Source organism: Eumetopias jubatus, unplaced genomic scaffold, assembly GCF_037043125.1.
Source record: "Eumetopias jubatus isolate StellerSeaLion01/CBP00866 unplaced genomic scaffold, mEumJub1_p1.0 scaffold_4, whole genome shotgun sequence".
Classification (NCBI taxonomy): domain Eukaryota; kingdom Metazoa; phylum Chordata; class Mammalia; order Carnivora; family Otariidae; genus Eumetopias; species Eumetopias jubatus.
Window position 1 is genome coordinate 13,464,736 of NW_028274810.1, and position 60,948 is coordinate 13,525,683.

Sequence of the window (60,948 nt, forward strand, 5' to 3'; positions counted from 1 at the left end):
GTTACCAAGGGGGGACATTACTGCAGCTCCCATACAGATTAAATGGATAATAAGTGGGGCGCCTGGGTGGCTCAGTCGTTAAGCGTCTGCCTTCGGCTCAGGTCATGATCCCAGGGTCCTAGGATTGAGCCCCGCATCAGGCTCCCCGCTCCGCGGGAAACCTGCTTCTCCCTCTCCCACTCCCCCTGCTTGTGTTCCCTCTCTTGCTGTGTCTATCTCTGCCAAATAAATAAATAAAATCTTTAAAAAAATAAATAAATGGATAATAGGTGGATATTATTTATAACTTTGCTAATAAGTTCAATAATTTAGAAGGCACAGAAGGAAATATTTTGAAAGGCACAGACTATCAAAGCTAAATGAATTGAATTTCTTTTTAAAAAAAATCTTCCCGTAAAGAAAACTCTGGGGCCAGACAGCTTTACTAGTGAATTGTATCAAACATTTAAGGATGAAATATCAATACTACCAAAACTCTTCTAGAAAATGAAAATACTTCCCAATTCAGTCTGTGAAACCAGTATTGCTTTCATACTGAAATCAGACAGACACTACAGGAAAAGAAAACTGTGGACCAATATCCATCATGAAATAAATGCAAGAAAAAAAAATCCTTAAAATTCTTAGCAAATTAAATCTAACAAGACATAAAAAGGATAACACATATGTCCAAGTGGGATTTACCCTAGAAATAGGAGGTTGGTTTGCCATTCAAAACCCAACCTATAATTCATATATTAACAGACTAAAAAACATAAAAACCATATCATTACATCAATCTGCAAAATCATATGTAAACTCTGAACACTGAAAACTACAAAACCTTCCTGGATAAAATATTAAAAGGCCTAATAAAACGGAGAGAGGGATTGTGTTCATAGATTGTTAAGATTCTGTGTTATTGAGAAGACAATTCACTCCCAAACTGATCTATCAATTTAATGCAATACCAATCAGATTCCCAGAAGGCTTTTTTGAAGAAATTGAAAAGCTGATTTTAAAATGTATATGAAAATCCAACAGGCCCAGAATAGCCAAAACAACTTTGAAAAAGAACAAAGTTGAGTTCCAACATTACTTGATTTCCAGACTGACTATAAAACCACAACAGTCAGGGGCACCTGGGTGGCTCAGTTGGTTAAGCGTGTGCCTTTGGCTCGGGTCATGATCCCGGGGTCCTGGGATCGAGCACCGCATCAGGCTCCCTGCTCAGCGGGGAGCCTGCTTCTCCCTCTTGCTTGTGCTCTCTCTCTCTCCCTGTCTCTCTCTCTCTCAGGTAAATAAATCTTAAAAACAAAACAAACAAAAAACCCCACAACGATCACGACGCTGTGGTATTGGTATAAAGACAAGCGAATAGATTGTTGCAACAGAATATAGAGTCCAGAAATAGACCCACACGTAAGGGTCAATTGATTTCAAGAAAGATGCCAAGGAAACTGAATGGGGAAAGGACAATCTTGTTACCAAATGGTGCCAGAACAAATAGATAGCTAGCTATATGAAAGAAAATGAACTTCAATCCTTACCTCATGCCATATACAAAAATTAACTTGAAATGGTTCATAAACTTGAATATCAGGCTAAAACTATAAAATTTCTAGGATAGGAGAGGGATCTAGTGGTCTTAAGCTTGGCTCAAAAATTTCTTAAACATGACACAAACCCCACAAACTATACAAGCAAAAATAAGTAAATTGGATATCTAAGCAAGAAAAAAATGATCAATATTAAATCCTTTGCCTTTCAAAAGGTGCTATTAAAACAATGAAAAGGCTAGCCCCAAATTGGGAGACAGTATTTGCAGAATGTATATCTGACAAAGGACTTGTAACAAAATATATAAAGGACGCCCACAACTCCTTAGGAAGATGAATATCCCAATTAAAAAATGGACAAAGATTTAACAGTCACTTCACCAAAGAAGATGTACAAATGTCAAACATGAAAAGATGCTCAAGCTCATTGGTCATTAGGAATATGAAAATTAAAGTAATGAGCTATGACTACATAGCCACAGAATCTTTGAAAATTAATGCAACTGTCCATTCCAAGCATTGGCAAGGTGTCTATTTAGAGGAATTGGAACTTTCACTCATTACTGGTGGAAATGTAAAATGGTGCAATCATTTTATGATTTGTTTTGGCAGTTTCTGAAGAAGCTAAATATATATCTACCATATGATTCAGTCATTCCATAACCAGGTATTTACCCAAGAAAACATATTGCCTACATAAAGACTTGTGTGTGAATGCTTATGGCACTTTTAAATGTAGTAGTCCCAAACCGGAAACAATCTGGATGCCCATCAATAGGGGAATGCATAAGCAATTTGTGACAGATTCGTGAGTGGAATTCTACTCAGCAGTAACAGTGAACAAACTATCAATGCATGCAACTATGTGGATGAATGTCAACATAAGCAGCCTGATTGAAAGGAGCCAGATAAAAAAAGAGTGTGCACTTACTATACGACCCCTTTTCTACACTATTCTAGAAAGTACAAACTATAATGACAGAAGGCAAATCAGTAGTTAGTGGATAGAAGGGGGGGAAGAGATTACAAAAAGTATGAGGGAAGTTTGGGGGGCAGAGATAAATTCTTTTTTTTAAACAATATGTTTTTTTAGGGGGGATTTAATTATTTATTTTTAAGTAATATCTATGCCCAAAGTGGTGCCCAAACTTATGACCCTGAGATGCTCTACTGACTGAGCCAGCCAGGCACCCTGGATATGTTATTTTGATTGTGGTGATAGTTTCACACATGTATACATATGTGAAAATTCATCAAACTGTGCACTTTAAATGTGTGAAGTTTACTGCATGTTAATTATATACTTTAAAAGGGTGTAAAACAAAAGGAATTAATTTTAGAGTGCTACCCACCATACACTGAAACATATACCTGAAACAAAATTAGTCTTGCCATGCACAACATCATCTGAAATGTCCATTTCATTTCGTTCCATTCAATTGAAAATATACTCTGATCACGATCTACTAAGTTGATTTCATAATTCACTACTAGGTTGATACCTGTAGCTTGAAAAACATTGTTTTAAGATCTGTTTGAAAAATGCATGGCTTGAGCCCAAGACAGTCCCTTAGTTATAATTGACAAGCTCTTCTGGGTAAGTTCTTATGTCTTTTTTTATTTTTTAAGATTTATTTATGTATTTGAGAGTGGGTGGGGAGGAGCAGAAGGAGAGGGAGAGAGTCTTAAGCAGACTCCACGCTGAGCATGGAGCCCGACACGGGGCTCCATCCCACGACCCCGAGATCAGCCGAAATCAAGAGTCGGCTGCTTCACCACCTGAGCCACCTGAGCCACCCAGACACCCCAGTTCCTGTGTCTTTATCACCAACGATCTTCCTCTTCTGTTAAGGTGGTGACAAATTAGAATCTTAAAGTAGAAGTCCTAAGCTTTTAAATTCCGCACCGGAGACTGAGATCAATTCTTACCCTTTTGCCACCATCTTCCTACCGACTTGTTGGGAGATGGTTGATTTTAGGATCTCATGCTGAAAATTCTTCTGTGATGGCTCTAGTCAGGAGGAACACTATGGGGGGCCCCCTGGGGGACAGTGAGGGGCAGCCGCTGACCACACAGTTACTGTGGTCGCCGAGGCTTCTGGATCTCGCTAGCATGGGGAGCAGCTGCTGCTGGCTATCATTTCCCTCATAAAGGAAAGCAAGCAGGCTCTGGCACTGAACCTACTCTTCGTGATGGCTTATTTAGTTCCCTGAAGAACTTACTTTTGGTTCTTGTGTTGCCTGTGCATGAAGGAGGCCACATGGAAAGTGGCTCCTGTTTCCTAACACACAGCACACTGACAGTGGTAAGTAACCGTGTCCGTGCACAGCAGGGTCCAGCAAAGAGGAGGGAAAAGCTAGAGAAGAGAACTGATGGAAGAAACCTAAGTGTGGGGCGGTTTCATCTCTGCTGTGAATTAGTGTTCCTGCATGCAACTTTGTACTGATGTAGGTGGCTGTCTGTCTTCAATGACACATCTTTCTGTGTCCCAGGAAGTGGTGTCATTTGCAAATTCAGTGCATTTATGTCAAGATTTTAACAAATGAATTTGGAACCAAAAGGAGATGAAACTCAGGTAGAAGTTGGAGTTGTGATTCTGGCCCCTGCAATTTTTCTGGATGGTAGCCCAAGATAAGCAACTGAAAGAGCTTCCCTTATGTCCCAAGACCTTAGCCTTCCCATGGTTCCAGAAGAACCGACCGGTACAGTGGATGCCCAAGTCAAGGAGCGTGGCCCACTTAGGGGACACAGGACGGTAAAGGAGAGCTTGAATTCCTAGGCTCAGCAGAGTGGCCTGGGTCTCAGTTGATTTAGCTCCAAAAATCTAAGATCTGGATTCTGCTCAGCGAAGTAGCAGCTCGAGGCTATAAGTTCAGAATCTGAACATTCTTTGCAAGGCGGGGGGAAGCGGGGAGTCAGAGTATATTGACGCTGTTGCTTCTGGGCAAATAGATTTCGGTGTCCAGTTCACACCTTCCTTATTTAGAACCAGGGGAGGGCATGATACAGTGACAAATACTTGGTCTTGGTATCAGGCAGACGTTGGTTCAGATCATGTCTCTGCTGCCTGCCATCCTTGGACCTTGAGAAAATCATGTAACCTCTCTGAACTTCAAAGTTCTTGTTTAGAGCAGGAGTTCTCAACCAGGAGGGATTTTGCTCCCTTCCCCTCACCCCTCCCTGGGAACATCTGGTGATATCTGGAGACATTTATGATCGTCACGACTTGGGGGTGAGAGGTGCTACTGGCATTTAGTGGGAAAGGCCAAGGATGCTTCTAAACATCCTACAATGCAGAGATAGCGCCTCCACAGCAAAGAATTATCTGGTCCAAAATGTCAATAGAGCTGAGGTTGAGAAATCTTAGTTTAGCGATAATGTATGCAAAATGTCTGGCATAAACCAGGTAGGTGCTGAGTCAGCGGTAGCTATCATTCAGTGTGGTTGATGGAAAACCAGATTCTAGAGAAGCAAGGATCATGCAAGTCTGTCTGAGGTTCAGGAAAAGTCCCCAGTAGTGCTACCCAAGGCCCACTGAACAGTGACTGCAGGTATAGCAAAGAGGTTCAGCCTGCCTGTGTCTGAATCCTGGCTCTACCATTTACTGCCTCTATAATCTTGGGCAATTCACTTGGCCACAGTCTATAAAATGGGGGTAATAATGATACCTGCCTCACGAAGGTCGGGTCTGTCTCGCATAGCAACAGCTCATCCAATATTTGCTATTGTCCCGAGGGGAATAAATATGGAGCCAGGGCCGAGTGGAGCCCTGATTTAATAAGAAACTGAATTTTTGGATAGGAAGTATGGAGGGGAACACAAACCAAACATAAATGGGTAATTGACACAGTGGTAGAAAGTTCATCAAGCTGCTAAGGACCCACAGCTGCTGCTGGGCAAGGTGCCAGATGTTTGTAAATATCATCTCATTGACTCCCCTTGACAACTCTTTGAAATGGCTTCTATTAACCTATTTCGGTCTTCTTTCACAAACATGGAAACAGGTTCTAAGCAAATAAAATAGCTTGCCCAGACTCTCACAGCCTTCGGGCTAGAGCTGGGGTTTTGACTCTAGGTATGACTCCAGCCTGTGTTTTTGTGGGCTGAAATTCAGAAATGCTCAACGTGGGGCCGGTTCCAGGATATACAACATTCAACCAGCTGGGATTCTCCATGGTTAGGACAGGAAGACAAACGGAAAGCCCAGCCTCTATTTCTAGGCAGCCTAAGAGGGGGGATGTGGATGGTTAGGGTACTCAGTGTTGGTACTTTCTGCCAGGAGGAGATATTTTCTAGAGGATTCCTGGGATGCCCCTCCCCTCACTAAGTGTTTCATGAGGCTAGTGCTGTGTGCATGTGTGTGCGTGTTTGTGTGCAGCAAGATGAGACCACAATAGCCTGGGACTGAGGAGCCAGCAGCACCAGAAGAAGGTTCCTGGTAGAAGCTGTGCCCCTTCCTCTAAACAAACAGCTCTGTTTACATAGAGGTGGAAATAGTGCCTAAAAGTAGCCCAGAGGCCTGAATATATCCTCAAACCGGCAGTGTGAAGGGGTCACACACCCAGGAGCTCAGGGCTAAGGCTGTGAAGTAGGTGTTATTTCTTGGGTCTCTGGCTTTGCTGGTGGTCCCCTTCCCTCCATGTGGGGCTGGAAGGCATCGCACCTGCTTGCGCCCAGAAAGCCATCGGGGCAGACCTCCCCAGCCACTCGCCGAACTCTGGGCCCCGCTCATCCAGCGGACGCTGAGCAGGAGCGAGTCACAGGCCCCAAGACCTCAGCATCATCCTCTGCCCTGTGTGCTCTGCAGGGGGCTGTGCTCATCCCCCTGGGCAGAAACGCTCTCCCAAGTTCACTAACCTGGTTGTTTAAATATAGGAGAGGAAACAGATGCTGGCTGACCGGAAGTCTCTGCAGAGACAGGGTTTGGCGGTGGCTTGCTAAATCTGATAAGGACATGGGGTGTGCTCCCAGATGGGCCTCTGCCAATTCACTTTTGGGCCTTTCTGAGGCTGCCCTGAGCCACCACCATCAGAACCTGGCTCCTCCCCAAGCTCCTCCTCATGGCTGACACGGAGGAGGGTTATTTTTAAACTGATCTTTGTGATTTCCTCTTGGCCCTCCCCTTTGCTCTCCTCCCTCAGAGGCCCTGAGAGCAGCTTCCTGCCCAGGTCCACTGGAACCCCGGTGATGGTGATGCGTGCAGGGTCCTGGGAGGGGAGGGCTGGCTGTGCAGGGCAGGGACACGCCCGGGGGCAGAGGAGTATAGTGGGGGCAGGGGGGTGCCACTGCAGGACGGACTGGCACAGGACTCCCGGCTTAAGGTAGGGGGTGCACCCAGAGCAGTCACCCAGCAGGGGTCATGTGGAACCTGCCCTTCTAGGACTCCCCAGGGCCATGTAGATGGGTACAAATGCCCTGAACCTGGGCATCACCCTGCTGATCCCACTGGGGGTGGCCCTTCCTGGGCCGGGCTGTGCTGACCAGAGCAGTGCACCCTTGCAGTCTGCGGGGATCACCCCTCCTGTGCCTCCTGGCTTGCAGAGTTCCAGGGGAGCGTGTCTGGCTGGCTGTACCACCAGCATCCTCAGATTGTGTCGTGGATGAATCATACTGACAGTCCCAGCCCCAGCACCCCCGCCGTAGCGGAGGGGAGCTTTGCTGCTGGCACGGGGGACTTCTGGGGGCCGCCTGGGGGACACATCCCCACACAGAGGCCCCCGAGCTCCGTGGCTGTTGCCCCTGGCTTCCTCGAGCTTCCAGACCCACGGCCAGGCAGCTCAGGTGGCAGCCACGGAGCCCAGCAGCAGCAGCCCTGAGAATGGGCCCATTGCCTCTGGTGCAAGCCACAGTTCCTCCCGGGGAGCACCTTCCTTGTCGTCTGCTGGGAGGAGACTGACAGCACCCCCACTCCCACCAGGGAACACACAGCCCCTGCCCTCTCCCTACCTCTTGGGTTGGCCCTGCAGCCAGGACCCAAAAATACCACTCAGCTGGTGACTCCTTCCTCCATCAAAGAAGCAGGGCCGAGGACAGGCATGTAACAGTTTGGGAAACTGAAGATTCCTCTCCCAGACACAGAGGAACCTAGGCTCAGTCCTTACCGGGGACGGGGGGACCTCCTGATTCTGCAGCCCCTGTGAAATCAGGTGGGAAGAGCCAGGCTACGTCCCCCGGGCCAGTCTCCACATGATGCTCAGAAAGGCCTTTCCAGGTTAGAGTCTGGGTCAAGAACTAGGCCTTCACTCTGGAGATTCCCTCTATAGGGGACGCGTGGACCCGGGGGCCACCTCTCTGTCAAATTCACAATTCTAGACGCTCAACCTCTGTCAGTCATCCATGGAGAGTGGCAAAACCCCCACCAGGGTGGCCGGGGGACGGAATGGGCTGCTGAGGCAGGAGCAGGCTCCCCCGTTCTAGAGCAGGGCCCGGGCCAGCTCCTTATCCTTTCGAAATGTCAGCTTTCCCTACTTGCCCCAAGCAGCTGTGATGGAAACGATAGGCTCTATGACATGACCACCGCAAGGATGGAGGGAGAGCCCGGGACAGAGCCCTTAGCATGGTGCCGGGCCCACGGCTGCCCGCAGGAGGGCTCGTCACCATGCCTGCGCCACTGCTTGGGCCGGCCCCCAGCCTGGCTCCTGGCATACAGTAGGCAATGGACACTTGTTATTTTTCCCCTTCCTTTCTCAACAACTTGACTCGAAGGGAGGTGACACGGTAGAGAGCGTGTGTGCGTGCGTGTGTGCGTGCGCGCCCTCCCACACTACACACACACTCGCAGTGAGTGGTGGCGGTGCCAGGTACTACCATAATTTTTTTATTTTTTATTTTTTTAAGATTGATTTATTTGAGAGAGAGAGCGTGGATGCGCGCTCATGAGAGTGGGGGGAGGGGCAGAGGGAGGGAGCATCTCAAGCCCACCCCACTGAGCTCGTAGCCCGACGTGGGGCTCGAGCTCACCACCCTGAGATCATGATCTGAGCCCTAACCAAGAGTCGGACGCTCAACGGACTGAGCCACCCAGGCGCCCCTCTGTGCCAGATCTGAGTTTAGACGTTGCTTCTAACTCACTCTATCTCTTCCCTCTGAGGGCCTTTGCTGTCACCTGTGAAACGGGGAGTTGGGCCCACCATTTTGTAAGATCCACTTCCGCTCGCACATAGAATTCCACGAGTAAAATGGTATGCACGAAAGGGCACGCACACGCGCTTTTCACTGGGTCACAACACAGCGGAGTTAATCTCCTGCAAGGAAAAGCGAGGAGGAGCCAGGAGGCCGGCAGCAGTCCTCGGGCCTGACCCTAGGGCCCCGCCACCTGTTTGCCCTGCTCGGATGCGACTGTGCCCTCTGCCCTCCTCCCTGGAGTTTGCGCATCTTCCTCCCACAGCCTCTCCCGCTGCCTCCCCGCGGCCCTGCCCCAGCTGGTGGCTGCCCTTGCCTCCCTGCAGATGTTTCCAGTTTCTAGATTGCGTGGAGTTCACGGTGGTCATTTGTTCCATTTGCTCAGAAACAACAGCCAGCATTATTGGCAGGAAACGGGAAGGGTGCCAAGTGCAGGATAACACAAAAAGCCCTAGTCATGGGCCCCGGGCGGGGTGGGGGCTGGGGGAGGGAAGGAGCGCTGGCTGGATTGTCTCGCAGTGACCCAGAGTCCTGTTGTCCCGGCTGAAGTCATGGTCACTGAAGCAAGGCCCAGCTCTCCTCTGGGAAGGACCAGCGCGGGCCAGCTGACTCATCTTGGAGGGACGAGAACAGAAAGAGATGCTATCTTGGAGGCTGGGAGCAACTGCAGGCTGGCTCCACAGCCTGGCCCCGAGGCGGAACCTTGACCAAGAAGCAATTCTATTTCTTCGTTCCTTCGAAATCAGGAAAAGATTGCAGGGTTAATGAAAGATTAGATGATGTTTGGCATTTAAGGTCGAGAGCAAATACAAATAAATGTAATGCAAATTAGATCATGGGCCTCCCGTGGCCCCGGATGTTTGCCATGCAGCTGTTTTGGCAGGAGTTGGCTGTGTATTCAGCAACCCTCACACCGTGCGAAGGAGGGGGGCCCCTTCATAGTGGGCGAAGAGTGCCGGGTGATCTGCCAGGCCCTCCAGAATGAATGGCACGCGAGACACGGACACTATGGCTATTGTTCAGGATAATCTGGCTCTTGAGACACCCTCGCCCCCCACGCACTGGAAGAGCTTCACCAGCAGGAGACTGGGGGCCCAAGTGTCTTCTAGGGGCCAGTGAGCTGGCAGGCCGCCCTTCCCCGGCCCCTGCGGACTCATGGGTGGCACTTGGTGAGCCCACCGAGCAGGCCTGTGGATGCTTTCCTGGACAAGCAGGTGCCACCCCCAATGTGGACAAACCAGTCAGAATGGGGCCAACAAGGCCCTTCCTGGCAAGCTCGAAGATGTGAAAGGGAGGCATTATCGCCCCCCCAAAGTCTCCTTTGGACACTTCCCAAGGAAGTGGAATTCTGAAGCCAGGAGCACATCGGGGTAGATTGGAACAGAAAAGAGCCCCTTGGGTGAGAGACTGAGAGGCAGCACTGGAGAAAACAGGATCTGGGGGCACGTCTTTAATAGATTCCTAGCAAGCCTGTATCTCGCGGTTTGGGGAGGGGTGGTAGGTGTGGCATGATTTTCCTTTAATTCAGTATTTATGAGGTACCTCCTGAGTGGAGCACTGGGCCTGGAGCTGGAGGCACCCTGCCGGTGAAGGTAGCACCCTGCCTGCTCCCCCACCAGGGCCCTGACAAACCATGCAGGGGGTGCGAGCCTGCACCACGCACCAGCCTCCGTGACACCGGCTGTGCCTAGAGTCACCTCACTGGGGCTTCACTCAGGTATCTTTGTCATTGATCAAAGGGGCAACGAAGCCACGGAGAATAAAAAATTTGTCCAACATCTTCCACCTAGAAACAATTTAAAACAAGAAAGACGGGTTTGTTTTGAAGCCCTGGCTGGACCTAATGGCGACTTCTCCCCTGAAGCACGTGGGTCAGAGTGCAGGGGAGCAGGCCTCCCCAGGCACGAAGAGGTGTCTGGCCGCGGCTGAACCCACTATTCACGCATGAGCGAGGACCGACGGGCAGACTGTCAGGGGTCAGGCGTGGCAACCGTGGGCTTGGTTCGAGGGGTCCCAGGCTGTTCAGAGAGATGCGGACCGGGTGACCAAAGAGCCTGCAAAATAGAACAGGGAGAGTGCCCCTCCAACAGGAGACTCAGAGAATCAGCCCTGATGAAACACAGGAACTCCTAACCATTTCTGCTAGGGAAGAAACCTGGCCGCTTCTCCAGGTCTGACCTTGAACTAGCCACTCTGGGCATCAGTTTCCTCCGGTGCTCCATCCCTCCCCAAATCCTGTGTCCTGGAACACGCCCCCCGCCATGGAGCACAGTGACCTGGGGCAAGACCCCGGACTTTGTGAGTCCCGTGCCATCGTGTGTCAGACTGAACTGGCCAGCCAGGGCCAGAGGTGGTTCGAGGGGTCCGGCAGATAGAGTGGTGAAGAGTAAGTCGTGGATAAACTGGCTCTGACTGTGAAGTGGAAATGAGCAGAGTAAGACGATGGCCAGTACGTGTGTGAGTGAGTGAGTGTGCGTGTGTGTGCGTGTGGAAGGGGGCATGCTTTAGATACATCACAGAGATGAATGCCATGGGCTGTCGCATGTACAAATGCGGAAACCACGAAATGTGATGGAACCATCAGACAGTCTCTCCGAGGGTCCCTTTCCCGAGGCCCTAACTGGTCACTGTCTGAACTGGTTTGAGATTGAAGTTAGAGGCAAAAAACCATTTTTGCTGAGCAAGAGGTCTCCCTGGGTGCCTCCTAATTCCTGGTTGGATGTTGAGAGGTGTGGTCAGGGCTCTCGCGGGGTGAGGAGCCTCCAGGCCCTGAGAACACCACTTCATGCACCAGTGAGAATTTATCGCGGGTCCCCTTTGTGCTGGCTACTATTTTAGGCTCTTGGGACTTTGGGGACAAAGAGAGTGGGCGGGAGATCTAAAGATGAATCAGGCATAATTTCTTATGAAGTTTACTTAAGGACTTTACTAGCTCCTGGGAGAAGCGGTCACGTCAATAAATACCTACAAATGGTGTAGTAAGTCCTCAAGGGGAGGAACGTGTCAGCTGACGTGGGTGGGCAGAGGAGGAAGCTATTAACTCAGTCTGCTAGTGACTTCAAGCCTTTGTGGAAGTAGGCAGGGTGTACGTAAATAAAAATAAAGTCTACCTGGGGGAATAATAATATTATGCCCTATACAGCACCATTCCTAGGGGGTTGTTTATGACGTGGTAGTGTGTGCTCGACAGTGGTTCTCCAAACCGTGTCCGGAAAGCTCTCCTCGGAGAGCTCAGTTAACCCCAGGGGGCATTTTCTGTCTCATCATTTTTTTTTTTCTTTTGCCCAAAGTGATCATCCAAAATACAATTGTGGGGACACCTGGGTGGCTCACTCGGTTAAGCATCTGCCTTCAGCTCAGGTCATGATCTCAGGGTCCTGGGATCGAGCCCCGCATCGGGCTCCCTGCTCAGTGGGGAGCCTGCTTCTCCCTCTGCCTCTGTCCCTCCCCCCCGCCCCGTGCTCTCTCTCTTGCCTTCTCTCTCTCTCAAATAAACAAATCTTAAAAAAAAGATAAGACTGTGGACCACTTGTTGAGGAAAAGAACCTCACCCCAAAGTCAGGGAGGGACTGACAAGAATCTTTGTGTAACAGCCTGGAATAATCACCTTGCAGATCTGCCTTCGGAATAAATGCTCGTGCTCCTTCTCAGGTTACTTGTACGTATTTATTATACCTTGCCTACTTCCAAAAAGGATGGGAGGTCGCTCCCAGTAAAAGAACAGGGCATGACGGAGTCGCTCACACCCCGGGAGCCCAGGGATGACATGGAGCCTAAAGATGCCCTGGAAAGCCTACGCAAAGCGTGGCCACTGGGACAGAACCCCAGCTCCAAGCCTCTTCGCTGCCCTGGCAAAGCTGGATTACACAAAGCCTCCCACTAAGCAGTGACACAAGGCAGGCTGGTTTATTAAGAAAAACAACCTCATCGCTAGCCCTAAACTCCTCAGTGAAATTTATCCCGAGAAACTTTCTATAAGGAACATGGCAACAGATCGTTCTCCTCAGTCGTGATGAAATGCTGAGACGTACTTCCTATGACAGTTTTCTATATTTACCTTTAATAAAAAGCAGAGAGGATCAGGTTATCTGGGAAGGCATTTCGCATACAGTCTGCTGCTGTCTGATCACAGACGAGATGAAGGAACGCACACAGAGAACACAGGGCTGAGCTGGCTGCCTGCCACGGGCCCCAAACCACCACGATCTCAGCTGCCCTGGGGAACAGACAACTGACAAGATAACGCACTGCCCCCCATAGCTCGCCCCCACCCGGGACACAAGACTCACCCAGTAGGGCCCTGAAGAGTGTCTGCCTCCAATGACAAACTGGGTTTGGCATAATTGCTATGCAGCTGTTCTCGTGGGGTGCACTGGGACGAGCCGGGGCTTTGAAGCCAGGCTAGGCTTGGGTCTGGGCCCCAGCTGTGTCATTTACTGGCTGTGTTGCCGAGAGCAAGTCACTCATTTGTCACCACGCCTGTTTCCTCATCTGTGGAATAGATCTGACAATACCTACCTACAAGGTGGTTGGTGCTCTCTCAAAGGCAGCTGTCGGAGGGGAAGACACACACGGCAGCAGAAGAGAGAGGTTACAAATCTCCCGCCACGCTCCCAGTTCATTACGGAGTGTCATCACGTGGGTTAGGTAGAAGGTTGAAAAAACGGGGTAGGGGGCAGGATATGGCCCCGCTGTAAACATTTAGGATCAGCGGTTGTCCTGTCCAGAGTTTGTTCGTTCCTGCACCTTCTGGGGTTTAAATAAAGGCTGTGCGGGTCGACACCAGGATCTACAGTGGGCTCCGGAGGCCTGCCCCGCTTTGGGATTTGGGGAGACACCTGACCAGCCTGGGTGATTAGAGGCCTGGCGCTGAGTTGTGAAGACATGCAAGGTGTTCTGAGAAATCACGGGCTCTGAAAGGCAGGAGGCTGGCCAGCACAGGCCAGCAAGACTGCCCACGGAAGGGAGAGGACTGGGCAGAGCTTGGCAGGTGCCGAGGGAAGCACCAGGGCCATGGGGCAGCTAAACACCCCAGTGGGACCTCACGTGGCAATCCCTCTTCCGGTTTTCTCTGTCCTCCCCTGAAGTGAGGAGGCCAGTGGCGGGCTCCCCTCCCCACATTGCCTCTGGCCTTGAGCAGGCCCCTCCAACCTCTGGGCCTCAGTTTCTTCTGCTGTGAGCCGAGATGAATAATACGGGCCTCGCGGGGTGGTTTGGTTAATTGAGTGAACTGGAGCGTGTGAGCGGCTTCACACACTCTAAAGAAAAACGCAGATACTGTTTTTATTGGAATACTCACAAGTCTGAAAGTAGGAGCAGCTTCTCAACCTTCCTGAGTGAAGAGGAGTGACTTTAAGCACTGCCCAGAAATATGCCATGGGATCGGCTTGAACTTGGGCAGCTGGCAACCTGTCCTTATCTCCCTTGCCCTCAGTTCTCAATTTCTTCACGTTCTGCCCATCTGAGGTCGCTGGCTAAACAGTGCTGGAAGGGGGTGCCACCAAGGGCTCCCGGCTTCTCGTTTTTTTCCTCCGCCTGCGTCCTGAGCAGCTGTGGGAATGTGCTGCCACCTGGCGGTCGCTGCTGAGCACAGCGCCCCAGCAGAGGCTCCGGAATAAGCCTTTCAGGCTCTTGAAGCTGGCGCCGGGAAGCCTCTACCCGGCTAAGACTCTTGTAGCTTGAACCATCTCCTTGCTTCCTGGGTGCCTACAACCTGGGAAAAGTTTAGAGTTAACTGAACCCTTCTCTGGACTCTCCATTAGGGCCTGGAGGCCTTCTAACCCGTGTGGTGTCAGTGGGCGTCTGGCGGGTAGGGCGTTTAACCAAGGAGTTCCCCTTTGCTGAGCAGGATTTCCTGTGGCTCCCAGTGAAGGAACCTTGAACACTCCCTTCCCCCCTTGCACTGGTTCTGAGTGAGTCTCCTGAACTCAGACTTTGGCCTCAGGAGTCCCTGGCTCCTTGGCCAAACCCATGTGGCTTGAGTCGCCGAGTCACCGGGGCCCTAGTACGAAGCCCCCTGGGGACGGTGGCTCCAGATCAGCCTCTGGAAGAAGGCTTCTGGAGGGCCCAGCTTCCTCCTTGGGGGCTGACTGAGAGCAGGGAAAGGAAGGGCGCCGGGAGAGGACACCGTCTTGGCAGTCTCGTTCTTTCTAAGCCTCTGCTGCTGCCTAGCAAGCATGAAGCTCTGTAAACATATAATAAGGTTTTGGGGAAGTGGTGATGGGGCCCAGAGGAACTGAACAAGCTGATTTTGTGAACTGCACAGGCAGTGGTGGAGGCAGTCCGAGCCAGCCCCAGGCAGAAGCCACCACCTCCCGCCTGCCCGACATCCTGTCTCAGCAGCTGCCTGGTCCCGTTCTAAGTCTCCAAAGGTTCCCGCGCCCCCGGGGGTCCTGCCCACATAACATCCTGCTGCCGGTGCAGGGTCGTTGCTGGAGATTTTCGGGCTTGTCTGAGAAGCTGCAAAGGAGCAGCTGAATGGCTCTCTGGCCAGCCTGTCACGACATCAAGCAGAACCCCAAGGGAGTTCTGTGGCTGAGCTGTGGCTGAGCTGTGCCCAGGTGTGTCCGGCCAGGGTTTGGGATAGGTGAGGCCTTCTCCCCCCAGGACTCCAGATGCTTTTCCTGTGGTTCAGCTTGACGGATCCTCCCTGGTCCTTGCCTCCTCTGTGGAGTTCAGGTTCTTTTAGTAAAACTGAAACAGACACAACCCTTCTTTTAGACGGGGAAATTCCCTGAGCCCCGTCTCCCTTATAATTTATTTTATTATTAAAAAAATAGTTTTAGCACTCTGGTCCAGTGAAAGATTTTCTTTCTGTCCCAGAGCTCCCCTTGGGGCACCGCCAAGTGGCCTGCTGGTTTCTCCACCTCTTTGTAATTCAGAGCAGGTGCCACACCTACACGGTACTTGTGCTCTCTTCCACGGTCCTGGTCACCACTTCCTCTTCCAGGTGGGGGGTTAGGACGTCCAATTGATAATATGGCAACATCAAGTCCAGGGACGGCTTGTAATTGTGAAAGCTGCCCATGGTTGTTCACTTGCCCGTTCATTTACTGAAGCCAGGAGCCTGGGATTGAATGCGGGCTCTGCCACTTCCTAGCTGTACCACTTGGGGCAAATTACGCCACCTCTCTGAGCCTTAGTTTGCTCCGCAGTGATTATAGTATCTATTTCATCATAGAACGTTGAATAAGACCGTGAAAGTAAAATGCTCAGCACTCTAGATGGTATAAAGGAACGTACTTAACAGGTCCCAGCTGTTAACACCCAGTGGTATTCTATACCCAGTGTCACGCTGATGCCCTCTGGGTCACTGAGGTGCTTTCCTATTCATTCATTTAGCAAAAATATATTTGAGCACCGCCATCTGCCAGGCATTGTGGTGGGGCTAGAAATGGAAAGTGGAGGTCCCTACGTTTCGGGAGCTTGTGAGATAACAAGGGAGGGGGGCTTATAAACCCAGCATGGGGAGGGGATGTCTGGGAAGTTCTCTTCGGGGTCCTGTTTGAGAACAGTCTTGAAGGAAAAGCGCTTGTGTTTTAGGTGGGCACAGGGAGAAGGGCTTTCTGAGCCTGGTGCACAGGGGAAAGGAAGCGAAAGCATAATGGTGCTTGCGGTTTCAGGGAGGAGGGGGAGATCCAGGCACCAGGAGGCTGCAGAAGCTGGGAGACCCCCACTTCGAACGGTCTCATATGCCATTCCAGGGAGGCTGGACTTGATCCTGAGGGCTACGCGGAGGCCGTGAGGGCACTTGCATTGGGAATGGCTTCCGGGGGGCTGAGGTGGTCTCTCTGTGAGAGATGAGGGAAGTTACCCAAGAGCAGCTGTGGCATGTGTGTCTGGGGGGTGGCGGGTGGGTAAGCAAGATGACCATATGCCCTGGCCTCTCTGTCCCCTTTTCCAGGCTGTCTTCTGGTGCTCCATCTGGAGGGAAAAGTTGGCTCAGGGCCCACTCCCAGGCCAAAATGCTAAGTAACTGTGGAAACCTCTCTCCTCACCCCTCCAATCACTTCCCTGAGCAGGGATGGGCTCAGGCCTGCCTTGTTCACAGAGAGGAAATTTCCAGAGAATTCCCGGGTGGGAAGAGGTGAGTAGGTCCGGTGTCCCAAGTGTGGCCCTTGCCTCTTCTTTTCCCCCTGGATGATTCTCCCACATGCTGTCCTGCACCCACCACACTGTTCTTGTCACTGGTGCTGGGTCACAAAGCCCTCTCCTTGGTGTCTCTAACCCAGCCCAGATGGGCTGGTTCCAAAAGGACTCACCTGTGTCCTAAAGGAGGACAAAAGGGGTAAGAATCTGCAAGCACACCAGTCAGGTTTCTAGCTCCAGCTGTCCGGTTGTTGCCCAATGCCTCGGTCCACTTCCTGTGGCTGGATCCACGGCTCAGGCTCTTTCCTGGCCTCAGCCACCTTACCTCTTGCCCAGCTTCTGTCCCATAACCACACAGAGGCCCCCATCTCTCTCTTTAAGTGCGGGAACTGCCCGTCGTCTGACCAGCTCTCAAATGCAGAGCAAGGCTGTGAGGCAGACCTGGGGGGCAGGTAGCCCTCCCCTAGCCCTTCCTAGGGGCAGCCAAGCCCCTAAGGAAACCGCTCCATTGCTGTCCATTCGCCCTAACCAGGCAACACGACTCGTCCCTACACCAGACAGTCTCTCTCTCACATAGGGCTGTTTGGGTGCTACCTGGTGGCAAGGCGCTGGCGGGGAGGGTACATTTTTTTTTTTTTTTTTTTTACAGTGGGTCACCAAGATTCAACCGTTGCTTTAGGGTAACTTCTTTTGGTAGCACGCAGCCTCCTAGAAATGGCTCTCTGTGACTTCCTTCTCCAAAGCAGAGATAAAGAAAGCAGCTGTAGTAGAAACTTTATGAGAAGCCACGCTAAAGGCTGACAAAACTTCTCAAGCTCCCAGGGCGCAGGGATGTGGGCATAGGTAACACTGGAAAACGCTGGGGTGGCGGAGAGGCAGTTGGGGAGCACTGCCCCTTCATATCTTGGGAGGGGGTGGTTTTGCCCAGGAAGACGTGGCAAGTATAGAAGGCATGAGCAAGGGATTCAGCTTGGGCCAACTGGGGATGAGGGTCGGGGAGCAGAGGGTGACGTAGAAGTGGCAGCCCGAGGCATCTCACCAGGGCCCTGGCGAGGATGTGAACAGCACTGTTGATAGCGCTGAATTTTAGTTTTGGCTGTACATAGGTTGGTGTTTAAGGCAAATATTATAAACCCTTCAATCCACGGTGCGGGCTCAGGTCCACCCACCCCTTCCTCTAAATCACCCCTTTGGGCAGGACTGAGACGCATCTGAACTCCATGGACCTTAAATCACAATTGCTTGTAAGCATCTGGTTTCCAGAAGTTGCAGACTAGGTGAGCAACTTCCAGGAAAGCAGTGTGGTTCCTCTTTCCCTGCGGGTGGGGCGGGAGGGTATGCCATGTGATGATGTGCACCTGTGGCCCTTTCCCTCCTTTCTGCCGGGCCGGTCATCCTGTTGTTCCTCAAGGAGGTTTGTCACTGGCTGGTTGCTGGGGCGAGGGCATGTGAGACCTCCGGTGGGTGTGCGGGGCCGACGAGGGGAAATGTCGAGTCAGATGTGCTTATGGGAGGTGCTGTGTTTTTTGCCCTTCTAAGCAGGGCATCTTAGCTTGTTCCTTTGGCAGAGGATCTCTGAGGCAAAAGCTGGGTCCCAGCTATGCCTGGCCAGGAGTCAACTCATGCCACTCAATTCTCAGGGCTTGCTGCTTTGCACTGTATTAGTCTGTTCAGGCTACTGTAACAGAATACCAAATACTGGGTGGCTTATAAGTCACAGAAATTCTCAGTTCTGGAGGCTGGGAAGCCCGTGATCAAGGTGCCAGCAGATTTGGAGTCTGACGAGAGCCAGCTCCTTGGTTCATGAATGGCAGAAGGGGTGAAGGAGCTCTGTGGGGTGTCTCTTATAAGACACTAATCCCATGCCTGGTGGCTCCATGCTCATGACCCAGGCATCTCCCAAAGACCCCACCTCTTAATACTGTCACTTTGAGGCTCAGATCTCAATCTATAAATTTTTTTTGGTGGTGGGGGGGGAGGACACAAACATTCAATCTGTAGCATGCGCTAAGAAACCATAAATTCTGGCTAAGGCTGCCACCAAAATCTAGTTCTTGTTCCCCTGTGGCTCCCATTTGCCTCCTTGTCATGGGATCTTTCTGCTAAGGTAGCAGAAAGCCAGAATATTTGAGTCCGTGCTCTTACTGCTCTCCCACGCAGCGCTACACTCCCATCCAGTCCCCGAGTGAATGAATTCTGAGCCTTCTCCATGCCCCTCACACCCCTCCCTTGCTCTTTCTATCGTCTTGCTGAGCGTTCTGGTCTATGCTTCCTCTTGACCCATCTCACTTCCTGAAACACCCCTGAAGAGGGGTGCTTATCTGGATGGAGCTCGAGTGGCCCTCTGGGGGCAGGAGGCAGAGGCCTTGAGCGTGTCTGTCTGCGGAACTAAGAGAAGCGACACTTTCAGATTCAACCCACATAGAACTGTCCTTCACGCTTCTGGGAGCCCAGGGATGTGTGGCCCGCAAAGGGGCGGAAAGTGATTGCCCCTGGATGGGCTCTCTCTAAGAAAAGCCGGGGTCTCCAAGGGAGTGTCCCACCAGAGAAGAGAGGGAATGAGCGAGTCGTGAATTTTAGACTGTTGCTGCTGCCCCTGGACCTCTAGCGAGATGCCTGGCAAGAGCTAGGCTCCCTGGGCCACGCAGATCCTGTCAGCACGCTTGGGGAGAGCAAGATGGCTGTCAATAGCACTGCCCTGTTGTTGGCCAAGGTTACCTACATCACCGTGGAGATTGTCATCGGGCTCTGTGCCATCGTGGGCAACGTGCTGGTCATCTGGGTGGTCAAGCTGAACCCCAGCCTGCAGACCACCACCTTCTATTTCATTGTCTCCCTGGCCCTGGCTGACATCGCCGTTGGGGTGCTCGTCATGCCTTTGGCCATTGTCATCAGCCTGGGCATCACCATTCACTTTTATAACTGCCTTTTCATGACCTGCCTGCTGCTGATCTTCACTCATGCTTCCATCATGTCCCTGCTGGCCATTGCTGTGGACCGATACCTGCGAGTCAAACTTACAGTCAGGTAAAAGGGGGCAGAGTGGGGCAGTGAAGGAGGTGCCTGGGACATGGGGCTTCTTCCCTGAAAACACATCCAGTCTGGCCTCTGATCTTGAAAGAGGGCACTAAGTTTCTTTGCACCATTTGGTGTGTGAGGGATTTAACAATGCTGAGCTGGGACTGGGGAAGAGCTAAAGAGGACGAAAGCTTGATGCATCGTTATTTACTATTTTTTTTATTAGCATCTCTAGCTTGATGCATCTTTAATTAGTAAAAAATGTTCTTGAGTTTTAGAAATGATAAGAGACCTACTAGATAACATAAGGAGCAGACAGAGAAGAATAGGAGGAGATAAATAAATGGACGGTTCTGTTATTTGCAGATGTAGGTTATTTTAAAGTTATTTTAACTTTGCTTCCTCTTCCAAGTTGAGGAGGGGACCAAAAAAAGTTCTCCATTGCCGAAAGTAGTAGCAACCTTTCATGTGATGGGACCAGAACAGAACAGACCGTCAAGTGGAGACATCTCATTCCCCAGGTGTCCTGAATGGCAATCAGCTTGCTCTCTTCCTCTCTGGTCTTGGGGAAGAGACATGGGGAGGGAGCTGCAAACAAGCTTTTGATACTAAAAAGCCCAGGCTCAAAGGCCAGATCTTGAGATCTGAGCTGGGGCAAGTGACTTCTGCTGCTTTGGTTCCTCATCTTTCCACAGCAGTTAAGAGACTTTGAACTCGGACTCACTTGTTTCCATTTTACCTCTGCCACTTCTAGCTTGTCCGGGTTACCTGCCTCTGTTTCTTTTTTTCTTTCTTTTTTTTTTTTCACCTATAAAGTGGGGACAGTCATTGCCACTTCCTCATAAAATTACATGGGTCACACATATCAGGCTCTAAGAAAAATGCCTGCGTGCGGTCTATGCTCACTCAGTGGTCGCTGTAACTACTGTTATCCTCCCTCACCCAGTCACCGGGAAGGGAATGGAGATTGTCGTAAAACTAGCTTCAGTTTGTTGTGAGATGTAACTGAGATACAGTCTCCCGAGGACACAGTCAGTACGTAACAAAAGCAGTGTCCTTCTTGTAATCTGTGTGGATGTTGTCAGGAAGGACGGTGGAAGGAGGAATGGTGCCTCTCGTTGGACGAGTCGTTTGAGGTCCTGGAAACACTTCAGCATGACCTCCACGCCTCCCTACAGCCCTGTGACTCGAACACCAAGTGTGGCCGCCAGAGCAAATAGAGAAGCAGGGGCGGGCACTGGTGGAGGGCGGGGTGGGAGAGGCAGAGTCGAACTCATGGCCTTCAGCCCCGCAGCCGAACAAAACAAGATCATCTTGGGTAGGCAATCGCAAGAGACATAGAAAACTCTTACCTTCCACGAATCAAAGAATTCTTGGGCTGGAAATGGAGCTGTGAGAGTGGCAACATATGTCTAACCCATTCTACATCATATTTCTTTTAAAAAGTCCCCCAGAGAAGTTTGCTAGAATGCCTGCTCTCTCCATCCCCATCGCCCCCGCTCCTTCCTTTAGCAATTCCTAAATGAACTCATCCATTCTCTTCCATTCAAACAGATACAGGAGGATCACCACTCAAAGAAGAATATGGTTGGCCCTGGGCCTTTGCTGGCTGGTGTCGTTCCTGGTGGGACTGACGCCCATGTTTGGCTGGAACATGAAACTGACCTCAGAGTACCACAGAAATGTCACCTTCCTTTCCTGCCAGTTCCGTTCTGTCATGAGGATGGACTACATGGTCTACTTCAGCTTCTTCACTTGGATTTTAATCCCCCTGATTGTCATGTGCGCCATCTATCTTGACATATTCTACATCATCCGGAACAAACTGAATCAGAAATTTTCAAGCTCCAAAGAAACGGGTGCATTTTACGGACGGGAGTTCAAGACGGCCAAGTCTCTGTTTCTGGTTCTCTTCCTGTTTGCTTTGTCCTGGCTGCCTTTGTCCATCATCAACTGTATCACCTACTTTCATGGTGAGGTGTCACAAATTTTTCTGTACTTGGGCATTCTGCTCTCCCATGCTAACTCCATGATGAACCCTATTGTCTATGCTTATAAAATAAAGAAGTTCAGGGAGACCTATCTTTTCATCCTCAAAACCTGTATGATCTGCCAGTCCTCTGATTCCTTGGACCCAAGCACGGATCAGACTTCTGAGTAGTTGTCTGGGAAAGATGACACTTCATCCCACTGACCTTTGGATTCAGCATCAGTAAACACTTGAGGACTTGTCCACCTGACCCAGGGGCTTTCATGTCGTCCTTAATTTCTTCTACTGAGGTGGGGAACATTTGACTGGCTGCCTCCACTTGTACCTCCCCTAAAGCCCCTTCCTATAATCTAATTGTTTTCTTGTCTTTCTTCTCTGATTCAATGTTCTGGTTGCCTGACTCGAGGAGAATGTCCTACTATTACTATTGCCTGTGTTCCTCCTCCCCAAATAGGAGGAGGAGTCAGTCTGAAGGATGCCTCATTGATTTAACTGATGCAAGGTCCCAATCCCGCTGGACATGGGTGTGGTGGTGACTCAGTTCCACTCCGTGTGGAACCACACCGGCACACGCCGGGGAGATAGCAGGAACAGAGTGTCACAAAGGGGAACTGAAACTGCTGAGTTCATCTGTAACTGTATTTGAGTAAATAAAAGATGACCGCTAACTGTTGTGTAGCTCTTTCTGAGGGTCAGGGTCACTTGGGGCTCACAGACCCAGCTGGCTGCTCTTGGCACTCAAACTACTTGCCACTGGGAACCACGCCATGTTCACCTGTTTGAATTCTGGGGCCCTCACCCCTTGCCCTATAACACCCCGCTCCTTTATCCCGGGCTAATCGGAGCATTTGCCAACTTGATGAGCCGTTTGTCAATTGTTAAAGAAGGATCAAAAGAGGCAGAAAAGAGACACAGGATAGCTATTATTTGTGGAGTGCTTTCTGTGTGCTAAGCACTTTCCATACATGAGCTCTTCGAATCCTGACAATCTCCAAGGTAGGTGCCACCATTATTGTTCCGTCCATTATGCAGAAGGAAAACAGAGGCACAGAGAGGTTAAGTAACTTGTCTATAGTCACACAGTTAATAAGTAGTGTAAAGCCAGGATTTAAACGCAGCCCTGCCTTTTGGGAGAACGCAAGCTCCTCACCACCTATCCTCAGACACAAAGAGGGACTTGTAACTTCTCCAAAGTTCAAACTCTCAAGTTCACCTAATGGACAATTAGCAGATGCATGGATAAACACAGTGGTTTGTATGCTGGGAGGACTGCTGGATTTTTGGAGGCGGGGGGGTTTGCCTTAGGTACTATCACTGATGTCTCATTAATCCTGACACCAGGTGGGGAGAGAGTCCCAGTCATCTCCTTCTCACGTTGTGTGTGGCTCTGGAGATACAAGAGGACATCTCTGGTTTGGTCTCTCCAAATTTGCAGCTGTGGACTCTCCCTAAACAATGAATATCTGAGCCTGATGAGAGCAGCGAGATGGGGCTTTCAATTACACCACTTCAAAGAGAATAAGTGTACTTAAGATTTTTTTTTTAATTAATTCTTAGCCGGTTCTGAAAGTTTATCCTGACGGCAATCTTAGGCCAGAGCCCGATAACCATATTTATCTAGTTAACATTTCATCTCAGTAAAGGTCCTCACTTCTCGAGAATCCCTGTCACCCCAGGAAGAATGAACACTGTCTGGAAAGTTTGAAGACTACATCTACTTTGCTACTAATGCCAAACTGAGTGGGTTGCCGACCCACCCACTTCCCTGCGCCGCTCACAATCGTATCTTAAAGGCGAATGACTCGGACCTGCCTCCACTGTCCCTGGAAGTGTGGGAGGTTGCCTTCATCTCGTCAGTCTCCCCTTCAACATTTGGGGATCTTTCTTCTCTAAAAATGCCAGCGCTGCCCCCCAAACCACATTTTTTCCCCTTCATGGCATCCCCTTGTTTGATTTAGGGCTTTCCCCCCACCCATGAATTAAGTTTTTGTGCTTTGTTAAAATGCCCCTCAGGACAATGCCCTGGGTTTTACTGTGGGGCTTCTGGTGACCCTGGTGCATGCTTCTGCCCAGAAGCTACCTTTGCCCAGTTGGACCCTTGAGGGAAGTGCTAGTTAGTTTTCAGTCCCAAACAGAGGCATTTCTTAGTTTTCAAACAATCTCTAGTAGTTGTTGTATCAACACTTAGCACCTGCTCTTTGGGGAAACTTGCGTTAAAGGGACCAATTCTCAAAACAAAGCAGCAGTCTGTCCGGTGTCATTTGGTGTCATAAGAGGAGCTGTAGTCTCTCGGTCTCAGAAAAAAAAACTTTTTTTCCCTCTCTTCTCCTTTTCTCCTCATCTTTCCCCTTCTCTCTCTCTTTCTTTCTGAAGACCACTGCTTAGCAAACCCACTGAGGGTTTGCGGGGAGTTGTATTTGTTTTTTTTTTTTAATATTTTATTTTGTTTCGGTCAAATGGGAACATCCTGGGCTAAGATGTTCCACAGGCCCGGAAGAAGCCCTTAAAGTGACAATACCTTTCGGAGTGGACTCAGAAAAGATGAACTAAGAATCACTGGTGAGGAGCGGTGGTAGAAGTGGCGAGCTCCACCCTGCTTTCAGGTTCAGAGATTAGCGTTGCTGGAGCCTCCTTGAGCCCGTCTCCTGGCTCATTCCCTTCAGCTGGACAGCTGAGGGTGGCTGTGGGTTTTTTGGTTCTCAAGGAATAACGTAAAAAGACTACGCAGACAATACTGACGTTAGCTTCCTCCTTCTCCCTATGAATTCGCTGGAACGAAGGTAGATGTTGAGTAGTTGGGTTTATATACCTAATTTTTTTTTTTTTAATCAAGTCAGCTGTGGGTAAATGAAGACCAAGTGAGAACAAGCAAAGGCCACCCCCAAGCTTGCAATAGCAAGAGAGTCAGTCACTGCCACTCGTATTTTGGCAGAGACTAAAGGGGTCCGTGGAGTGGGCCAGCTCTCTGGTGGTAACAGGGAGGCTTCGCTGCGCCCTGGCTGGAGGCTGGTGGCCTGGGGAAGCTGTGGGTGGGCTCACACAAGTGGGGCAGCCCGTGTGATTGGTTAGGAAAGCATATTCGGCTTTCTCTGGTTGGCCCCAAGGTGGAAGCCGGACAAAAATTTGGGGAGCGGTCAGTTTTTACTAGCTACTTTGGGTTGGTTGTCACAGGGATCATTGTTTGGCATTCTGGACTTTTGCTAGAGACCAGGGTCTGATGTCCTACAAATCTGACCTCTAGCAGGTTGGCTTCCCTGGCCAGTTATTGGAGATAAGACGCTGGTTTCCTGGGCCAGGAGTTCTGTCCAGAGGTCTATTTTTATAGATGGTCTGGCCATTGTCCATGGGTACATTCAGTTTTTTACAACTAGATGCACATTTTCCAGAGACACTCTGCCCTTAGAGGCCATAGTGGGTATGCTGGGGATGGGGAAACAGCTGTCTATTGCCCCGACCGCTCAGATGACATGGTGTATGTCACGTCCCCTTGTGAAGTCTAATGTCTCTATGCTTTCGCCATGTTGTTACTACTGTAGAAGGAAGAGTACTATTGTGGAAGATTTAGCATCAGCTCATCGTGCGGTACTAGATGTGTGAACTCGGGCAATTTCCTAAAACGGAACCTCCTCATACCTGAGTTTCGTTTTGTTTTTTGTTTTTTACTATTTATGATGGAAAACTTCAGGCACACCAAAGTGAAGAGGCCAGAATAATGACCCCTCAGATGTCTGTTATCCTGCTTTAGTAATGATGATCATTACTAAATGATCAACTTACAGCCAATGTTGTTCCATTAATGTCCCTACCCACCCGCCCCACCCTGATTATCTTGAAATTTTGGACATCAAATTATTTCATCTGCAAACATTTTGGTTTTTTTTTATGAAAGGTATTTTTTAAATGATCAATTGGCTTATTGTTATTACCCACTCATCCTCTTAAGTTGTACATCTAAGGAGTGAAAATTAATTCTACCCTGATGAGGCAGCAGCAGAACTAAGAGCACCAACAAATACTCAGAATGCTAGTAGACACATGGTTCATTCTCTGTAAGTCTGGGCCTCTCATTTGCTTTAGAATGTTACCTTTTCATGTCTTGGGCACTTTACTGATATCTGTACCCAATCCATTTCTCCTTTGGCTGCTACTTTCTTTGGTTTCACGGCGCTATCTCTGAGCCATTCCCAGTGTCCATTTGGAGGTAGCTTTCTCAGAGATAAGAACTGATTTTTAAAAATACAACCACAATATCTATATGAATTATAAATTGTTACATAATTTTTATTGATTTTTCTTTTTTAAAAAAAGATTTTATCTATTATTTGAGAGAGAGCAAGCGAGGGGAGGGAGAGGGACAAGTAGACTTCACACCAAGCACTGAGCCCAATGCAGGGCTCAATCCCAGCACCCCGAGACCATGACCCAAGCCAAAATCAAGAGCTGGGTGCCCAACCGACTGAGCCACCCAGGCGGCCCAGTATTTATTGATTTTTTTGATCACACAGGCCAGCCCAAATTCAGTTTTGAAAGGGATTGCACAATAGCATGAATGCCAGGAGCCATCTTTGAGGCTGGTTATTTTTATTGATTTTACAATTTTTTTTAAAAAAGGAACTCATAATTCCACCAGTCTTTTAAAAAAGATTTTATTTGGGGCACCTGGGTGGCTCAGTCGTTAAGCGTCTGCCTTCGGCTCAGGTCCAGGGATCGGACCCCGCATCAGGCTCCTTGCTCAGCGGGAAGCCTGCTTCTCCCTCTCCCACTCCCCCTGCTTGTGTTCCCTCTCTCGCTGTGTCTCTCTCTGTCAAATAAATAAATAAAATCTTAAAAAAAAATAAAAAAGATTTTATTTATTTATTTTAGAAAGGGAGAGAGAGAGAGAGACGGACCAGGAGGCAGGGAGAGGGAGGGGGAAAGAATCTCAAGCAGACTCTGCACTGAGTGTGGAGCCCCATGCAGGGCTTGATCTCACGACCCTGAGATCATGACCTGAGCCACAACCAAGAGTCTGACACTCAACCGACTGTGCCACCCAGCCGCCCCTCAGACAGAAACTGGTTCTCGACATTGTCATTATCACATCTGAAAAAAACTTAGTAATTTCTTAACATCATTGACTATCTAGTCACTGTCTAGACCTTTGGTCAGGATCCAAATAAATTCCATATGTTGCAATTTGTCATTATTTCTCCTAAGCCCCTTTTAATGGATAGATTCCTCCTTCCTTCTTCCCTTCCCCTCCCCCGCTTTTTCTCCACCTTGCGATTTATTTGTTGAACTCACAGAGGTTTGATGAGGAGTCAATGTGGCACAGGTAGAACAGGCGCGGGAAGCAGGCCCGCTGCTGGCCCAAATGCTGACCGTGTGGGAATGGGACAGGCCCCTCCCCCACAAGAGGACATTGCTGAACAACCTGGACACTCATCCACGTCTGGCCCTTGATGGGGAGGGCTAACTCTGGGGGGTGATAAGTAGTGTTCGGCCTAGATTCACCGGAGGGGTGCTTCTGTAATTCAGACTTTCAAAATCAGCTGTCAGACCACGAGTCCCAATAGGAACCAAGAGAAGCTTCTCTCGATGCACAGACAGATCTCCTTGATTTGTTCCAGCTCTGCCCCTGGAAGCTCTCAAGAGGTCTGGGCGCAGCAGCCCTGGCTGCTGACACCCAAACACCCACATGTACAACACTCATGCTCCAGATGCCGGGTGCATCTGCTCCTAACAGCTTCATGTTTCACCCCTGACTCCATTCCCTGGGGGGAGGCTTCAGTGTCCACTTGGGAGTCGGGGAAGTTAGCACTCTCACCTGGCCCATTGGCAGGACAGGCTCAGTTGCACACCTGGATATGTGCCAGCGCTGGTGTGTGTGCTTGTGCTCTTCCAAGTGGGTACAAGGCTTTGTTGCACCAGGGTGCATTTATCCAAGGGGGGAATCTCCATTGCTGTTTTGGGAGTGCCAGGAAGCCCACAGTTTTTTCAGTTGCCTATATTATTATATAAATAAGTTTATTTCCACAAATGGCATCCCTCTGATGAGGTACGCTTGTGCAGTGCACAACCTGGATAGCTATACACAGCAGCACGGCTTGGATTGACTGGTTCTTCCCTTTGCCCTGGTCTCTTCAAACAGGATAAAACCACTGAAGCTCAAAGATCTCGGTTTCCCTTAAACAGATCCAGGATTCCTGGGACCCCTGGGCATGGTTTGTCATTCCAGTTGAAGGTTGTTCACTTCCTTCCAGTCATGGGGTCCTTCATTCTGCTCTTCTGGACTGTCCTTTCAGGTAAGACATGGGGAAGGAACATCTCCAGCCTCCAAACTTCCCAAACACCTTGCATTTCCTTGCATTTCCTTCTCCTCTCCTACTTGCAATGCCGGTTCTGTCGCTCGAACCACGGCAGGAGTGGGATAGGAAAATAAACGGAGGAGATAAGAGGTCCTGTCCAAACTCATCCTAGTTCTTAGCTCTGATAAGAGGGTAATGAGGGGAGAAAAGAAATGTTTAAAAAGAGGGTTGTGAGGAATTTGAAAGCCTCAGCTAAGACGTAGGCTCTGGACTCTCTCAGCATAAGCTCTCCTCCCCTCCCCATTCTCCCCCAAAAGGGTTTGTGCAGATGGACAAGGCCAGGACTTTCCGCTGTCTCCCTGTGCCACAGCCCAGAGATGAGACCCCGGGGACTGGCCTGGTGAAATTGACAGCTGCTGTGTCTCTCCCTGGGTCAGCGCCCAGGCCTCTAGACTGAGCATCACCACGTCTTCCTTGTGGGGTTGTTAGGAGAACAAAATATGAAGTCGTATCAGTTCATACGGGGGGGCGCAAGCCTGCCGTGCAGGCTGGTCCTAGGTAGCACTTGTGGGGACCTAGCCCACCTCTGGAAAGCTGAGAGACAGGGGGGCCCCTGCTGCCCCCCTCTCTGCTCCTTGTTCAGATACTTCCCCAGCCACAGTCAAGGGGGACATGGTGTGCATGACTTCCTCACTACGCAATATCCTGAGATGATGGAGCTGCCCCCGAAGGCCTTGTATGGAGGAAATGGAAAGTTCTTAGCTCCTAAGAGCAGAACCTGACTCCCTCTGTTCTCAACCCTATGTAGCCAGCAGAAGCCTCCAAACCTTCTCACCTTTTGAAGGGGCCTCAGTGGAGTAGGGGGTAGGGGCAGAGGATCTGCTCACAGTTAAGCCTCGGACTCTTCAAGCCCCCTGCCAAGCAGTGGTGGGAGGCCACCTATATTCGTGAAGAGGGGGATCCCTCAGCCCAGGGCACAAGACTTGTCCAGGGTTGTGGTAGTAGCTGGTTAGGCCTGCTGGAACCAACACCACAGACTGGCTGGCTTGAATGACAGAGATTTATTTCTTCACATTTCCAGAGGCTGGAAGTTCCAAGAATGCGGTGTGGGCAGGTTTGGTTTCTGTTGAGGCCTCTCTGCATGGCCTTCTTGCTGTGTCCTCACATGACTGTCCCTCGGCCTGTCATCTGATCTTAAGCTCCTTTTTCATAAGGACACCAGTCTGGTGGCATTAGGCCCTTTCTAATGACCCCATTGTAACTTAATTACCTCTTTAAAGGCTCAATCCCCAAATACAGTCACATTCTGAGGTACTGGAAGCTAATACCTCAACATATGAATTTTAGGGGGACTCTATGTGGCCCCTAATAGTGGCTAACCCAAAATAGGCAAAATAAAAAAAAACTCAGCTTCCTGTGCTTTAACTGATTTTTCTGGAGGATGGCAGGACCTGCGACGTGTTTAAAGGAACGATGGTGTGTGTGTGTGTGTGTGTGTGTGTGTGTACACGTGGACGCGTGCCCATGTGTGTTTTGACAGATGCCATGGTCATGGACGAAAAGGTCAAGGAAAGTTCTGTGCTGGACATGGCTTCCGCTACCTGCAGCTACAATACCCACTATAAGGACCACCCCAAATACTGGTGCCAAGGCTACTTCCGGGACTACTGTACCATCATTGCCTTCACACCCAACAGTACTGACTGCGTGGCCCTGAGGGACACAGGAAGCCAGCTCATCATCGCTGTGTCCTGCCTGACCAAGGAGGATGCGGGCTGGTACTGGTGCGGCATCCAGCGGGACTTTGCCAGGGATGACATGGATTCTACAGAGCTGGTTGTGACGGACAACAGAGGAGGCCTCGCCAGTGATTTTTGGTCTGGGAAAAGTAAGGAGTCTGTCAGGGGTCCAGTCAGGGGTAACACACAGTCATTCGTATTCATTGGTGTGGTACATACTCGCTGAGACTGGGGAGCACCACATCAGGCTCCCCCTAGGTTCTTTGGGGTAACCTGGTCACTCCTTCCCTTCAAAGTAGGGTGTTGCTGATGGCTGGGGACTAACTTGGAATTCAGGGAAGAGGAGGGTGTATGGGCTCCAGGGTACTCTTGGAACTTTCCTTCCCTCACAGCAATCTGGCTCATGGGATTTGGAAGAGACTCATGGCGGCTAACAGGTGGGAGGGCTTTGTGTTGCTGGCCAGGAAAGCCTCTGAGGTTGTTATCACACGCCTGTGCTCCGTAGCCAGGCTTGTAGGTCTAGAATCTTGAAGATCCATTTCTTGAGAGGTGAGTGAGGCTATAAAAAATGACCCAGGTGCCTGGATGAGCACCCTCAGAAACGGGGGTGAAGATCATGGCAACACGGGTCAGGAGTGCAGTTTACACCCAGAGGCTGCTGGGTGGGTGTAGGTTGGACTGGAGGCTGTAGGGGGAGGTCTATCTAAGCCAGTCAATTGCTCTTTTGGGCCAGGGCTGAGTTCTCCAGATGCTCACCAAAATTCTTCTGTCAAATGCTCAAAACCTCTTTTTACATCAGAAAGCTTCTGTCTCAGGCAAAGAGCTTATGGAAAGCACTAACCTTTCTCTTTTTTCCTTCTGTGGCTTCTCAGTTGTTTCCATTTCTAGAAGGGATGGTCTTTCTATCATAGTCCAGAGCACAATGCCAGTAGGAAAACAAACCAAGAACTTAAGGGAAGCCCTAGGAAGCCTCCTGGTTCTGGAAAGAGAGTCTTGCTCACACTTGAGCAACGAGTCATTTGTTTAGCAAGCATCTTATTGAATGGGTGACATCCTTCACACCTAGCATGTTTCTACTGTATAGTTTTAGGCTCGGGATGAAAGAGGTCTCACCTAAATGTGCTCCTTAGTTTAAGTCCCCACTCCTCCCCAGCTGGAATTGCCAGAGAAGGCAATGTAGGTGGCCATGGTGGAGGTTCTCCCATTGGGTTTTGGTGGCTGTCAGGAGCACAGTGTGGCAATGATGTCACCTATTGGCTCATACCTTAAGGATTGGACTGGCCCTCTTGTGCCTCTGGTGTCCCCTCCCAGAGCCTTCAGCCTGGGACTCTCTAACCATGGGCCACTTCTAGTCCACACAGGGCTTTTGGGCAAATCTGGAAAGGGAGTCCTGCCTCCAGGTGCACGGAGCCCAGTGACAGGGAGTATGGCTTGGCCAGCAGAGCGTGGGCTGGATTTCAGCCCCTACTTGTTCCCTCTGCCCTCTGCCCCATGCAAGGCACCCTTGGCCCAGCATTTGTCTGGAACACTCAGTCTCTGAGGGTTGAGGGAATGGCAGCCAGAGACTCAGAGATGTAGAAGGCAAGGGCAGGCTTGGGGACTGGCTCACTGGACTCTCAGCAAATCCTTTCTGATGCAGACCTATCAGACAACAATACCAGAAGCTGCCGGGCTTCAGGAGTGGTCCACAAGGCCGATCGCTCCAGGTGAGGACAAACGACTTTGGGGGGTGAGGTGGGCAAGGGTGACACAGCGTGGCAATTGATTTGCACCTGCCACTTCTCCACCTGAACTATGGATCTTCAAGGTGACCATGTGGTTTCTTTCAGAAGAATATAGTTTAAGACTCTTGGATCCAAATAGCAAGCAAAAAAAAAAAAAAAAAAAAAAAGTCTTCTCATTATTTTAACTAAAAAGGAAGATCCGTCCTAAGGAGAGAGCAATGTCTCACACGTGAAGGGCGGGACATGGCACCCTCAGAAATGGTCTGGAGTGTCTTTGGGACTTTTTCTCACTCTCTAATCTGCTGCTCTCGTGCTTGCTGCCTCTCTCTTTGCACTGCTCTCTTCTGTTTCATTTTGGCCGTTTCTAGCTCCTGAACTTATGTCTCCCCTGTTCAAGAAACCAGCCAGTCTGAGCACTGGATCTTCCTGCTCCAAGTCTGTGTTAGTCTCTGAGGAAGGGGCTCGGCCCTGCTTGGTCTGCGCACCAGCCCAAGTCCAATCAGGCTTGGGCTGGGGGAAGGAGCACTTTGAAGGGACACGGTGGCCAGGAGCTACTGGAACTGGGTGGGGCAGATCCCAGGAAAGGGGATCCTGAGTAGAGAACTGAATTCGAGCCACATGAAGTCTCTGTCTGTGACTCCTTCCAGGATGTCCATTCTCATAATCTGCATACTGATCACGGGCTTGGAGATCATCACTATAATCAGTCATTTGTCCAAAAGAAGGAGAAGTCAAAGGAATAGAAGGGGTAAGTAGCCACTGGGCAGTGGGAATTAGGGAAAATGAAAGGGACCAAGGAGTAGCTTTAAAATGAATGAATGTGACCCTCTTATTGCCTGGACCCAGGGAGGCCAATGCAACCAGCCCATGGGCTGGAGGAGATTCTGCTTCATGGTGACCAAGGCCCCATGAGAGGTGACAGAGAGAGCATGGTGGCCTTGGTAAGTAGGAGTATGTGTAGACTAGGGAGGAGGGAGGCCTTGAGACAACCACACTGTAGATCCCAGTGTGTGGAAGACCACCTGCCTCCCCAGCACACAAACTTTGGGAAATAGACTTACTCTTTGCTTGAAACCTTTTGTTCACCTGGAGGGACTGTCAAAGGACATCTGGGACCCCTGGGTAAGCAGACATAAAAAAGTCTCCTTGAGAAGGGCCAGGAGAGGACAGGCCCATGGGCCTCAGCCCTGGTCTTCAGCCATCAGAGGAAGGGCCCTTAAGCTTTGTGCCTCCTTCTGCCCTTGGGTGACTATAGGTAAAAACCTTGCTAGAAGCCAGAAAACCAGTCAACCTTCTTCTGTGATCCCCACACCTCTGGTAAGTTCCCTCTTTGGCTCTTCCTGGGCCCTGGGCTCTACAGTTACCTGATCTTTAGAGATCCTCCTTCCTAAAGAGAATAGGAATTTTGTTCAGCAGGGACTATGTGGATCTGCCCACCTTTCCTTTCTCTCTCTCTCTCTCTTTTTTATTTTTGTTCACCTTTCCTTTAGGGCAGCATCAGAGAAACCAAAATCCTCAAGAGCACCATGGGGTGGTTCTGCTAACCTCTCAAGAGGACACAAGGTAGAAAGAACACCACATACAAGCACCACTGTTTGGCCAGCAGAGCTTTTTATGTTTTTCTTTTTATGCTCAGAAGCCACAGAAGTATGCTGGGCAACAGAGACTGTAGACATAGTTATGAACAGACTTCCCCCTCCTCTGGGTCTGGAAGTGCTGAAAAACAATGTTTCAGAGAATGAGAGAAAACATGCATGTGCACGCACGCACGTGCACGCACACACACACACACACACGCACACACACCTGGAAGCACCTGCTTCTGAAACACAGGATAGAGCCAAAAGAATCTGGAATTCAAAGCTAAGGCTGTGAGGTTTCATACTCTCCCTGTGATAATTTGGCCCCTTGGCAGAGCAGGAGCCCTAAAAAATCAAAGTCGTGGCTCCCTTTTGTCCTCTAAGAGCTTTGGGAACTGGTGGAGGTGGGGAATGTAGACGAAGCAACATCTTTCTCAGTTGTGCCCAAGACCCCTCCCTTCGAGACACAATCGTACTGTAGATGTTTGCAAAACCCATTGTCACTTCTTTAAGGCATGATCTTGGGTAACTTTTCACTTCTCTGGGCCTGTTTTCTTCTCTATACATTGAGGACCCCATTCTCATATTCCCCAGGAGTTTTTGTTCATGCCTTCACTCTTCTTTCAATGCACAAGGACCATGATAGATGCTGGGGATACAAAGATGAGCAAAAGAAATGGCATCTGGCTTCAGAGCACTTATAATGTAGAGTGGGAGGGAGACAAACTATCACACATGAAAAATTGTCAGCTAGCGTAAGTACTCTACAGGAAAGGCACATGGTGTTGTGGACGTTGAGGCAAGGGAATCCAACCCTATTCCTTTTGAGCAAGGAGTTGTGCGACCTCTGTTAGATGTGGCCTACTTCCTTACACTCAGGCAATTGGAACATGGCAGCTGGAATCAAAGACCCTTCTGGCTTTGACATTCCTGGGCTCTGCAGGGGTCCAGTGGCGTTAAATCACCAAAGCTTGGTGAGAGGTGAATGCAAACCCCATGTACCAAGCTTCCCTACTGACTGACCGATGAGCTTTCAAGGAATGACAGCCGATTTCTGTCCTGAAAACAAGCTGTGGTGTTTAGTCCCCATAAAGCCACCATGAGAGAGTTTGCAACTTCTACTGCAGAAACACGCAGCAGAGGTAGGCAACAGATCTCAACTCAATTTCCTTTTTCTATTCCCCACAAAGTAGACAAGTCACTGAAGCCCTTCTCATGTGTCCTGACTCCACAGAAAATGGTTTATCCTGAACAGATGTGACTGAAGATTTATTTAGTTTATAAATTAAGTGATCCTGCAATAGAGTCGTCATGATTGTGACATCTCAGGTATTCTGCAGGACCCTCCGACTTGCCAGCGATCACTTGCAGCTAGCTGAGAACAGCAGTAGCAAGTGAAGAAGAGGGGCAGAATCTGGGTCAGGGGGCCCAGAGATCACTTGTGTTTTCTTGGTTCGCCAATAAATTCCTGATTGGTGTTGAATGAACCCTCTGGTACGACTAACTTCTCCTGGGATATCCCTGGAGAATGTATTTCCAGAAAAGTTTCAAGTACAATATTGCAATATTTATTTCTGCCTTGGTATTACCTACTGTCTTACCAAAGCAAGGGATATAAGCCAAACCAGCAGGTCTCAGGTTCTCTGGGTGAAAAGATTGTCCTCTAATGGGACACTGTCCCCAGACTGAATGGATGCCGCTCTGGATCAGTGAGAAACCAAGGTGTGGTGAGTGAAATATTCAGTCAAATACAGAAGCACAAATCGAGACTGAGGGAGGCATCAGCAGCCATGGGTGCAAGGGAGGCTGTACTGTCCATAAATACCAGAACTCCCACCTGCATGTCTGCACCTTCTCAACCCATGTGGAGTCTTCCCTGCTATTTCAGAGAGTCCCCAGGGGCTCCCCATTCCTGCCTCTGCTGCCCTTATGAACTCCTGCTCTTCTGGTATCTTATAAACAAGGGTCCTGGCCAGTCTCAGGACTCAGGATGCTCGGCGGCCCCGGGGTCAGTGCAGGGCGGGGGCAAGGAGACTGGCTCTTGACACGATTCCGCACCTGCTCTGCACATTTTGGTCTAGGCTCTCACAGCGTCTTTCATGAACACGGTTCCTTCAGTTTCCACCCCAACCCCTCCATCGGTGGGGACCTCGAAGCTACTCAGCAGCCTGATGGGAAGGGGCGGGCTGAGGGGACCATCCCATTCCTGCCAGCTCCTTGTTTCCTGTGACCAGTCCCCCTGCGTCCCAGAGTCTCAGATTCAAGAACATCAAAAGTGCTGCCTTTTTCCTCAGCCACAAAACAACTCCAGTCCCTCCTCCGTGGCCACATATTGAAGGACAAACCCACTGGTTCTACAAACAGCAAATCCGGTCTGGGCTCCCTTAGGCCATGCTCCTATCCAAGGCAAGAAAGCAGGCGTCAATCTTCTGCGATACATGAAGACACCTCTAGTTGTCATGCAGGGTTTATACTTATGTATCTGGAGAACCGTTTCCCCTGAGAATCCTACAGGTTTGTTCTGATTCCACGAACCAGGGTTCTAGAGCCTTTTCTTCTTTCCTTCCCTGGCAAAGACCTTCTAAATCTACGGTCAATTATTTAATTACTCATTTCACCCTCCAGCAAGACTAGGGGCACACCAGTTTTCATGGTAGGGAGACAAAACCCAAAACTCTGTAAGCGTAGGTCTCTTGTTAGAAAGCTTCAAGGAAACAGAGGGAAGGGCAGTTAATGTGGTATTTCATGTCCAAGAGGGTGGCCCTAGGACGAGGGCCCTTACTCATCTCGGAGCCCTTGAGGAAGCACTAGCTCTCAACCGGAAAGCTGACGTGGCTTCTAGCTTCAAGGTCAGTAGTGTTGTGCGCTGTCAGCCCAGAATCTGGGAACCGGTGAAAGCTAGAGCGGCCTCCCTGAGGCACTTCCCCCAGCCAGCAACAGAAGAGCCTCTGCTGCCCTCCCAGAACAGCCACTCTGCTGTGCTGTGGCCACTTTACAAGACCACGTCCCCAAACCGTCTTTCTCCTTGGTCCTTTTGCTCCCACACTGGGACCACTCTTCCACCATCTGCTCAAAATCCAGCGGTCAAGAGCTCTCTCGATCAGGTCCCCTGACTTTCCCTTGCAAGTTCTCTGCCACTCTGCCTGCTCTGGGTGGGGCAGCTTGGTGTGCAGGCGAGATGCAGGAGATCGGAAGTCAGAGGACTGGATGGAAGTGTTGCTCCGCCCCCTACGTGCTGTGAGACAGTGGCTACATTATTTGATCTCTTTGAACTTGAATTTCCCTACCTCTGTTTTTAAACATACTACCTGATACACTTGTTAAAAGAGATTTGTGGAGGCTGCTTTTCTCCCCCTCCGGCTCCTTTCGTATAGACTGAGCCCCATGAAGGTAACACTCCTCAGGGGACGCCCCCTTGGAGGAGTGACCCGTCTGATTTGAGTTCATGGGTCAGACTCTGGGTGAAACTGCTCTGCCCTCCCTCTTCCTTTTTTTAACCTTGTGTGTGCAGCTTTCAAAGTACACATGATCTCTTTTGCAACCCGCCCTCCCCCCGCCCCAGGTGCAGCTGAGCCACGGGTTTGGATGTGGAGAGGGGAGGGGATTCCCGGTTCCCTGCAGCCATATACACACTATGTTCTCCAGTGCCCGCTGTGTGATAAATATGGTACTTTGTTCTCTATCTGCCGAGTCCTCTTATTTCTCAGCCGGGTCCTCTTATTTCTCAGCCGGTTCAGAATTCAGGTGGGGATGGGAGCACCAGGTATCAGGTCCCCTGAAGATCCTCAACAAGGGAAGTGAAGAACTTCAAAAGTTACAAAAGGGCTTTTAAGGGAAAATAACTCCTCCCCTCCCTGCCCCTCAGTCCCTCAGTTATCAAGATCCCCTGGCCAGGAGCACTCACTGAGAGCAGATGACGGTGTTTCCTTTCAGAGACTAAATATGTACAAATACCGGTGCACACGGGCACGCGCGCGCACGCGCGCGCACACACACACACGCACACACTCTCTCTCTCTCTCTCTCTCTCTCTCTCTCTCTCTCTCTCTCTCCCCTGGTCATGAACAGAGCAGTCAGAATTCTGTTCAGCAGCTTGCACCTTACATTTAACTTAACTTAGAGATCTTTTCTTCCTAGAACATAGAGCGGCTTCCTTTTTTTTAATGGCTACATTGTACTCCATTAGCTAGTCCCCTCTGGATAGACACTGAGGGTTTTCTTGCTCTTTCACTGTTTCAGAGTTGAACATAGTGGAAAAACGGGCAAACTCTAGAGCCAAGCCCCAGCGCCACTACTTACTAACAATGAGAACTCGGGCACGATACTCAGCCCCTCTGTGTCTCCCTTTCTCTTCTAAAATGGGAATAATAATAATAATTGTAACCTAGTGTTTTGTGAGGCTTCCATGAACACATGCCAAGCACTTGGAATATACTTAGACTATGATGAGCCTCACTAAGTTTTAGGCAGTTTGGTGAATGCTACAATTTAAACTATACAGGTGATTTTCTACAGGATGTTTTTGCAGCTATAGGATTTAAAACATGGGTTAGCTTTTGCCAAATTGCCTGCCATTGCAAATTGTATGTGCGTCTTGGTTCCCCGCAGGCCTGCCCAAGCAGTTTGTTAGCAAACTTCTTGAATGTTGCTAATCTCATTGATGGAAAACATCTAATTGGAGTCTTAATTACTATTTCTCTTATTATGAGTAAACTTGAGTATCTCCTCATATATTGAAAAGCCATTCATATTTCCTTTTCTGTGACCAACCCAGACTCATCCTTTGTGCTTTTTTTTTTTTTCTACTGAGTTGCTGATTTTTTCCCTACTGACTTACAGGAGCTCTGAGTATATTAAGAAAATTAGCCCTTTGGCTATGAGATGCTTTGCAATATTTTCCAGGCTTGGCATTTTGAATGGTATTTTGTAAGTCTAATTAATCAAATTTTCTGGCTTATTGGCTTTGGGTCATACATTTGAGACGGGGACCACTCTATTTTTAAAGTTCTCCCATACACTCTCCTAATGCTTTTACTTTGTAGTTAAATTTTTGATGCATCTAGAATTTATCTTGATTTAAGGAGGGAGATGTGGATCTGATCTTATTTTCATCCACATGGCTGCCTACTGTCGAAACACCTTTTATGGATAAACCAATTTCCTCCAAATGACTAGATATGCCATCTTCATCATACTCTCAATTTCCTCATGTATATCTATATCTAGTCTTCTTAGAGAGGGACAAGTCTCACCAATTGGGCCTGGAGGAATGGGAACGTGTTTACTCACGAACCACGAAAACATTTTAATGAGTCATGCTTGATAAAACAGTACTTTTAGTTAGTGTTAGTTATAGGAAGTGTTAGTTATAGGAAGGGCTAGCCTTCCTATATTATTTTGCTTCATTTTATACATTTTCTTGGATTTGCTTTCTGGTTTATTGTCTACACAGGGACTTTAGAGAAACCTTACTGAACGAAAAATAATCTTATTGGGGAGTGCCTGGGTGGCTCAGTCTGTTAAGCGTCTGACTTTGGCTCAGGTCATGATCTCCGGGTCCTGGGATGGAGCCCTGCTTTAGGCTCTCTGCTCAGCAGGCGTCTGCTTCTCCCTCTGCCTCTCCCTCTGCTAGTGCTTTCTCTCTCTCTCTCAAATAAATAACATCTTTAAAAAAATAAAAAGAAAATCTTATTGGTATTTTTACTGGGACTGTCTGTGGGATCATCCATTAGGATTTGGGAGGGTTAACATTTAAATTTTTAGCTCCCATATAATATCACTCTGCATATCTTTTATGCTATAGCAAAAAGGTGGACTCTACATTTGAATAGCGCTTTATACAAGAGGAATCTTACATTTGTGTAAAACTCTTGGGACATATAAATTACCTCAGGAGATGACATCTCACTTATTCTCACACTAAGAGGTAAATGTTATTAGTTCTGTTTTCACGAGGAAGCAGTTACACTTACCAAAAGACCGCAGCTAGTTGGTGCTGAGCTTGAGACCTGGGCCCTGATCAATCCTGAGCTTGTTCTGGAGTACTGTCACCTCTGTTAGGCTTCTGGCTGTGGAGGAGTTCCAGATCTCTGGGCATGACAGGACCAGACAAGTAAATGATGCAGGAGGGGCCAGCATTGCAAGAGCGGTTGCTTTTATTTGTAAATCTTGCTAACTTGCCCCTTTGGCTGACTTCTTCCAAGCTGGTCAGTGAGTGAACACTGTGCGCTGGGCTCTGTACCCACACACTTTGGAAGGGGACCAGGTAGGCTGTCTCAGCCCTCAAAGGGCTAGCAGGCTGTCCGTCCAAGCAGGAGGGCCGGCAGTCTCTTCTCAGGCCAAGAGAAGGACTACCCCTCAGTCTTCACAACTGCTGGCTAACATTTCCAGATCCCACCCAAACAGCTCCAACTAGTTTGGCCACACTGTGGTCCAGAATTTGTCCTAAGGGAAAGTGATATATAAAGATGGAGCCGAGAATAAGAGGGACTGGCATCAAGCCTCATTGGAAAGGCAGGGGGAGTCCGTCACTTTGATTGGAGCATAGACAACTGGCTCCAAGGGTGCAGAATGTTTCTTGGTCAGATGATCACTCTTTTCTTCTGAGATTTTGAAAGCTACGCTCGCATAGGTAAGTGCTTCCTCCGGGGATGAAAGCTGCAGAGGAAGAAGGAGGAGGAATAAGTGAGTTCAATTTGGACGAAGGTGTCTCTTTAGAAGCCACTCAGAGGATGGGGTCACAGAGGACCAAAGAGATCAGAAGATGCACATGCCTAGTGTCCCAGAAGCAGGGTGGTCGTCTTACCTTGGCCGGAGGATCTCGGCTGGAGGGAGGGTCTAAGGGAGGATTCAGGGCCCAGGGGCTGCGGTGACCTGCCACAGGTGCCAGGAAAGAGAGGGACAAGTCTCACCAATGGGGCCTGGAGGAATGGGAAGCCTCTCTCTGCAGGCTGGGGTGCAGGGGTGGGCGTTGGAGGCGGCAAAAATGGAGGGGCGGGGAGGGCAGGGAGAGAAGCAAAGGGATTCAGGTCCTCAGTCTGCAGACAAGGTCAGGGACCAGGCTTTTACTCCCCCGCAGCTCTTCTCAGTGTTAGAGCCAGAAGAGCTGTCCCAGCTCTCAGGGACCACTTACATTTCCTGTAGCTCTTTCTGATGAAGAAGATAAGGACCACCAGCAGCAGCGTCAGTAGGACCCCCGCGATAAAGGCTAAGACCAAATGCTGTATCCTGTTTTGGCAAAGAAAGGGAGCAGATGACCCACTGGGCTTTCTGAAGGCCTCTGCCAAAGGCCAGAGGGTCACCGTTCCCGCCCGTGGGTGAATCCCTGAAATAGCTTTCATGCTGCTTCAGTGACTTTTACTCTTACCCATGGCTTTTCAACTTTCTGCTTTGGGGTTCCAGAACTGTTTGAGGCCTCAGTGCAAACTGTGGGCTCCTGCGCCCCTCAAAAATCTTCATAAGCCCATACACACACAGTTTATCAATGAGCTGAGGGGATTCATGGATCTCTTGGAGGATCTCCCCTTCCTGGGGCACTCCTGGTTAAGACCCACACTCTAAATATAAAAAAACGATTCAGCTCTTCAACTGTTTCTCGTCCCTTTTCCCCAGACCTGCTTCCTCAACTCGCATCAGACGAGGCTGTCAGCACAAAATCCACTGCCATGCAGTACAAGATGAAATGATAGGCAGGAGAGTGCTGGCTTACTTGGTGTATTCCAGGAAATAGGGTGCAGAGGCAATGGTTGGGGCTGCTGTGCTGGCACTTTGTATGTCTGCGGGAGATGAGAGAACACAAAGGGGCTTAGTGTCTCCACCACGGCTCCTGAGTTTTTTCGGTTTAGATGTCCCCAGGTTCCCCACCCTGTCCAAGCACCCAGGGGAGGTAAACGATGGAGGGCCCCACCCTGCAAAAGGAGAGAACGATGTTTCACATCCTGGATCCTTTAACATGAAAACTAGAGTTAGAACTGAGAAAACAATCAGCTACCCACGCGGGAGAGGAGCCTCGTGTTTCTGCCGCCCCATGTGCCCGTTTGACAAACAAACACATCTCCTGTTGCTCCCTCCAAGATTTAATGGACCCCAGGGAGATGAGCTTCCTTGGACAGAGCAGACAATGTCAAGGCCAGGGAGTAGAGAATCAAAAGCAAAACCCAGAACTAGCATTTCCCAAAGTTTTGGGGAACTTGACCTTGGAAGCTTCTGCCTTTTTTAGTTTTTTGCTTTGTTTGCAGGGCAGCTTCTAACAGTGACTAGCCAAAGGCAGCCACAGTGAGCTCTCCCAAGGCCGGCGCTATAAACAGGGGGCCAGTAAGGGAAGTGAACTGCATTGTCCTAAGCTACCCAGCTGGTCTCGTACTGAGCACACAGACACTTTTTACTCAACTTGGGAGGACAGATTGTTCTCCCTGGTTCCCCTTGTCACTCTTCCTGGCATTGGGTAAAATTTAATTCTTCCAACTTCAGAAATGTTGTCCCATGCAACTCTTTAGTACAGTTACTGGTTAATCCAGGCCGTGTTAACTCAGTAGTGAGGCAGGTAATAGTTTCTGTCCTGGACTTACCATTGTTGGGTTCAGGTTTGGAATGCCATCCTCCCATGCTGTCTTCCCGAGAATAAAAAATGTTCCTCTTTGAAAGCCTAGAAAGTAAAGGTAGCAGAGGGGCGAACTCTGAGATTGTGGTTTTAATACCAGAGCAGTATTGATGAGAGAGAGGCTAGTCATGGTGGGTGTTCTAGTGAGGACAGTGGTCACGGACTTTACATGGTGTGGTTACCACACCTCAGCAACCAGTCCTCAGCTGTGCAGGTCCACAAATCTGATCTTAGCAGGGCACCAAGAATTGACTGATTGATCCAGAACCAACTCACACCAACTAACTCACAGGAGACTGATATATAAACTGAAATGACATAAGGAACATGTTGGTGTCACCAGCGCGTTCTATTGGAACACGTGAGAAAGCCAGTTAAAACCACAGTTTTGCTTGGCATTGAATTGAACTAAGTATGGGAGAAGATGAATGGATGATTTTAATATTGAACATCATAGAGATCTAACATATTTGCCTTACTCCTCCCTGGCAGTGCTGGGTAACCTTTGACCCACTTTCTCGTGAAGATCCTTCCTCTAGGCTGGATGAGAACTTTTAGTCTGTGCACATATTGTCTTTTCAAGTATGTCAGTGTCTTTATCTAGGCTATGGTTCTACTTCTTATGTTAACTTTTCTGTATTTTCCCTTTTATTTATTTGTACTAAAAAGTAGAAGTTACCTAAAAGCAGCAGAGTAAAATCACCGAAATCCTACTAACAATTATTAATATTTTAGTGTATTTCTTTTTAGTTATACTTCCATGAATTTCCTAAAAGCTAGTTGAGACTTCATATCTCCTTTTTTGTTGTTTTTACTAAGTTTTTTTTTAAATCATAAACATCTTTCCCATGCCACTCAAAACTTTCTATAAGCATTTTTAGTGGTGAGAAGTCTTTCCGTTATAGCCATGTATGATAGCTTGCTTAACCCGTTTCGTTGTTGATAAAAATGGTCTCCACTTTTATTTAAAGAACAAAACCATGTTAGGAAACCACAGTTTTACTTCATATTTAGGCACACCCATGATAAGAATTTTTGACTCTGCTTAGACCTGCTATATTTTAAGGTAATTTATTTAGACAGTAAATGCCCTCTATTATTTGTGTTTATTTATTCAGCTTTCAAAAGTAAATCAATTTCCAGTCCTTGGACATGGGGAGGGTTAGAAGGATACCTCATCACCATGTGCCACTCACAACAGCGACAATAATAAGTCTTTAGAATCGACCAAATAACATACTCTAGGATAAAGCGCCGACAAGGGACATCTGGTGAGAATTCTGAGACACGAGACTAGGAAGCCCACCATCCGCAGGAGAATCACCAGTGGTAACAATTTTTCTAGCATTTTTGCTCCTTTTCTAATTTAAAAGTCAACAGTGCTCTTTGCAGAGCACCAGAAAATATAGAGTATTTTTAAAATATTGAAATATATGTTTGTCCTAAAAAGAGCATGATCTTATCCTGTGAATTTATATCAGACCTCGCCACTGGGGACGTGGAAGATGAGAGGATCGTAGGCTCCTGTAAAATCTTAACCCTCACATAAGTGGCTCTGAATTTACAACCATCCCACAGAAAAATTTGGGGGCCAACCCATTCTGAAAGACAAAACCATCGCACAGTGCAGCAGGGAAATAAATTCTTACAGATCCAGGCCAAGAAAAGCAGGAAACACGTTTCCGTTTGAAAACAACACTCCAAACATTTGACAGAGCATAAATCAAAATAGAAACAGCACTATATATACTTTCTCAGGTTTTGTCCAGTACCGGAAGACTCTTACCGATTGCCGTAAAATCCACCAGCTACGTGCAGCCACTCAAATACAGCACTTCCCCCACCAAATAAAGTTAAACAGAAAAAAAAATGATAGAAACCACTAAAAATTAGATGACGTTTTCTTTGGGTGAATGATTATTTCATCTAGATTAAAAGCATGGGGTAAATGTATTTACCTTCTAAGACAAAGTCCGGTCGTAAGACGCCAGTCGCCTAGGACTGAACTTTTCACTTGCTTCTGTGACTATGCCTACTTTTCAGAGATGACGAAATAATGGTTTACTGCCACTATCCGCCAAGCTGTGTGTTGCAAACTTGAGTTCAGACTTCCTCTTTGAGGCCAACATTTTATATATATATATATAATTTTTTATAACACCATATATTTTTAAATCCCATGAACAGCTTCTTTTGTATCTTTTGACACATGAACACTAGAACATAGGGGGTTAAGAGAAGTTTATTTCTAATTAAGTATTTATTAAGTATTTAACCATCATGTGAGATAAGGTGGAGTTCCCAGCAATATGGCTTTATCATTGTCATCAAGCATCTTCAAATCTCACTTGTTCTAACCAGAAAGATGAGGTTGATAAGGAGGGAGCAGTGTCAAGCGTGAGGTACTAGCTGGGCAGACATGAAGTGTGTTAGGGGTTATGCAGATCCCTGGGGGCGCCTGAGTGGCTCAGTCAGTTAAGCATCTGACTCTTGGTTTTGACTCAAGTCATGTTCTCAGGGCCATGAGATTGAGCCCATATGGGGCTCTGCGCTCAGCGAGGAGTCTGCTGGAGATTCTCTCTCCCTCTCCCTCTGACCCTCCTCCCCAATCACACTCAGGCTCTCTCTCTCTCTCAAAATAAATACATAAAATCTTAAAAAAAAAAAGAGTTATGGAGATCCCTTCAGAGGGAAGGCGAGTCATTTCCTTATAAACATTTATCCGTAAAATAATGTTAATAAAGTACTCTGCATCTTAAAAGAAGTAGTGAAAAATAAAGGAGGATGAATTTAGAAAAATAAACATATGGATTTAGAAATATTAACCAAAATAGAATTTGTGAAAGATTCACTATCATGTATTCACAGATATTTAAGAAATTTGGAGCATAGTAATTTCTAAGAACACCATAGAGGTCCTGGTCACTCTATTGTGTTTCTTATAGGTATGCCCTATAAGAAAACAGTACCTTGAGAGTGAAATCTGATATTTAAGGATTCAGGAAATGTGACAAAAGAAAATAATCCCTGAAATTATTATTCTCTGTACAAAAGAATGTCCTCAATTTATGGAGTTTATGGAAAATAAAGCAAGAATTCTTATGCTTATGAGGCCAAAGTTATCAGAGGAACAGATTGGATAATCCTCATCAGATTATCCTCTCAGTAGCTCAAAGAAACTATTGAAATAGAGAAAAAACACCTTTAATTTAGAATCACTATCTCTGGATCTCTTAATCAAGAAACGCATGCTATTTTTTTTTTTTTTTGGTGTAGTATCTGAAAATAAGAAACATTTTATAATTTGAAAAAAGATATTTAAAATATTAATACATGTACTTTCTACATAAACTGTGAACTAGCTGCTGTGGATATTTCAGAGAACAAGGCAGAAAATTTTCTCATGGTGCCTATTTTCTAATTGAGAAGAGAAATCATAAACATGAAAACAACAGACATTACAGACTGTGTTAAGGGCCATGAAGGACACAAGCAGAGTGCCATGCTAGGCTAGATTAAATGATGGCAGAAGGTCTTTAGATGAAATGGATGAGTGGGGATGGTCTGTCCAAGGAGCAGACACTGAGAACCAGAGGATGGGAAAGAGCTGCTCAGGCAAGGAGCCCCAGAAGACAGTTTCAGGCAGAGGGCATAGCAACTCACAGACAAGGGAAAAGGAAGAACTGGCAGAGCTGGCAGAGCTGGTGAAACTGGGCAAGGCTGCATGCAGGTGGACCCGGAGCTGGGGGCCTGGGGCATGGATGGGGTTTGGATGGAGGGGGCAGAAAGGAACCACATAGGGAGTGCCCCAGGCCTGGGACTGGTTGCTGGGATTCAGGGGATGTTTTTCCCAAAGATCAGTGTGGTTCAAGAGTGGAGCATTTTGGGGGCTCCTGGGTGGCTCAGTTGGTTAAGCGACTGCCTTCTGCTCAGGTCATGATCCTAGAGTCCCAGGATCAAGTCCCGTGTCAGGCTTCCTGCTCGGCAGGGAGTCTGCTTCTCCCTCTGCCCCTCCCCTCTCTCATGCTCTCTGTCTCTCAAATAAATAAAATCTTTAAAAAAAGAAAAGAGTGGAGCATTTTTTTTCAAATTTAATTTTTTAAATTAAATTCAATTAACATATAGTATATTATTAGTTTCAGAGGTAGAGTTCAGTGATCCATCAGTCTTATTTAATACCCAGTGCTCATTACATCACGTGTCCTCCTTACTGTCCATCACCCAGTTACCCCATCCCTCCACCCTCCTCCCCCCCAGCAACCCTCAGTTTTTTTCCTATGATTAAGAGTCCCTTATGGTTTGTCTCCTCTCAGATTTAGTCGCATTTTATTTTTTATCTATGATCCTCTATTTTGTTTCTTAAATTCCACTTATCAGTGAGATCATATGATAATTGTCTTTCTCTGATTGACTTATTTTGCTTAGCGTAATACCCTCTAGTTCCATCCACATCATTGCAAATGGCAAGATTTCATTTTTTTTAATATATATATATTTATAATTCCAGGCCCTCAAAAGCAATCATGGTAATTAAGAACAAAGTTTTGAGTCATTATGATAAGAGACCAACTTTAAACATCTCTGGTGAGATGAAAGTGGGAAACTCTCATTAGAAACCCCAGAGTTACTTGGAAATCACCTTTCAAATGTTCTTCCAATGCGCAGGAATCAGGTTAGCATCATCCTCCAGCTGGGTGACGTGGCCACGGGCGTCCAGGGTGGGGGCAGCTGGGGCACAACCCGGCTCCTTCCGTGTAGGAGATCTGTTCCACGGCCGCCAAGCAACAGAGACCGCCCGCCCCTCCCCACGCCCCCACCCGGTTGTCCGCCCAGGCAGCAGTTTACTAGAATTCTGTCCATTTGAACACTTGAATGTCACTGAAAAATAAATCAATGCAATTTGGTTTAAATGTCAGTTTCTTCAAGAACCTGATATTTTGGTTACAAGTAATTGAAGCTCCTTTTTAAAAAGAAAATTCGACTCCCTCGAAATCAACTACTTTATGTGAAGGAAGAAGGCATTGTTACAATGGCTCAGAACAATCCTCGACTCTGTGGTGGGTCCGGCTGAGCAGCTAGCTCTCAAACGTCTTGCCTGCGTCCTCCTTCCCCTTGTACGTCCTCTTGCCATGCGTGAACGGGATGTACCGGTACTTTATCATGTGCTTTATTTGCCTCTTCATGGTGATACAGAAAAGCATGATGAAGTACATCACCAGGATGGGCCAGAACACCGGGACATTGAAAGCCTCAAAGAAGGTGCAGGCCATGGCCACGAGGATGCCCTTGGTTGCCGCATGCCAAAATTTAAACTCTGGAAGCCTTCGAATAAAGGGCTGGAACTCCTCGTTCTGTTTGGTTGGTAATGAGGGGCCGTCATCTGAGTCCTCCATCAAGGAAGGGTCCACTTTGGGCGAGAGAAAGGCTATGAAAAGATTGAGGTGGTAGATCCCCAAGGCGTAGGTCATGATGTACCAGCTCTGCAGGAGGTAAACTCGAATCATATAGACAAAGCTCAGGCCCAGTGTCACCACCCACTGCACGTCTGTGTAAGGCGTGGACTTGTCTAGCCAGGACTGATAGATCTGTCCAAGTCTTGTGAAAAATCTGTACACCACAGAAGGCTTCCCATTGACAGAATCTCCAACACTGTCACCTTCGGACATTCTGTAACTCGCCGCTCCCTGCGGCCGAGCGCGGTCCCCGAGGGCCACGGGAAGGACGCGGGCAGGCAGCCGCGCCAGCGCTTCACACGGTCCGGGAAGGGCCAGCTGAGCACTTCCGCTCTGTCCTGTGCGGCACTGCCTCCGGAGCCTCCAAGATTTCATTTTTTTGATGGCTGAGTAGTATTCCATTGTTATATGTATGCCACATTTTCTTTATCCATTCATCTGTCGATGGACATCTGGGCTCTTTCCATAGTTTGGCTATTGTGGACATTGCTGTTATAAACACTGGGATGCAGGTGCCCCTTCAGATTACGACATTTGTATCTTTGGGGTAAATCCCTAGTAGTGCAATTACTGGGTCATAGGATGGCTCTATTTTTAACTTCTTGAGGAAACTTCATACTGTTTTCCAGAATGGCTGCACCAGATTGCATTCCTACCAACAGTATAAGAGGGTTCCGCTTTCACTGGTAGGGGCAGAGCAAGATGGCGGAAGAGTAGGAGACCTGGATTTCGTCTGGTATCAGAAATTCATCTGGATAGGGATCAAACCATTCTAAACACCTACGAACTCAACAGGAGATCGAAGAAAAGAATAGCAACAACTCTCTGAACAGAAAAGCAACCACTTACTGGAAGGTAGGACGTGTGGAGAAATGAATCCGAGGCGATATTCGGGAGGATAGATGGCGGGGGAGGGGGCCCCTGTCGACGGCTTCTGGCAAGTGCTAGAGCTGCGGAGCACAAAATTGGAACTTTTAGAAGTCATCTCCGCTGAGGGACATCGCTCCAGTGGCTAAACGGGGGGTGGAACCCTTGTGGGACAGTGTGGTCTCAAGACCCTCGGGGTCACAGAAAGACCGGGGATGCCTGAGTGTGGCAGAGCTCCCACGTATCAGAGCGGGGAAGCCGGCTGCAGAGACGGAGCCGAGGCGCGGGCTCTCAGCTCGGGGTTGCCATAAACTGTGATCCACGGCCCAGTTGGGCCACTGCTCCTCCAGGAGGGACCCAACAAGCAGCAGATCCGGGGAGACTCCCCTCCCTCCCCCGGGAGGAGCGGCGCGGAAGCGCACTGCAGGGATCTGCTGGGTTTAGAGACTCCACACCGGGTCGGGTGCCAGACATAGAAACGCTCGGTCACAGGCCGGGTGAGCACGGAGTGCGGCCAGAGACCGGGGACACGAGAGTGACTGCTTTTCTCTGGGGGCGCACTGAGGAGCAGGGCCCCGAGTTCTCGGCTCCTCCAGGGTGGAGATTGGGAGGCCGCCATTTTCACTGTTGTCCTCCAAAGCTGTACGGAGAGCCTGCAGGGAACAAAAGCTTCCGAGAGCACACCCGAGAAGATTACTGAGCCCGGACCAAAAAGGGTCGCCTCTGGCAAAGACATTTGGGAACCACGGCAACAGGCCCCTCCCCCAGAAGATCAGCAAGAACAGCCAGCCAAGACCAAGTTTACCGATCAATGAGAATGGGAGAACTCCAGCCCTAGGGGAATACCGCACATAGAATTCATGGCTTTTTTACCATAATTCATTAGTCTTTCAAAGTTAATTTTTGTAACTTTTTTTTTTTTTGAAATTTTCTTTTTCCCTTTTCAACCAACATCTTATCAATCCCTTTTTTTAAAAAAAAATTATTTTTCATTTTTAGAGTCATATTCTATCCCTTCATAGTAGTTACCCTTATTTTTGGCATATATATATATATATATATATGTATATATATATATATATATATATAAGTTGTTCTCTCTTTAAAATTTTGAGATACAGTTTCTTCTAACATATCAAAATATACCCTAAATCTCTAGTGTATGGCTTTGTTCTAGTCTCCTGCCTGATCACATTCTCCCCCCCTTTTTTTTCTTTCTTCCTTTCCTTTTTTTTTAATCCTCTTCTTTCTTTTTTCAAACACCTTCTTATCAGTTCCTTTTTTAAATTTTTTTTATAATTTTCATCTTTACAGTCATATTCCATCCCTTCGTTGTATCACCCCTTATTTTGTACATATATAAATCTTTCTTTCTTTAAAATTTTAGGAGGCGCTTTCTTCTAACAGACCAAAATACACCCAAAATCTAGTGTGTGGCACTGATCTAGGCACCAGCCTGACCATATTTGATCATATTCTGTTCTTTTTTGTTTTGTTCTGTTTTTGTTTGCTTTTATCTTTTTCTTTTTCTTTTTTTTCCTCTTTCTTTTTTATTTCTTTCCCTTTCTTTTCCCCTGGGTTCAGGTCTTTTCTGATTTGTTTAGAATATATTTTCTGGGGACATTGTTAACCTGTTAGCATTTTGTTCTCTCATTCATCTAGTCTCCTCTGGACAAAATGACAAGACGAAAAAAATCACCTCAGCAAAAAGAACAAGAGGTAGTACTGTCTGCCAGGGACCTACTCAAAATGGACATTAGTGCAATGTCGGGCCTAGAGTTCAGAATCATGACTTTAAAGATACTAGCTGGGCTTGAAAAAAGCATGGAAGTTGTTAGAGACACCCTTCCTGGAGAAATAAAAGAACTAAAATCTAACCAAGTCGAAATCAAAAAGGCTCTTAATGAGGTGCAATCAAAAATGGGGGCACTAACTGCTAGGATAAATGAGGCAGAAGAGAGAATCAGTGATATAGAAGACCAAATGATGGAAAATAAAGAGGCTGAGAAAAAGAGAGATAAACTACTGGATCACAAGGGCAGAATTCGAGAGATAAGTAATACCAAAAGACAAAACAACATTAGAATAATTGGGATCCCAGAAGAAGAAGAAAGAGAGAGAGGGGCAGAAGGTATATTGGAGCAAATTATAGCAGAGAACTTCCCTAATGTGGGGAAGGAAACAGGCATCAAAATGCAGGAGGCACAGAGAACCCCTCTCAAAATCAATAAAAATAGGTCAACACCCCGACATCTAAGAGTAAAACTTACAAGTCTCAGAGAAAAAGAGAAAATCTTGAAAGCTGCTTGGAGAAGAGATATGTAACCTATAATGGTAGAAACATTAGATTGGCAACAGACCTATCCACAGAGACCTGGCAGGCCAGAAAGGACGGGCATGATATCTTCAGAGCACTAAATGAGAAATATATGCAGCCAAGAATACTATATACAGCTAGGCTGTCATTGAAAATAGAAGGAGGGATAAAAATCTTCCAGGACAAACAAAAACTAAAGGAATTTGCAAACACGAAACCAGTCCTACAAGAAATATTGAAAGGGGTCCTCTAAGCAAAGAGAGAGCCTAAAAGCAGCACAGACCAGAAAGGAACACAGACAATATACAGTCACAGTCACCTTACAGGCAATACAATGGCACTAAATTCATATCTTTCAATAGTTACCCTGAACGTAAATGGGCTCAATGCCCCAGTCAAAAGACACAGGCTATCAGATTGGATTAAAAAACAAGACCCATCGATATGCTGTCTGCAGGAAACTCATTTTAGACCCAAAGACACTCCCACATTGAAAGTGAGGGGGTGGAAAACGATTTACCATGCTAATGGACACCAAAAGAAAGCTGGGGTGGCAATCCTTATATCAGACAAATTAGATTTTAAAACAAAGACTCTAATAAGAGATGAGGAAGGACACTATATCCTACTTAAAGGGTCTATCCAACAAGAAGATCTAACAATTGTAAATATCTATGCCCCTAACATGGGAGCAGCCAATTACATAAGGCAATTAATAACAAAAGCAAAGAAACACATTGACAATAATACAATAATAGTGGGGGACTTTAACACCCCCTGACTGAAATGGACACATCATCTAAGCAAAAGATCAACAAGGAAATAAAGACTTTAAATGACACACTGGACCAAATGGACTTCACAGACATATTCAGAACATTCCATGCCAAAGCAATGGAATACACTTTCTTCTGTAGTGCCCATGGCACATTCTCCAGAATTGATCACATCCTAGGTCACAAATCAGGTCTCAACTGGTACCAAAAGATTGGGATTATTCCCTGCATATTTTCAGACCACAATTCTTTGAAACTAGAACTCAATCACAAGAGGAAAGTCAGAAAGAACTCAAATACATGGAGGCTAAAGAGCATCCTACTAAAGAATGAATGGGTCAACCAGGAAATTAAAGAATTAAAAAAATTCATGGAAACCAATGAAAATGAAAACACAACTGTTCAAAATCTTTGGGATGCAGTAAAGGCAGTCCTGAGAGGAAAGTATATAGCAATACAAGCCTTTCTCAAGAAACAAGAAAGGTCTCAAGTACACAACCTGACCCTACACCTAAAGGAGCTAGAGAAAAAACAGCAAATAAAGCCTAAACCCAGCAGGAGAAGAGAAATAATAAAGATCAGAGCAGAAATCAATGAAATAGAAACCAAAAGAACAATAGAACAGATCAACAAAACTAGGAGCTGATTCTTTGAAAGAATTAACCAGATTGATAAATCCCTGGCCAGACTTATCAAAAAGAAAAGAGAGAGCATGGGCTGCGGGTCTTCCCTTGCTTAGCCGGCTGTGAGCTGAGGGGGACCTGAGCCGCGGCCCTAGAATGGGAAACAGTGCCCTCCACGCTCATGTGGAAACCGCGCAGAAAACTGGTGTCTTTCAGCTTAAGGACTGTGGGCTGACTGAGTTCCCCTCAGAGTTGCAGAAGCTGACCAGCAATCTAAGGACCATCGACCTGTCCAACAACAAGATTGAGAGCCTACCGCCTATGATTATAGGAAAGTTCACTCTGCTGAAGAGCCTCTCCTTGAACAACAACAAACTGACTATTCTTCCTGAGGAGTTATGCAATCTGAAGAAACTAGAGATGCTAAGCCTAAACAACAATCACTTGAGAGAGCTACCATCTACCTTTGGGCAACTGGCAGCCCTCAAGACCCTGAGTCTCTCTGGGAACCAGCTACAAGCACTACCACCACAGCTCTGTAGCCTACGGCACTTGGATGTGGTGAATCTCTCCAAGAACCAGATTCGGAGCATACCTTACATAGTGGGGGGAGCTGCAGGTCATCGAACTCAATCTCAGCCAGAACCAGATATCTCAGATCTCAGTAAAGATACCTTGCTGTCCTCACCTTAAAGTTCTTTGCCTGGAAGAGAACTGTCTTGAGCTCAGCATGCTGCCACAGAGCATTCTCAGTGATTCCCAGATCTGTCTGCTTGCTGTGGAAGGCAACCTTTTTGAAATAAAGAAACTTCGAGAACTGGAAGAATATGATAAGTACATGGAGAGGTTCACAGCCACTAAGAAGTTTGCATGATGTTCTCCAGGAACACGGGAACCTTACAGGACACTGACATGGAATCTCTTGCAATCTGGCTGAATCAAAGGCTCCTGTTGTTGTCAAGGATTATCTGCAGTAAGGAGATGATACTCCCGCAGATATTTCAATGATCTTTTCCCTTTCCAGGCCTCGTCTTAAGCAAGCTAAAAAATCAAGGGACAGTTAGAGTCCTCCATTTTGAGTCATGGATAAGGGTAAAGGACAGTGTTGATCATCAAAACCATCATTAGTCTGGCTTTAAGAAAAACAGTAGCTCATTGCTATTTAGACAATGAAGGGATGCTGCTTGGTCACAGAATCAGTCCGTATCACAGCTTGAAATTTCATGTTTAGTTTCAGTGTATGAACTTGCATAAAGTCAGTTGCCATTCCATCTGCATTAACATTTCATATTTTTATGAAATATAGTTTGTGAGAGGCTACTATGGTTAATCTAGGATTTATGATTTTATTTCAGTCCATCAGTTCAATCGCAGTGTGTATACTTGGAATTTAGAATGTACATAAATATGTGACTGTCTTGATTAAAAGTGTATTTTGTCAGAGAAGCACCAACACCACACTAAGAGATGTTCCCCAAGGCTGCAGTAGCAAATTTTTTACTATTGCATGTGCCTTACTGGTAGAGGGCTCTGAAGACCAAAAACCATATATGCAAAATTTGTAAGATACAAAGGGTTGTAATAATCAAGATTTTCCTGAAGCTTTGTTAGAAATAATGTCTTACTTCTGGTAATCCTTTTCCCTTTTTGCATTTATAATTCTACTAATCAAATTACCTATCCAAAAACTACGGCTACAATATTTTAAAACAACCTATGTTTATAAAGTTTATTCTCTGGATGAGAGAATATACTAAATAAAGAATTTTTAATGAAAAAAAAGAAAAGAGAAATGACCCAAATCAACAAAATCATGAATGAAAGAGGAGAGATCACAACCAACACCAAAGAAGTACAAACAATTATAAGAACATATTATGAGCAACTCTATGCCAGCAAATTAGATAATCTGGAAGACATGGATGCATTCCTAGAGATGTATCAACTACCAAAATTGAACCAGGAAGAAATAGAAAACCTGAACAGACCTATAACCACTAAGGAAATTGAAGCAGTCATCAAAAATCTCCCAACAAACAAAAGCCCAGGGCCAGATGGCTTCCCAGGGGAATTCTACCAAACATTTAAAGAAGAATTAATACCTATTCTCCTGAAACTGTTCCAAAAAATAGAAATGGAAGGAAAACTTCCAAACTCATTTTATGAGGCCACCATTACCTTGATCCCCAAACCAGACAAAGACCCATCAAAAAGGAGAATTACAGACCAATATCCTTGATGAACATGGATGCAAAAATTCTCACCAAAATACTAGCCAATAGGATCCAACAGTACATTAAAAGGATTATTCACCACGACCAAGTGGGATTTATCCCTGGGCTGCAAGGTTGGTTCAACATCCGCAAATCAGTCAATGTGATACAATACATTAACAAAAGAAAGAGCAAGAATCATATGATCCTCTCAATAGATGCAGAAAAAGCATTTGACAAAGTACAGCATCCTTTCTTGATCAAAACTCTTCAGACTATAGGGACAGAGGGTACATACCTCAATATCATAAAAGCCATCTATGAAAAACCTACAGCGAATATCATTCTCAATGGGGAAAAGCTGAGAGGTTTCCCCCTAAGGTCAGGAACGCGGCAGGGATGTCCACTCTCACCACTGCTATTCAACATAGTATTAGAAGTCCTAGCCACAGCAATCAGACAACAAAAAGAAATCAAAGGCATCCAAATCGGCAAAGAGGAAGTCAAATTCTCACTCTTTGCAGATGATATGATACTTTATGTGGAAAACCCAAAAGACTCCACCCCAAAACTGCTAGAACTCATCCAGGAATTCAGTCAAGTAGCAGGCTATAAAATCAATGCACAGAAATCAGTGGCATTCCTATACACCAACAACAAGACAGAAGAGAGACAAATCAAGGAGTCGATCCCATTCACAACTGCACCCAAAACCATAAGATACCTAGGAATAAATTTAACCAAAGAGGCAAAGGATCTGTACTCAGAAAACTATAAAATACTCAGGAAAGAAATTGAAGAAGACACAAAGAAATGGAAAAACGTTCCATGCTCATGGATTGGAAGAACCAACATTGTGAAGATGTCAATGCTACCTAGAGCAATCTACACATTCAATGCAATCCCCATCAAAATACCATCCACTTTTTTCAAAGAAATGGAACAAATAAACCTAAAATTTGTATGGAACCAGAAGAGACCCCGAATAGCCAGAGGAATATTGAAAAAGAAAAGCAAAGCTGGCGGCATCACAATTCCGGACTTCCAGCTCTATTACAAAGCTGTCATCATCAAGACAGTATGGTACTGGCACAAAAACAGACACATAGATCAATGGAACAGAATCGAGAGCCCAGAAATGGACCCTCAACTCTATGGTCAACTTATCTTTGACAAAGCAGGAAAGAATGTCCAGTGGAAAAAAGACAGTCTCTTCAACAAATGGTGTTGGGAAAATTGGACAGCCACATGCAGAAGAATGAAACTGGACCATTTCCTTACACCAGACACAAAAATAGGCTCCAAATGGTTGAAAGACCTAAACGTGAGACAGGAGTCCATCCAAATCCTAAAGGAGAACACAGGCAGCAACCTCTTCGACCTCAGCCGCAGCAACTTCTTCCTAGAAACATCACCAAAGGCACAGGAAGCCAGGGCAAAAATGAACTATTGGGATTTCATCAAGATAAAAAGCTTTTGCACAGCAAAAGAAACAGTCCACAAAACCAAAAGGCAACCGACAGAATGGGAGAAAATATTTGCAAATGACATATCAGATAAAGGGCTAGTATCCAAAATCTATAAAGAACTTATCAAACTCAACACCCAAAGAACAAATAATCCAATCAAGAAATGGGCAGAAGACATGAACAGACATTTTTCCAAAGAAGACATCCAAATGGCCAACAGGCACATGAAAAAGTGCTCAACATCGCTCGGCATCAGGGAAATCCAAATCAAAACCTCAATGAGATACCACCTCACACCCGTCAGAATGGCTAAAATTAACAAGTCAGGGAACGACAGATGTTGGCGGGGATGTGGAGAAAGGGGAACCCTCCTACACTGTTGGTGGGAATGCAAGCTGGTGCAACCCCTCTGGAAAACAGTATGGAGGTTCCTCAAACAGTTGAAATTAGATCTACCATTCGATCCAGCAATTGCACTACTGGGTATTTACCCCAAAGATACAAATGTAGGGACCCGAAGGGGTACGTGCACCCCAATGTTTATAGCAGCAATGTCCACAATAGCCAAACTGTGGAAAGAGCCAAGATGTCCATCGACAGATGAATGGATAAAGAAGAGGTGGTGTATATACACAATGGAATATTATGCAGCCATCAAAAGGAATGAGATCTTGCCATTTGCAACGATGTGGATAGAACTGGAGGGTGTTATGCTGAGTAAAATAAGTCAATCAGAGAAAGACATGTATCATATGACCTCACTGATATGAGGAATTCTTAATCTCAGGAACAAACTGAGGGTTGCTGGAGTGGTCGGGGGTGGGAGGGATGGGGTGGCTGGGTGATGGACATTGGGGAAGATATGTGCTACGGTGAGCGCTGTGAATTGTGTAAGACTGTTGAATCACAGATCTGTACTTCTGAAACAAATAACGCAACATATTTTAAGAAAAAAGAAAAAGAAGAAGATAGCAGGAGAGGAAGAATGAAGGGGAGTAAGTCAGAGGGGGAGACGAACCAGGAGAGATGATGGACTCTGAAAAACAAACTGAGGGTTCTAGAGGGGAGGAGGGTGGGGGGATGGGTTAGTCTGGTGATGGGTATTGAGGAGGGCACATTCTGCATGGAGCACTGGGTGTTATGAACAAACAATGAATCATGTAACAGTACACCAAAACAAATTATGTAATGTATGGTGATTAACATAACAATAAAAAAATTAAAAAAAAAAGAAATTAGTGGCATTCCTATACACCAACAACAAGACAGAAGAGAGAGAAATTAAGGAGTCGATCCCATTTACAATTGCACCCAAAACCATAAGATACCTAGGAATAAATCTAACCAAACAGGCAAAGGACCTGTACTCGGAAAACTATAAAATACTCATGAAAGAAATTGAGGAAGACATAAAGAAATGGAAAAACGTTCCATGCTCATGGATTGGAAGAACAAACATTGTGAAGATGTCAATGCTACCTAGAGAAATCTACACATTCAATGCAATCCCCATCAAAATACCACCCACTTTTTTCAAAGAAATGGAACAAAGAACACTAAAATTTGTATGGAACCAGAAAAGACCCCGAATAGCCAGAGGAATGTTGAAAAGGGAAAGCAAAGCTGGTGGCATCACAATTCCGGACTTCCAGCTCTATTACAAAGCTGTCATCATCAAGACAGTATGGTACTGGCACAAAAACAGACACACAGATTAATGGAACAGAATAGAGAGCCCAGAAATGGACCCTCAACTCTATGGTCAACTAATCTTTGACAAAGCAGGAAAGAATGTCCAATGGAAAAAAGACAGTCTCTTCAACAAGTGGTGTTGGGAAAATCGGACAGCCACATGCAGAAGAATGAAACTGGACCATTTCCTTACACCACACACAAAAATAGACTCCAAATGGTTGAAAGACCTAAATGTGAGACAGGAGTCCATCAAAATCCTAAAGGAGAACACAGGCAGCAACCTCTTCGACCTCAGCCACAGCAACTTCTTCCTAGACACATCGCCAAAGGCAAGGGAAGCAAGGGCAAAAATGAACTATAGGGATTTCATCAAGATAAAAAGCTTTTGCATAGCAAAAGAAACAGTCAACAAAACCAAAAGACAACTGACAGAATGGGAGAAGATATTTGCAAATGACATATCAGATAAAGGGCTAGTATCCAAAATCTATAAAGAACTTATCAAACTCAACACCCAAAGAACAAATGATCCAATCAAGAAGTGGGCAGAAGACATGGAACAGACATTTTTCCAAAGAAGACATTCAAATGGCCAACAGACACATGAAAAAGTGCTCAACATCGCTCGGCATCAGGGAAATCCAAATCAAAACCTCCATGAGATACCACCTCACACCCGTCAGAATGGCTAAAATTAACAAGTCAGGAAATGACAGATGCTGGCGGGGATGTGAAGAAAGGGGAACCTCCTACACTGTTGGTGGGAATGTGAGCTGGTGCAACCCCTCTGGAAAACAGTATGGAGGTTCCTCAAACAGTTGAAAATAGAGCTACCATACGATCCAGCAATTGCACTACTGGGTATTTAGCACAAAGATACAAATGTAGGGATCCGAAGGGGTACATGCCCCCCAATGTTTATAGCAGAAATGTCCACAATAGCCAAACTGTGGAAAGAGCCAAGATGCCCATTGACAGATGAATGGATAAAGAAGAGGTGGTATATATACACAATGGAATATTATGCAGCCAACAAAAGGAATGAGATCTTGCCATTTGCAAGAACGTGGATGGAACTGGAGGGTGTTATGCTGAGTGAAATAAGTCAATCAGAGAAAGACATGTATCATATGACCTCACTGATATGAGGAATTCTTAATCTCAGGAAACAAACTGAGGGTTGCTGGAGTGCTGGGGGGTGGGTAGGATGGGGTGGCTGGGTGATAGACATTGGGTAGGGTATGTGCTATGGTGAGCACTGTGAATTGTGCAAGACTGTTGAATCACAGATCTGTACCTCTGAAACAAATAATGCGATATATGTCAAGAAAAAAAAAGAAGATAGCAGGAGGGGAAGAATGAAGGGGGGTAAATCGGAGGGGGAGACGAACCATGAGAGATGATGGACTCTGAAAAACAAACAGGGTTCTAGAGGGGAGGGGGGTGAGGGGACGGGTTAGCCTGGTGATGGGTATTAAAGAGGGCACATTCTGCGTGGAGCACTGGGTGTTATGCACAAACAATGAATCATGGAACACTACATCAAAAACTAATGATGTAATGTATGGTGATTAACATAACAATAAAAAAGAGGGTTCCCCTTTCTCTGCATCCTCAACAACATATGCCATTTCCTCACTTGTTAATTTTAGCCATTCTGGTGTGAGATTGTATCTCATTGAGGTTTTGATTTGTATTTCCCTGATGCTGAGTGATTTTGAGCATTTTTTCATGTGTCTGTTGGCCATTTGGATGTCTTCTTTGGAGAAATGTCTGTTCATGTCTTCTGCCCATTTCTTTCTTTTTTTTTTTTTTGGCTTTTAAAACTTTATTCACTTCAAAACTTTTATCAGAGACACGGTTCTGTCCTGGGGTTGGGGGGCGTGGCCTTGACCTCCAGAGCAGCTCTGGCGTGACGCCCTCCCCAGGCCTCCTCCTCTCCCGCGAAGGGATGCAGGCCAGGCTGGGGTGGGGAGGGTCCTTGAGCCTCTGAGTGCTTACCCCCAGATGGAAAGGTTGGGGCACTCCAATGGAGGATCAAAGTTTGGGGCTCCAGCTTCCCCTCACCCTGGAAGAAGGTGGGGGGAGGTCTCAGGGGCTCTTCAGGGGGAGGGGGAAGCAAGCAGCCACCTCTGCATCTGGCTGCAGGGAGCTGGGACAGAGGCCAAGACGGGCCCATCTGTCACCTCCAGTCCTGCCAGTTTCTTAGAGCAGGCAGGGCTGGGGTGGGGGATGGGGGACAGCTGTCTGGCCTAGGTCTTCTCAGGCCAAGATGGGAATGGGGTCCACTTGAGGAGGGTGGGAAATCAGGGTGGTTTTTTTTAAGGTTTTTGATTTTTTCCCCACTTCTTAAATAAACATGAATATATATATTTTTTTCTTTTATAAAACTTTTGTGGAGTTGGGGGGTGGGGAGGTTGGGGGACGGCCTGGCCTCGCTGCATCACTCGTCATCAAAGTTCTGACTCAGAAGGAAGTTGGCAGCCAAGTTCTCGTTTTTTTCATAAGCGAAGTAGGCCTGGATCACCAAGCTCTCTGGGAAGCTCAGGGCTTTCAACCTCTCTACTGCTTCTTTCTCCTGCGGCGTCACCTGGATGTAGTTCATCTGCGGAGCCTCCTCACCTATGGCGCCCACCTCACCCTCCACATCAGAGATGTCTGCCAGCTCCCCGGGGGGCTCCTTGAGCATCTGGATGAACTGCTCCTGGTGTCGACTAATTTGCTGGAAAAGCTGAGGATTCTCTTGGCCCAGCTGCTGGAGCAGGGCAGGCAACAGTGCCAGGTTCTGCTGAATCACCTGCCGCATGTTCTGGAACTGGGGCTGGTCCCGCAGGAACTCCAGGGGGTTCTCTCCTCCTTCTGTGGCTGGCTGCTCAGACACCTGGCTCTCCTGGACAGAACCATGTTCTGGCTCGGGGCTCCCAGGAATTCCCGTGAGTAGATACTCCACGGCTCGGTGGGGGTTGTTGTAGCTGGCTCTCAGGGCGGCCACGACCTGCTCCTGTTCATAGCCCATGGACATGATCTCTGTCAGCATTGTCTCATACTCAGAACCAGTCACTAGCGTGGATGCCACGTCTTCCTCTCGCCCGCTGCTACCTGAAGAGGGAACAGAGCCTGACACGGACTCTGGGGATGTCGTGGGGACTGATTCCTCCAATGGGCTCTTGTCCTCTCTGGCAGTAGGTGGGGGATGGGACATGCCTGAGGCAGGGGCCGGAGGAAAGGATGTGGAGGACTCTGGGGCAGCAGTGGGTGAGGCCTCTGGGGGTACTGAGGTGCCTGGGCTAGTTTTGGCCTTGGTCACCATAACGACCACAAAGTTCTTCTCATCAATGCGATAGTCCCTGATGGGCACGTCATCACTCAGGATCTTGCCAGCATAAATGGCTTTCTGTCCAGCCACAGGGAAGGCATCACGACCCTTCTTAGCTTCTATCTTTTCCTTTAGCACCTTCACCGTCTTGTCAGGCTCCATGTGGATTTTGAAGGTCTGCTGGTGCAGCGTTTTGAGCGTGATGGTGACGGCCATTGGCGGGGCCGGAGCCATGCCGCGGCCCAGGGATCCTCACACAACATGTAACTCACACGGCCGCCATCTTAGCGCCCAGCCGGGCCGCGAGGCCTTCTGCCCATTTTTTGATTTGATTATTTGTTCTTTGGGTGTTGAGTTTGATAAGTTCTTTATAGATTTTGGATACCAGCCCTTTATCTGATATGTCATTTGCAAATATCTTCTCCCATTCTCTCGGTTGTCTTTTGGTTTTGTTGACTGTTTCCTTTGCTGTGCAAAAGCTTTTATCTTGATGAAGTCCCAATATTTCATTTCTGCCTTTGTTTCCCTTGCCT

General features: G+C 47.4%; 2 protein-coding genes and 3 pseudogenes across 3 annotated transcripts; 2 read left to right on the forward strand and 3 right to left on the reverse strand.

Annotated features, from left to right (window-relative positions):
• The first annotated feature begins 18,136 nt into the window (after window positions 1-18,136).
• Window positions 18,137-34,489, forward strand: ADORA3 (adenosine A3 receptor). Of its 2 annotated transcripts, XM_028102019.2 has the most exons (6): window positions 18,137-19,776; window positions 27,932-28,041; window positions 29,585-29,932; window positions 31,423-31,489; window positions 32,155-32,255; window positions 34,278-34,489. In XM_028102019.2, exons 1-6 carry the CDS (start codon window positions 19,427-19,429, stop codon window positions 34,346-34,348), a joined length of 1,047 nt encoding a protein of 348 aa, XP_027957820.1. In that variant the 5' UTR covers window positions 18,137-19,426; the 3' UTR covers window positions 34,349-34,489. The 2 variants fall into 2 exon arrangements, with proteins under 2 accessions (XP_027957820.1, XP_027957819.1); XM_028102018.2 differs by lacking the exons at window positions 27,932-28,041; window positions 29,585-29,932; window positions 31,423-31,489; window positions 32,155-32,255; window positions 34,278-34,489 and adding an exon at window positions 21,322-22,425.
• CUNH1orf162 (chromosome unknown C1orf162 homolog) lies at window positions 26,014-43,570 on the reverse strand. The gene is made up of 7 exons (XM_028102194.2): window positions 43,473-43,570; window positions 41,655-41,731; window positions 40,796-40,862; window positions 40,220-40,314; window positions 39,893-39,960; window positions 39,060-39,744; window positions 26,014-31,631 (listed from the first exon to the last, which is right to left on the reverse strand). Exons 2-6 carry the CDS (start codon window positions 41,689-41,691, stop codon window positions 39,583-39,585), a joined length of 429 nt encoding a protein of 142 aa, XP_027957995.2. The 5' UTR covers window positions 41,692-41,731; window positions 43,473-43,570; the 3' UTR covers window positions 26,014-31,631; window positions 39,060-39,582.
• Window positions 43,571-46,761: 3,191 nt separating this feature from the next.
• On the reverse strand, window positions 46,762-47,392 carry LOC114207992 (protein RER1 pseudogene; annotated as a pseudogene).
• A 4,461-nt stretch (window positions 47,393-51,853) lies between these two features.
• On the forward strand, window positions 51,854-52,596 carry LOC114208019 (leucine-rich repeat-containing protein 57 pseudogene; annotated as a pseudogene).
• Window positions 52,597-59,542: 6,946 nt separating this feature from the next.
• Window positions 59,543-60,631, reverse strand: LOC114207970 (lysine-specific demethylase RAD23A pseudogene; annotated as a pseudogene).
• Window positions 60,632-60,948: the final 317 nt, after the last annotated feature.

Coding starts and splice junctions, on each gene's coding strand:
- CUNH1orf162 (XM_028102194.2), bottom strand. CDS start 41,691: ATGGGAGGATGGCATTCCAAACCTGAACCCAACAATG. Junction 40,315..40,795: donor TATTTCCTGGAATACACCAA/GTAAGCCAGCAC, acceptor TTGCCAAAACAG/GATACAGCATTTGGTCTTAG. Junction 39,961..40,219: donor CAGAAAGAGCTACAGGAAAT/GTAAGTGGTCCC, acceptor CACCTGTGGCAG/GTCACCGCAGCCCCTGGGCC.
- ADORA3 (XM_028102019.2), top strand. CDS start 19,427: ATGGCTGTCAATAGCACTGCCCTGTTGTTGGCCAAGGTTACCTACATC. Junction 19,777..27,931: donor CGAGTCAAACTTACAGTCAG/GTAAAAGGGGGC, acceptor TCCCTTAAACAG/ATCCAGGATTCCTGGGACCC. Junction 31,490..32,154: donor CACAAGGCCGATCGCTCCAG/GTGAGGACAAAC, acceptor GACTCCTTCCAG/GATGTCCATTCTCATAATCT.